Source organism: Lactuca sativa, chromosome 4, assembly GCF_002870075.4.
Source record: "Lactuca sativa cultivar Salinas chromosome 4, Lsat_Salinas_v11, whole genome shotgun sequence".
Classification (NCBI taxonomy): Eukaryota; Viridiplantae; Streptophyta; class Magnoliopsida; order Asterales; family Asteraceae; genus Lactuca; species Lactuca sativa.
In genome coordinates this window covers 114,029,097-114,101,185 of record NC_056626.2, presented here as the reverse complement: position 1 = coordinate 114,101,185, position 72,089 = coordinate 114,029,097, and the positions used below count along the sequence as shown (strand labels likewise).

Here is a 72,089-nt window from a genome sequence, read left to right as displayed (position 1 = left end):
ATGGCAGGTAGTGCCATGCCCCGTTTAGTGGCTCACATAACTGTATTAATGTATATCTCATGTATGTGCTAGCTGTATTATGTGTTCTTTCTCTGTCTAGCCTATATTGTAATGAACTGTGTGTACTAGCTGTATTGAGTGTTCTCTCTATCTAGCATGTATAATAATGTACAGTGTGTACTAGCTGTATTGAGTGTTCTCTCTCTATCTAGCATGTATAGTAATGTACTGTGTGTACTAGCTGTATTGAGTGTTCTCTCTCTATCTAGCATGTACAATAATGTATTGTGTGTACTAGCTGTATTGTGTGTTCTCTCTCTCTATCTAGCATGTATAGTAATGTACTGTGTGTACTAGTTGTATTGTGTGTTCTCTCTATCTAGCAAGTATTGACTCATGAATGAACTGACTCATTGTATGATTCTTTGTTCTAGTAATAGTATTAATAACTTCCTAAACTACGCCTATCATAGTTTACTAGTAATATGACATGTACGTATGAACATGAACGTATACCCTTGATAACCAAGGGTATTGAACTGATTGATAGAACTTTTATGTCTATATATGTATACATAATATATAACTAATATTTAGACGACCTTCGGACGGATAACCGATGCCCTAAAGCTACATCCCAATGAGGAAAATGAGATAAAATGAGCTAGCCTTCCTAAGTCCTTTAAACATTTCTTATATAACTATACATACATAGGCATGCATTTGACAATATAAAAGTATAAAAGAAGTTTTGTAAAACCATTGAAAAGTTTAGTAACTAAGAAAGGATGACTTGGTGCCAGTTTGTAAAACGATTTGAAAGCAATTTGTTTGATATGAACAATTTAAAGTATAAGGAAACCTTTGTTTGAAACACGATTGTTACAAAGTTTGAAAAGAAACATTCAGTATGTAAGACAGTTTGACAAAGATTTTTAAACAAGTAAAAACATTTTGGAAAACCATTTGAAGTGATCTGTTTGGTAAAATAGCTAAAAGAGTAGTAAATCCATTTGTATGCTACTTATTAATCACATGTGATTGATATAATAACTAGCATGATTCAACTTCTATCCCCCCATAAAATCATTTCAAAACATTTAAAATATTGATTAAGGGGGGTATGAACTCACCTGTAGTGAGTGGTTTGGCTGAACAGACTGTATAGGATGCTAAGTGTCAAGTGAAGACTTGAACACATACAATGATCCTAGTTGACATATAATAATACATATATGTATCCAATTAGTCTTTAAACAACTAATTGACAAAGTTAAGACATCCTACGGCATGTAACACACCTTATATAAGTGCTATTAGTCCTAAGGATAGCATCTAAGTGTTGTAGGACATTGCTATTGAGTTTAGGGTTCAAGGGAACACTTCATTTGAGTTTACGGTTTTTGTGACCATAACCCATTGAGTTTACGATTGTAAATCCATGAGTTTACGGCCGTAAACTCATGCTCCTTTAACCACTTTGTGATTTGAAGCCTCATAAATCCTTAGAAGCATTTCTACTTGAAGTATAAACCTATGGAAGGGATTAGGGCACCATTTCACTCCTAAAGGGAGTTTACGGGCCTTAGACCATTTTCCTTTGGGTTTACGACCGTAAATCCATATGGTTTATGGTCCTTTGATGTTTTCAAGCCCTTAACTCATCAAGGAAGGGATCTAAGCAAGTTTCCAAGGCTTAGGAGGGACTAGAGCACACTTTGGCACCCTTTTTAGGGTTTACGGTCCAAGAACATCTTGGACCGTAAACACCTTGATCTTGGTGTTTCTTATGTGATTTCTTGATATATGGAAGTGTAAAAAGCCTTAAGATACTCTAGGATAGAAGTACTTACAAGAAAGAAGCTTGAAAAGGTGCTAAAAGTCCAAGAACACTAGTGTGTGTTCTTGGTGAAACTTGAAGATCTACACTTTTAGAATGATTTCACGGATGGAAGTGTGTTAGATCACTAGATTAAGGTAGATATCAACTTATTAGGGCTAGGAAGACTTACAAGTTGAAGATCAAGAAGGAAAATTCGGATGCTACTTGAGAGGATTTGAGTTTTGCTCTTGAAAAGTGAAAAAGTGTGATAAATGGCTAAGTGCCATATATATAGTCATTAGGGTTTACGGTCCAAAAGCTATTTGGGCCGTAAACTCCAAAATCTTGGAGTTTTTGGAACTTTATTGATGCACAATAAACCCTAGGGCATCCTCTCTCCTGATTTATCCTAAAGTGCTAATCCTAAAATACTCAAACTTATTCCAAAAAGCTTGAAAATTAGCAGAAACTGTTCTGACTTCTATTGAAGTGAAGGGTTGTACAAAATAGAAATTTCGGGTTGTCACACAAGCAATACAAATGATCGGGTAGCCTCCGAATCAAATAATACCAGAGCAGATATAACGTTCACAAGGAACGCTCATATAATAAAACACATTAACATAAGCAATAATCAATGTAAATAAAGAGATGAGGAGAAGATACATACCCTTCACCACATCAGGAGCTGCACGTGCCTCCTCTGCTGTCAGCTAAAAGGCCATGCTCTTCGCCACATGCACCTCTATCCGGCCCTGTCGGCCATCCGTAATCCTCAATGTAGCAAGAGCGGGTGCCACCACCTGTCCTGTTGTTGCTAAACTCGGGCACTAGGACAGCTTGTGTCCCCTCTGATTACACTGAAAGCAAATCAGATCTAATATTGTGGTGGTGGAGGTGGTAGCAGTACAATCCCTGTTGACATGACCGGTTCGGCCGCACTTAAAGCAGCCCGAACCACCCGCCTTACGCTTCGCTTCGTGCATCTTTGTAAGACCCTAAATCGCTATGGAGTATCAATCCGATCCACTTGATGGTACGAAATCCCAATCAAGCGGATGATGCAAGATCAAATGGAGAAGACGAAGAAGAAGAAGAAGAACTTGGTGAATCTATGCTCCATACACATGAGATTCACACACACATACACACACACACACTTCTTCTCTCTACTTTCTCTCTCTACAATATGATTACGAATGAATGCTCCTCTAACCGAAAACTCCCCTCCTTAGTCTAATCTCTTAAAACACTCCTCCTCCACCCTATTTATACCTATGGACTAAACCCAAAGCCCAAACCCAATACCCAGACCGAAAACACATGGGTTTTCGGTCCAAGCTACAAACAAATCAAAGAGGTTTTCGGCCCAAGACCGAAAACAATAAAAGCTTAGAAAATCATAGTATAACCCAATATTTTAGACTCAACAATCTCCCCCTTGGTTTATAGCTTTCTTTTCTTACGACCCAACAAACCCCCCCTAAAATTGTAACTTGCTTTGCTTGTCAATCTTCAATATGAGCTTGGATTCAAGATTAATCTTCAAATTCTTCATGACTTCAAGATGAACGTAAGAATCTTCAATAAAACACTTCATCTTGAATAGTTAGACTTTTCTTCAAAATTTGACTCTAAACGTACATTGGGTGAAGAGGCTTCTTGTAAAGATTCTTGAAAATCAGCACTTTTAGCTTGAGAATCTTCTAAGAGAATGATAGAGTGACCGATTCTTCTAGATCAATTCACCAAGTTCATAGATAGCAGCAAATTGATTGAGGAGGCTTCAATGCAATCTGTCACATATTCTTCAAATACATCTTCACCATGCTTCTGGGGTTGAAAGATTGAATGTTAAAAGAATAATCTTCATTTCTTGTTCCTTCGAATGAAAATTCTTCAATGATCACGGATGAAACCTTGGCTCAGAAAATCTCGATACAGTCTCCATGAGTCTAATCTACATCTGAATTCACTTTTCAAGACAAAATAAATTTGAGATAAAAACAAAAATAAAAAACAAACTTAGCTCACAATATTTTTGGATTTTTCATATTTTCTGAAAAAAAAATAAAACAGAAACAAAAGTATTTTTGGATTTTTGATTTTTCTAATAAGAAATAAAACAGAAATAACAATATTTTTGGATTTTTGGTTTTTTGATTTTTGCTTGTTTTTTTTTTAATTTTTAATTTTTAATTCTCCTCCTAAATTTGTGCATAGAGGAAAACTATGAACAAATTTAACAAAAACAAAAATAATAGCTAAATTTAAGATTAATTTGGGATCAAAGTTGTCAGACAATTCAATATCGTTTATCAACACACACCTGCATGCTTTGATCCGGTCAATCACTGGTATTGTGGTCCACTTAAACACAAAGGATATTTAACAATTTGGACAGATAATAAGTGACCATACATTTGCACCTATATTCCTAAATAGACCATTTAGCTGACGACGACCAAGGATATTGTTTTCCACTTAAATTAAGCAGCGAGATCTATAGACAACCTTTTAGGTGATTCAATTTTAGATGTACTAGAACATGTTCCCCACTTCCTGACATACCCCGGTAATAAAGAACTTCCAAAGAACTCTTTACTTTAGGTGATTAGACAATCAATAAAAAAGAAGTCAGATATAGAAGTGCGTATGTTGTATCCCAGGTCGGATGTCTTCCAATCACGCAGAGGGAAAACATATGACTAACATAGATAGAGGGTTAAAGAGATAGTAGGGTGCATATGCTGTGTCCCATGTTGGCTCTTCCGATCACACAAAGGGGACAACATATGGCTAACAGACAGAAAGAATTATATAGATAAGGCTATGCATAGAGATAGAGTTGCATATGTTGTATTCCAGGTCGGATATGTTACAATCACGCAGAGGAGGAAATATATGATTGACAGATAAAAAGCAAGAAAATAATTTCCTATAGACCTACTTTATCAGAACCCCTCAGTCGTCCTATCAGTACCGGAATTAAGGACATAAGTCCATACATCGAGGAAATGTTAAGCCACAATTATAGATAATTAACTTTTAGTGTATCCTGCAGGTTCTCATGTTTATCTCACTACTCAATCTACCCAAGCGTCGTATGGTCAGTCCAAATGATACTATCTAAGTTCATATTGTCAAGTACTTTCATTTGTCAATAAATGTCTAGTCCTTTAATTTGTCAATAAGTGTCTAGTCCTTTTGTTTCCTTTATGCCTACCAGCACATTGAACATAGAGTCTAGACAATTCGGCTTTAGTGCATTACACGCATCATAAATTGCCCTTTAGCACTATACTTCATATCACTTCCCAATAACAATACCTATAAACGAAAAACTATAAGAAAATAAAAAATTGTCTTTCAAACGAATCATTGTAAGAGAAAACTCAGGAGTATTGAGAAAAAAAATCAAACCATAAGTCACCAATTGAATTTTCATCCAGATGGTCTGAGAACAACACGCATAATCTCAAAACAGATCTAAAAATTCTTCACATCGTTAATCACAAACCCCATGTGTGATCCTCTTCTTTCTTCGTTTCCCGCAAAGGACACATACTCTCACTCTAAGTTCTGAATGTTGTATATTTGAGAGATGTCCCTTATCATGTGCTTGGAACAACCACTATCAACAAACCAAAGTCTGATGATATGCCTTCATAGCTGCTCCAGCACAGAGCGGGATCAGTTGGTATTTGGAACCCAGTCCATTTTTAAACTGGGTTGACCTTTGTCATTTGAACCTTTGGTACCCATCTGTATTTGGGTTTAACCCATTTGTTGTTCAATTGGATGGGTGGCTTAGTACTTGTTTTGAACTTGAAGTTGACCATCGAGATGGCTTTGACCTAACTGGTCTTGGCTTCACTGGAGCATCTCTTGAGCTTGGCTTCTTGGCTGGCATTCCCTTCTTGTTGTTGGGAGTTGATTTCTTGGTCTTCTTTGCATTCCAGTCACCATTTCATGATTTTGACCTTGAAGGGCTTCTTTTGGTGGATCTCCCTCTTGGCGCATTCTGCCAACCTTATGCATAGTAGGGAACGTATGCGCGATTTGGATAATTTCTGGCAATGTTTCCAGGTGTTCCACGGTGAAAACATGTTTGTTTCTTCATGTAGGAGTTGTTTCTTCCTGCCCCTGGTGGCGTGCCCTTGCCTTGTCTCTGATTGTTCCCACACGCACACTTGCATCATGCACTTTGTTTGGCTTGTTTTGGTAGCCTGTATTTCCCAGCAGTAGGTTTAGAAGTAACTAAGTTAGATGCAACATATTCAGAGTTCAAGGAGTCATTAGTTTGTTCAAAGTGTTCTCCTTGTTCTCATCTTCTACCACTTTACCTGCACATGAAGTAGAATCATCAAAAATGTTCACCTCAACATTCTTGGTTGGCCTAGATTGTTCAGTCTTAACTGAAGCTGGTATAGTGGTTTGACCATAATGAGCATGTATTTCTTTCTAAAGTTTCCTAAAGTCCTTAGTTTTGGCCTCTAATTATTCTTTGAGGGGTTTCTGACCTTTCCTAAGAGTATAGCCTTTGTACTTAAGGTCCTCATTTTCCTTTTTTAGCAAATCATTTTGTTAACAAAGAAATTTAATCATAGCTTCACAAGATTGAGAGCATGAAACTTCATTGACCGGGATGTTTGAGGAACTCATTGTTTACCAAAAATTGCCCTTTGACTTGAAACCTTGAAAGTCAAACTTAAAAGTCAAATTTAAAAAGTCAAACTTAAAAGTCAACCAAAAAGCTAAATTTGAAAACTTGAAACTTAAACGAATAAGTCAAAGTTAAAAGTCAAAGGTCAAACTTGAAAGTCAAAGTCAAAGTCAAATTTGTTGGAATAATGTCTAAGGCTGTAACTATATTAGGCAAGTATTTGATCCGGTTGTGCATGGTCCTTTTGGGTTGCCTTCACCATAGCAACTTGATAGGATGATTTAATAAGAGAGAGTAAATATTATTAGTATATTATGGGAGTAATATAATGAATAATATATTGTTATTTGATTAATATAAGTCATAGAATTAATTAGAATTAATTTGGTGACTTAAAGAGATTAATTAAATAAAGGGGTATAAACTGTCAATTGTTTGATAGTTAAACTTTAGACTGTAAATCCTTATTGATATAGGATTGGATGACTTCTAGGGCTATGATAAGCCAAAATCGTCCAAAGGGATATCAAGGAAAGGATATGGATTAACTTAAAGTCTAAGTTATCCAATTAGGGTTTAGGTTGTAACCCTTAAGGAGTCTACAAGTATAAATAGACCCCATGGCATAGGGAATTCGTGACTTAACCTAAAGTAAGGAACCTCTGGTCGAAATTCCTCCCCTCTCCTCTCTCCTAAATCATTCTTCTTGCTATTGGTGTTTGTAAGCCATTAGAGGAGTGACATTTGTGACTCTAGAAGCTCTAAGACCTCAAGATCAACAAGGAACTCAAAGGTATGATTCTAGATCTGTTTCAATGTTGTTATTTAACCTAATTAGTCATTAGAAGACTTGGATTCAATGCATGTTTATTAGAAAGCCTAGATCCAAGCATTAGGGTTTTGCATGCGCACATAGGAAAGTTCTTATGGCTAAAACCCATCAGTGGTATCAGAGCCTAGCTTGGTTTTCTTTAAATTGTTGCTTGATTAACTGAATCAAACCTGCAAAATTCGATTTTTAGGTTTCTGAGTCACTGACTCGGCGAGTCCCAAGGTGGACTCGGCGAGTAGGCCTGACTCGGCGAGTCCCCTTGTGCACTCGGCGAGTCCAGGCGTCAGGAATGGCCAGATTCGGGATTTCTTTGTAATTATCTTATCTAAACTTTCCATAAACTAATTAGATCAATGTTAATTCATTTTTCTGATAAATATAACTGCAATCTTGATCTAATTAAAGATATTTATCATATAATAAAATATTTGATTTCCTTATATGATAATTAATTAATTATTTTGATTATTTTGGTAATTATCTTAAAAGAAATCTTGAATAAATCAAATATAGATAATTAGGATATTAATTGTTAATTGGAATTATTTGTTATTTGATCCTCCATGTTTTAAATGTTTAAAACTTGTCCTCAAGTTTTGAAATTTATATTTGTGATTAAAAGTTTTAATTTAGACAACTTAAATTTCAAAGCCCTAGATTTTAAAAGTTTTAAAATACAACCCTATACTAATATGATATTACTAGAATAATATATATATGTATAACTAAATGCTAGTCTTACCGTTAGTAGGCCACATTCACGAAGCCAATCTATAAGGTGGGTATAAGGTTGCGGCCTATAAAATGGCGCTTAATGGGTGTACACTCACACCCACCGCTTGCTTGATTGGTGGAGGGTCGTTAGCCGAACGGGTAGGATAGGGCAACCTCATCCTCTCATTAAAAGTATAATAAGAAATATAAAGTAACTACACATATTTTTAAAATTTCCCAATCCTAGTTACTTTAGGAAAAGTGAATTGATGCAATCCCATGAAATTACACTTTGCACCTTGCTAAGATGTTAGTGGAGCGTGTGTGGTTTACCGGCACACTAATTGGTTCTAAGCGAAGGTGGCAAAGGGTGATTCATTGTTTATCATAGTTCGATGGAGCGTGTGTGGTTTACCGGCACATCGAATAGGTGATCGTTACAATGAAGGCACCATGTGAATTTGCATGGTAATTCACACCCGCTTTGTGATCCTCGGCATCCCAGTCACAAACAAGAGGGGCATATCGAGATTTAAACATGCCATTGAATAGTTTCAATGAATCTCATCCGAACCTAGGAATTCTCAAAAACACTTAGGACTAATAGTTTAAGTTTTGTGATGGAGAATTAGTGAATCGTCATTCACTTACCTTCAATTTATTTGCATGTTAGATTACGGCATCCCTTTTTCTAATATGTAAATGTTATTGTTGGATCCTAGCCCTAATTTTTCTTATTGGGTGATAATTAGGGATTCTTATTCTAATCTATCTTTGTCCTTTTCTAATTATAGATGTCGAACGCAAACAACGTTGCTGCTAGTTCTTTCACGTTGATGAGCCTTTGCCAAAAGGTCACCTTCGATGGAACGAACTTTACCGAATGGATAAGATACATTCGCACCATTGCTCGCTATGAGGACAAGGAGTATGTCCTTGATGAGAACTCGAAAAAATCAACACCGAAATCGCTATTCCAGTCGAAATCACCGCCTTTGAAACTCATGAGCGAGATGCAACGAAGGTACATTGCATCATGATCGCTACCATGAACTCCGAATTCCAAAAGTCCTACGAGGACATGTACCCGTACGAGATGCACCAAGACTTATTGGAGAGGTACCACCATAACGCGAGACAAGAGCGGTATGAGATTTTCACTAACATGATTTCCGCGAAGATGGGTCATGGAGAATCTCTCACCGTGCACTTGCAAAAGATGCAAAGGTATGTCGACCGCCTTCGCAAGTTAAATGTTGACTTCGGGGAAGACTTGGCGATTGACATGGTGCTTCACTCTTTGCCTCCGATGTACAACCAATTTAGGATGACCTACCACATGAACAAAGAAGAGGTCACCCTAAGCAAGATCCAAGGTCTCTTGAGGGTTGCTAAGAGCAACTTCAAGGACAAGTCTGTTGCACCTACTCCCAATCCATCCGCTACTCCTGTCTTGGCTATTGGTCAAGGGAAGGGAAAGAAGAGGAAAGCTTCATCGAAGAACTATCGCAAGGCGAAAGCCCGAGATGGTGCCTCTTCAAGTGGGACCAAAGTTGATCCCGCTAAGCCCTGCCCTAACCCGAAGGAGGCAGAGTGCCACCACTGCCACAAGATAGGACATTGGAAGAGAAGCTGCCCAGATTACCTGCAAGCAATCAAAGAGGGAAAGATCAAGCCATCTTTCGCAGGTATATACACAATCAAATCTAATGATTCTAATCATGCTATTTCTTGGGTTCTTGATACCGGTTGTGGTTATCACATTTGTTCTAATGTGCAGGGACTAAGAAGAAGTAGGGATGTGGAGCAAGGAAGGATCAATCTAATCATGGGGAACAGAAGATCGTCGCCTGTGACCAAGATTGGAGTGTATTCTTTAGTGCTTAGGAATAGTTTGGTTTTAGGTTTGAACAATTGTTGCTATTCGCCAGAAATTGCTAGAAACATCATTTCATTTCATGGTTTATATAGACAAGGATTTAGATTTTCTTTTAATAATGAGAATGGTTCTATTTTGGCTTATCTAAATGGTGTCTTTTACTTTGAAGCTATACCATGTAATGGAATATATGAAACTGTTATGATTGTTGATAACTTAGGAAATGATGTTTTGAATATTGATTCTTCCACTAGTATGGATAAAGCATCCTTGTGGCATTGTCGTCTTGGACATGTCAACAAGAAACGCATAGCCCAACTCCAAAAGGATGGAGTGTTGGAGTCATTCGACCTTAGGGAAGATGACACATGCGAGTCTTGTTTGCTTGGAAAGATGACTAAGTCACCCTTCACGAGTACATGTGAAAGGGGTGAAGGTCTATTGGACCTAATACATACCGATGTATGTGGACCATTTAGATCAACCACGAAGGATGGGAACCGCTTCTATGTGACTTTTACCGATGACTGTAGTAGATATGGGTATATCTACTTAATCAAGCAAAAGTCAGACACCTTTGAAAAGTTCAAAGAGTTCAAGAATGAAGTGGAGAATCAATTGGGCAGGAAAATCAAGATGCTTCGATCCGATCGAGGAGGAGAGTACCTAAGTCTTGAATTCCACGATTATCTCAAGGGGTGTGGAATAGTTTCACAATTGACGCCTCCTAGGACACCGCAGTTGAATGGTGTGGCAGAAAGGCGTAATCGAACCTTATTGGATATGGTTCGCTCTATGATGAGTCGTGCTTCACTACCTATCTCTTTTTGGGGGTATGCCTTAGAGACTGCCGCCCATATCCTTAACCGAGTCCCTACTAAGAAGGTTGCCAAAACACCTCACGAGATGTGGACAGGGAAAGCTCCCTCGTTGGCACATATCAAGGTTTGGGGTTGCGAGGCTTTCGTAAGACGAGATACTCACGACAAGCTTGAACCTCGAAGTGAGCGATGTATTTTCATCGGCTACCCGCAGACATCCTTTGGATATCTCTTCTATAGACCGAAGGACAATGTGGTCTTCGTTGCGAGGAGAGGAGTTTTCCAAGAGCGAGAACTCATAAGCCAAGGAGACAGTGGGAGGCAAATCGAGCTTGAAGAGATTCAAGAGTCGATAGATGAAGGAACCTCTACCGCTGGCACTCAACCCGAGGAGGAAACTCCGGTTGAACCGATTGACGAATCCTTACCTCTTAGACGTTCCGATAGAGTTAGAGTTATACCCCAGTTTTATGGTTTTCATATTACTACCGAAGGGGACACGTATATTAGTGATGGTACACTAATAAATCTTGATGAACCTAATAGCTATAAGGAAGCCATGGCAGGCCCGGAGTCTGCGAAATGGAAAGAGGCAATGGATAGTGAGATCCAATCCATGTATGATAAGCAAGTTTGGAATTTGGTTGATTATGTGCCCGGACGTAAGACCGTTGGGTGCAAATGGATCTTCAAGAAGAAGACTGACGTGGATGGAAACGTGCACACATATAAAGCGCGATTGGTTGCGAAGGGCTTTACTCAAACTCCTGGAGTTGACTATGATGAGACCTTCTCACCAGTTGCGAAAATTAAATCTATTAGAGTGATGCTAGCAATTGCCGCATTTCATGATTATGAGATTTGGCAAATGGATGTCAAGACCCCATTTATGGACTTAAGCAAGCGTCTCGCAGATGGAATCTTTGCTTCGATGAGAAAGTCAAAGAGTTTGGATTTGTACGAAGCGTAGACGAATCTTGTGTATATGTCAAAGCCAGTGGGAGTATAGTAAGCTTCCTCGTTCTATATGTCGATGACATATTACTCATAGGAAACGACATCCCGACTCTACAGGAGGTTAAGTCCTGGCTCGGGAAGTGCTTCGCTATGAAGGACCTCGGAGAGGCTTCTTACATTTTGGGAATAAGGATAGTAAGAGAAAGAAGTAAGAGACTAATTGGACTTAGTCAGAATACTTATTTAGAGAAAGTACTAAAACGTTTTAGTATGGAAAACTCAAAGAAGGGAGAACTACCGATACAAAGTAATGCCAAGTTGAGTAAGACTCAAAGTCCGAGTACCGAAGCCGAGATAGCAGAAATGAGCCGAGTACCATACGCTTCCGCAGTTGGCTCAATCATGTACGCTATGACTTGTACTCGCCCTGATGTAGCCTTCGCTTTGAGCATGGTTAGCAGATATTAAGGGAATCCTGGCAAAGCACATTGGATTGCGGTGAAGAATATCCTTAAGTACCTTCGGAGGACGAAGGAATGGTTCTTAGTCCTCGGAGGGAGTGATAACTTGAAGGTGCGAGGGTATAGTGACGCCAGTTTTCAGACCGACAGGGACAACTATCGTTCGCAGTCGGGCTGGGTCTTTACCTTAAATGGAGGAGTAGTGACATGGAAGAGTTCCAAGCAAGAAACCGTAGCTGATTCAACGTGCGAATCAGAGTACATTGCAGCGAGCGAAGCGTCGAAGGAGGCAATATGGCTAAAGAACTTCATCGGTGATCTTGGAGTTGTACCTGCCATAAAGGAGCCAGTAGAGATTTTCTGTGATAACGAAGGCGCGGTTGCCTTAACCAAGGAACCAAGGGATCATGGTAGATCAAGACATATCGACAGAAAATATCACTTCATCAGACATCGTGTAGAAGAAGGACAACTCGTAGTGAAGAGGATATCATCAGAAGATAACCCAGCAGATCCGCTTACGAAGGGACTGAGTAGGGTTAAGCACTTACAACATGCTAGGAGTATTGGGCTGAAGGATGATATTAGCATAGATTAGATAGTATTAGAAACGTGTAATAGATAAATGTAATTAACATTTGATGATTAAATAAAAGAGTTTTATTTATGAGTAAGGTTACTATCTTATGTTAATTGTTTAACTATTGTTTCACTTTGCATGTTTTGACTTCCAGAATAATTGAGTTTATTATGAATAATCGTATTGTTCAAATAGTCCACAATCGTTCATATGTTGGGAGTAGATATGAATGAAGATTGTCATGAATTGGTGTGTAGAATGTCTAAATGGTGTTAGACATAGCAAAGGGTTGCTTCAACGTTCATGAGTGCTTATGAACTAGTTTTGAGCATTGGAATAAACCCGCGCTTGCTGGAATCAGCTTATGGAATAAGATATAAAAGAGTGATCGCAAGACGATAATATCATATAGTCTTAAAACCTAGATATATGGTTTGTTATTTGTTAATTGGTTGTACATTGATAATGCGAAAACGCATCAGTAACTCGGTGTCATAAAACGCATTGTTGTGTATAGTTGGTTAATGAATAAGTAAATGCATATAAGTTGAAGTTTATCTGTAACTTTTATCTAAGAAGGTAAAAGCGATATCTCGGCCGCTCGATGATTTGATTTGACTTATGTGCCGGGCCCGATCAGAACTGAATTGATGTTTTCGATTACGTTCTATGTCAAATAAACCAGAGATCGAGAAACCTAAATGCTTGACTAACCATTCCATAGGATTGTCAGCATGATATCTAACAGAGGATTGTACGTTCCCTTATCTAAAGGACAAGATTGATTAGATCAGAGTTGACAGCGTCTTTGAGAGCTACGATTGCAAACCAAATTGTACTTGTATAGTTACTAAACTTATCCAAGTGGGAGACTGTTGGAATAGTGTCTAAGGCTATAACTATATTAGGCAAGTATTTGATCCGGTTGTGCATGGTCCTTTTGGGTTGCCTTCACCATAGCAACTTGATAGGATGATTTAATAAGAGAGAGTAAATATTATTAGTATATTATGGGAGTAATATAATGAATAATATATTGTTATTTGATTAATATAAGTCATAGAATTAATTAGAATTAATTTGGTGACTTAAAGAGATTAATTAAATAAAGGGGTATAAATTGTCAATTGTTTGATAGTTAAACTTTAGACTGTAAATCCTTATTGATATAGGATTGGACGACTTCTAGGGCTATGATAAGCCAAAATCGTCCAAAGGGATATCAAGGAAAGGATATGGATTAACTTAAAGTCTAAGTTATCCAATTAGGGTTTAGGTTGTAACCCTTAAGGAGTCTACAAGTATAAATAGACCCCATGGCATAGGGAATTCGTGACTTAACCTAAAGTAAGGAACCTCTGGTCGAAATTCCTCCCCTCTCCTCTCTCCTAAATCATTCTTCTTGCTATTGGTGTTTGTAAGCCATTAGAGGAGTGACATTTGTGACTCTAGAAGCTCCAAGACCTCAAGATCAACAAGGAACTCAAAGGTATGATTCTAGATCTGTTTCAATGTTGTTATTTAACCTAATTAGTCATTAGAAGACTTGGATTCAATGCATGTTTATTAGAAAGCCTAGATCCAAGCATTAGGGTTTTGCATGCGCACATAGGAAAGTTCTTATGGCTAAAACCCATCAAAATTTTAAGGTCAAAAGTCAAACTAGGAAGTCAAAAATTAAAAACCAAAATTTTGGGTAGAAAATGGAATTTTAAAATTCAAAAAATTGATTTTTGGGCTAAAATTGTCAAAATTCCGAAAATAGAACCTAAAAGGCGAAGCTATTTGAATTAAATCGGGAAGATGTTAACTGTGTGGCATCCTAGACCAATTGGTAAGTTGGTGGGGTGAGTGTGGGAAAGACCTGAGTTTGAATCTTGTTCCACACAGGATTTTTGAATATTCGTTGCTGACCGCAAACGAGGACCGCACGCGTGAGGACCGTAAACGTGTTCTGACCGAAAGCTCGCTTGGACCGAACACGTGTTGGGCCGAAAATCAAAGCAAACACATTCACCGCAAACCGACGGACGCTCCACCGAAAATTCGAGACGCTCTACTATAAATGGTCTCGGACCGCAAACATCGGATTTCGGCTGTAAACGGCTTCGGACCAAAAACACTGCTGACCGTGAATCATTTCCGGCCGCAAACCCCTCGCAAACCCTAGCTTCTGACCAAAAACCTCCACCACACCCTCGTTGGTTACGACGAAAAAACGCTGGTAACGACCAAAAATGCTATCTTTCACCCTTTTAGCTCCAAAAGTCGATCAAAAAGCCATTATTTATGAAAAACACGAAGAACAAACCCCTAATATTTTGTCCAAAACTAATAAAAAACGCAAGATCCTTCAAGAAAAAGTGAAAAAACGCTCCAGATCTTGTCAAAAAGATTGATACAATCCAAGCTCTGCCAAATGTAAGACCCAAAATCGTTATGGAGTATCAATCTGATCCACTTGATGGTGTGGAATCCCAATAAAGTGGATGATGCAAGATCAAATGGAGAAGAAGAAGAAGAAGAACTTGATGAATCTATGATGTATTGAATAATATTCAATGATGCTCCATACACAAGAGATTCACACACATACACACACTCACTTCTTCTCTCTACTTTCTCTCTCTACAATATGATTATGAATGAATGCTCCTCTAATTGAAAACTCCCCTCCTTAGTCTAATCTCTTAAAACACTCCTCTTCCACCCTATTTATCCCTATGGACTAAACCCAAAGCCCAAACCCAATACCCAGACTGAAAACACATGGGTTTTCGGTCCAAGCTACAAACAAATCAAAGAGGTTTTCAGCCCAAGACTGAAAACAATAAAAGTTTAGAAAAGCAAAGTATAAACCAATATTTTAGACCCAACAATCTTTCCGCACTTGCCATAACGGCTGCGGCCTTGCTGGCTCCTCGATCGGTGATCTGATACCTTAAGCTTCTAGCCGGCACTCCCTGTCTGAACCCCTTCTGGTTTCCTCTTCTTCTCCATCTCCAAATCCAACTCCCTTTCCCGAGCCCTCACAATCATATCATCCAGCGTCTTGCAGCTTGATAGACTCACAAACTAGCGGATATCACTCTGCAACATCTCATGGTATCGGGCCTTTTTCATCTCCTCATCCGCCACGTACTATGGAACAAGAAGGGACCTCTCCCTGAACATGGCAGTGATCTCAGTCACCGTCTCGACAGTCTGTTGGAGATCCTGAAACTCCCTCGCAAGCTGTTGGACCTCAATCACAGGTGCAAATTCATCCCTGAACCTGGCCGAGAAATCACTCCAGGTCATCGCATCAAGAGCGTCATCATCTCCAATAGCATGTCTAACCTCCTCCCACCAATCACGCGCCCTGTCCTTCAAAAGGGAGGAAGCAAGTCGGACCTTGTCCCCCACGGGACAACGGCTGGTCTGAAAGGCTTTGGTGACATCAGCCAACCACCTGCTGCTAACAATGGGGTCCTGCGCCCCATGATAGTCTAGAGCTCCACAAGCTTGGAACTCCCTGAATGTCATCTTGCGCGCCCCTATCATGGCCGCCATCTTGGTGAGGAATGCACCCAACCTCTCGTCAGGAATCCCCAAAATTCCCTCCTTGACTAGGTCGAAGATCACAGGATTCTGATCAATGATACTACGCGTAATCTCAGATGAGATGAACTCCCTCATCCGATCATCGAGTTCCCCGACTTTAGATCCTGAGCCTGATCCCTTACTGACGCCACAGTTGCCAACTGGTCTAGTGTGTAGCATCACCATAGTAAAAATATAGCATAACAAACATCAGAATACTCATCATAACTCAAGGGATCTCACATACTACAAGGTCCTTGGGTTGATCTCAGCCTTCCTTGATTCGAGTACGGATCCTCTGCTTTCAGTAATACGGGCCCATACTACCTTCCACATTTATCCGCACTTTCCTCAAGAATTGCCTTGACTCCACCAAGTCCCTTTCACTACTACTGCTCTTTGCGCTAATCTCAACCTAGGCTTGCCCTAGGGTAATTTCCAACCCACTCTCTGCCATCAGTTGCATAACAAGTCCATGTTATCTCCCCCTAACTAGCTCACTGATACCATTACATTTTACTAAGAGTAGATAATTGTTCGAATGAGAGGTCTCTCCCTACAATGGTTGGACTCAGAAAAGAGCTGCGAAATAAGGCTAAACCTAACCTTCTGAAATTATTTAGTCCTAGTAATATGTAACTTAGCGTATTCGTTTACTAGTTAGTTAAAGATAGCTAGAACTCCTAAAAGCACAAAGCAAGCAACATTCGAGCATTGAGTAATCAAAACCAATCATATTCTAATCAAGCCATCATATCACTGACTAATCAGTAATAGCATGCAGTTCAATAAGCTCATACAGTAGGCATACAAGGCATCCTTCCTAGATCCTTAGCCCTAATCTAGCATGCAGTTCTCAAACACATATAACAGACATATAAGGCATCCTTCCTAGATCCTCAGCCCTAATATAGCATGTAGTTCTCATAATCATATCATAACATAACAAACATGTATGGGTAATTTGTGAGAACTTACTTGAGCTCGGCTGATTGCATGCACCACACCCTTTTCTCTTTTCAAAATCCTTTTTAAAAAAACTGGTTTTCTTTAGAAAATCTTTATACCAAGTCTTTAATTTGAGTTCAAACACACCTGAGAGTGTACCCGAATCCCTCAAACCAAGGCTCTAATACCAACTTGAAACATCCCAAAAATCATGACCAAAATTTTAATTTTAAATTATTAAATAAAACCATAGTTATCAAAATCTTCTCGTAAAAATGTAAATCATAGTATCTCATACATCGTAACAAAACTCATATCAATATATCAGAGTAAAAACATCTCAGGCTAAAAATATCATGGTGTGTGCAATACAGTCATCCCGAGCTCTTCCCTTTGCTACCAGAAGTACCTCAAACCAAAACTGAAAACTATAAGCATGAAGCTTAGTGACTCTCCCCAAACTACCACATACCATACACATAATCACATAATAACATATCATGGGCCTTTCCTGCTTCATCGGGCCCCACTCGATATCGGACAATGTCCGACATCGGGCCCCCCCAATATCGGATCGAAATCCGGCATCGGGCCCCACCCGGTATTGAGCAAAGCTCGGTATACATATAAACATATCAACAGATACACATAAATAATCACATAACATAAACATATAAACATTCCTCGGGCCCTGCCCAACATCAAACCGAAATCTGGAAGCATACAAACATTCCTCGGGCATTGCCCGACATCATACCGTGATCCGGAAACATACAAAACAGACACATGTAAGAATCATGAAGACATAAAGCATACGAACATTCCTCGGAAACCGCCCGACATTGGATACGCGGCATCGGACCTTATCCAGAACATACTAGCATACATATATGGGCTGATATTGGTGCCTTCGACCCGTTCATATAGGAGGAAAATCACCTCACTATCGAATGATAGTCGAAACATATTTGCTCTGAATCAGCTCTACTCACTCCCTGAAGCAAAACAACCCCTTAGATACCATTCCATACTCATAACCCTTAAGGGTCAACTTTGGTCAAGTCAAAGTCAAAGTCAAATTCAAGTCAAAGTCAACATCAAGTTAACCGCTCCGAGTTAACTCAACTTGTCGAGTTTACCCTTCAGCTCGTCGAGTTCCCATGAATCACATAATCGTTAAATCATGATCTAACTTGTCAAGTTTTCCTCTAACTCGTCGAGTTTTTCCTTCTCAACAGAAACGGGACTTTCCCGGTACAACTCGTCGAGTTTCCTTGTGGACTCGCCGAGTTCCTTCAACAAAATCGGGAATGTTCGACCCAACTCGTCGAGTTCCTCCATGAACTCGCCGAGTTCCTCATAGTTCTTAGTCTATTAAGCCCTTTCCTTATATCTAAGGTTCCATAATATAGATCTACATTGTTTTAATGGTATATATCTGTAAAGTTGACAGCTTGATGGCTTTGCATGCCTCAAATGGACCCAATCTCGAGATATAGCAACCTACTTCTATGGATATGGTCTTTTCTTGGACAAGAATAGGTTTAGGACCCTTTTTATGAATCTAAGGACCAAGTAACACTGAGAATGGGAGTTTGTAGCATCAGGACTATGAAGGTTATCATGCTCCAACAATGGGTTCCAAAAAGATCCATAAAACAACACTAATATAGATCTAAGCTATTAATCATCAAGTTTGAGACTTTTTACCTAAAAAAGTTTCCAAATATGGATGAGATCCCATATGTAGTTCTTCTCCTCAAGCTCAATGACCTTCTAGTTCTTCCAAGTCCTTCACCAAGCACAAGAACACATAAAAATCCACTCAAAACCTCTAGTTTCTCAATAAGGAGTTCACAATACGCGGGTTTTATGGAGGATGATGAGGGCTGGTGGAGAAGGATTAAGACCTTTAAATAAGGTGCAAAACCTTGGAAATTAGGGTTTCCTCCCAGCCAGTCTACTCATCGAGTTGAGGCCTCTCAACTCGTCGAGTAGGTTAATTAAATCACACAGTCCTGATAATCTCTTCTTAATGAGTTTGGGGCTTCCAACTCGTCGAGTTGCTCTGTAAACATGAATAAATTATAAATTAAACGCATACTAGGAACCAAAAGTTACATTGCGAACTTTATAACCTTTCTTATCAGAGGAATAACGAAGAAAAATGCATTTATCAGCCCTTTCATAAAATTTATCAGAATCGTTTAGCTTAGTAGCATAACACAAACAACCAAACACTCTAAGTTTATCAAAATTTGGAGAAGTTTTGTAAACAAGTTCATAAGGAGAAGCACATTTTAAAATAGATGTAAGAGTTCTATTAATTAAGAAAACAAAAGTTAACTCAGCTTCTCCCCATTATTTAAGAGACAAACTAGACTGAAAAATCAAAGACCTGGCAACAGTTAAAATATGCTTGTGTTTTCTCTCCATAACACCATTTTGTTGTGGAGTATTAACACAAGAAGTTTGATGCAAAATTCCTTTCGACTTAAACAAATGTTTCATTTTATGATTTAAAAATTCAGTTCCATTGTCTGATCTAACATTCTTAATTTTGACTTCAAACTTATTAAAAAGAATGTTAAAGAAAATAGAAACACAATAAAAAAAACTTCATCTTTGGACCTTAACAAATAACCCCGAGTAGCTCTAGTGTAATAATCCACAATGGTAAACAAATATCTAAATCCTTCTGAGGTAGTCACTCTATAAGGGCCCAAAACATCTAGATGGACCAACTCACCAACTTTAGAAGTGACATGTTGATTGGTAGGAAAAGAACCTCTAGTCTGTTTAGCCTTATGACATATGTCAGAAGGAGGAAGAACTTCATTTTCAAAATTAAGTTTATTTTTTAAAGAAAACAAAGCTTGATCAAAAGGACGACCATGTCTGTCATGCCAAGTAAGTTCGGAAACACAATATATAAAAGAGCAACTGTTATTAACCCTAGAGATATTACATGAAGGCACACTATCTATATAATAGAGACCTCTAGATTCTCTACCATTCTCACCATCTCCTTTGATTGTAAACCCTGAATTTTACAACTATGTTCATTAAAGACAAACTTACAATTTCTATTTTTACAGACCTTATGAAGTAGACTTACATTAAAATCAGGCACATTGAACAAAGTTAAGGAATTAGATAAATTCAGATTTCCAATTTTCTCAATTTTGGTAGAAGTACCATTAGGATGCCTAACAAGAAGATCTAACTTAGACGCATCCATAGTATCACGAAGAAAAGATTCATAAGGAATCATATGTTGATTGGTTCCTGAATCCACAATCCATTTTTGAAAATTAACAGTAGAATTAAAAGCTTCAAACAATAACGTACCTAGCATATTAGCACTATCAGATGCTTCCTCATTAGACTGCTTATCACTGATGAGATGCAAGAGCTTAACGTATTTGTCCTTAGTGAGCTGATGAATTCAGAGTGTCCAGAAGACTCAGGCGCATTGGAAGTAGTAGAACTTCTAGAGGAAGTAGTAACAAAATTCACATAATTTTTTTTATTAAACTTGTTTTGACTATTAGGTTCACTTCTTGGTTTGAAATCCTTAGGATACCAAATGATTTTGTAACATTTCTCTATGAAATGACCTTTAATAGCACAATTTTTACATTGAACAACTTGATTCTTATTCTTATTAGAATTGTTGAACTTATTATTAAGCCTACTATTAAAAGTAGTAGGTTGACATTTGGAAGTGACTAGAGAAGATTGCTAAGAGGAAAAAGAACCATTTCTTTGAAGAGACTCTTCCCTAGAAACTATAGAAAAAGTAGTTTTGACACTAGGTAAATGCTCCATAAACAGAATATGACTCTTAACCTGACAATAGGAATCATCAAGGCCACTAAGAAACTGCATAAGTTTCATGAGATTAGAATGATCTTTGAGTTTAATAGCAGCCTCACATGTATAGTCAGATAAACTATTTAAGCCATCAAGCTCTTTCCAAAAAGCTTCAAGCTTATTGAAGTAATCAGATAAAGACATACCATTTTGCTTAAGAGAATTAATTTGTTGATGAATATTAAAAATCACAGGACCATCAAATTTATTATAAGTTTCAAAAAGATTTTGCTAAATATCCTCAGCAACTTTAGAATACGCATGACTAGCATAGATGAAATCATAAATGGAAGAAAGAATCCAAGAACTGACCACAACATTTGCCCAATCCCATTTGTAGTTTTAGTTTGACCGACACTACACTTTTTTAAAGTACCATCAACTTACCCTAATTTGTTTCTAGCCTTGAGGGCCCTACCTAAAGTTTTCATTACCAATCAATTTCACAGTAACAATAATAGTTATAGCATTATCAGATGGATGAATGTAGATATGATCATCAAAGTTAACTTGATCATCCTTTCAACTTCCTACATGAGGATCAGTAGGACCATCCATGAAAACCGATTAAAACAAATAGCTGACTAGAAACAGAGATAACAATCAAGAAACACAAATAGTAGCCAAATAAACCAAGAAATCAAACAACTGTAATGATCTTAAGTCCACATGGTCACCACATTTATCGGGGCCCAAGACGACCAACACAGAGTCAAAGAAAACAAAACAGATGCACATAATAACTGGTGTACATAAGACAACATGATCTCCCAAAGCAATAGCAAAAAACATATAAAAAAAGGAATAGAGAAATCCTCACAGTGTAGGTGAGAACACAAGACGACGAGTCGACTCCCTTGTTTGTTCCTTAGTAGGGTTTATAGGTGATAAACTTCAACCCTAGAGAGTTATTTCAGGCGAAGAGATTAATCGACATGAGCAGTCGTAGAAGAAACATATGCCAACGTCCAAGCACCGGAGGATGACGACGAAGCAACAACGACCGTGAAACACACCACAGATGACAATCGATCGACCTACAAGAACATACAAGATCTTGCAGTACCAGGATCTTAAAAGAGATATGAAATTTGTTTTGATTTAGGAAAAAAATTATGGAAACCCTAAATAGAAACAATGAACAAAGATTTTCAAAGTTTATGTATGAAATCTAGAAATCTCAAGAAGATAACACCAGATTCCACACAGACTCTGACGACCTAACATAAATTAACCAAAAAAGGTCAGAAAAATACCTTTTGAACTAACGATAATAGAAGAAATCCTCAATCGAGTGTAGAAGTTGAAGAATTAGAACCTGTAGCTCTGATACCATGCAAGAAAATATGAAGAATGCAAACTCAATACTTTCCTAACATCATCAATCCATTCACTATGAATCAGATGATTTACATCAAATAAATTACAATAGAGAGCCTCACTACAATCACACAGGATCACTCGGTTTTACATAAGATTTACAACACAAAGGAAGAAACCTTAATCAGAAACCCTAACTGAGATATGAAGAATGAGAGAGACAAATAATTGTAAAGTAAAAATGAGATCAAATTATGAGAGAATCGTCGATCAACTACATACAACATATAGCCTGGTCATGTGACCTATTTAACTAAAAAACCCGCATCTCTTTCTCATAACTTACATATCGACCCCTGCAGAATAAATAAGAAAACACAAAATACCCACAAACCAAACATAAAAATATTAAGTTTGAAGTAATAAATGTATATATTTTTAACACTTACTATCATTTTAAAACTTAAAACCATAGTTTGAAACTTTAAAAAACAAAGGCTTTATGTTAAGGTTTACCATGAGTTTGAAAAAAAGAAAGAAATTTAAGAATCTAGCTAAGACACTTTCTTTAAATATAGACATCCCGTTATGATCATTTGCAATTTCATTTCTGGGATATAGAAAACAAAGTATACGGTAACACATATTTAAAGTACAAAGACTAATTATATTTGATCTCTTATAAATAAAGGAGAATTAGACATTAATTTATAAATATAAATACAAAAGTATAATTTCTTCCTTCTGTGTTTTTTTTTTTCAAAAGCATTATGAGAAATATTGTTTCAACCTATGATTTATAATCTTATTAAAATATTTATTTTTTTAGAAAAGATATCAAATTCATCGGTACAGATCTGTGTGCATGATAAATGTTATTATGGCCCATGTGATTTAAGGTGTACAATATTAACTTTTCATTATATGTATCGCTTTTTTATTCAACTTTCACAATCTTGATGATAACAAAACATCCAAAACCAAATTATTAGTAAAAATAGATTTTTCATCTTATTATATTTAATTTAAAGTAATATAATATTTTCATTAAGCCAACCATTTAAAAAAAAAAACTCATATTACAATGACTTGATTATGTTTCAATAATATACCTCTATCAATAATTTTACCAATTATTAGTAGATCATTTTACACTGGCTAAATTAATTGGAACAATTTATATGACCTGATCATATTTGTTGATCTAAACATAAAAAATATATGAACCTACGACTGTATATGTGTGTTCATATTCTGAAAATACACAATAAGGACGGTGGGAGAGGTGTGGATGCATGTGATCACGTGACACCTTAGATTTTGCCAACCAGTTTTCACGTAGTTTCATGACTTGGCCTATTCTACCTCAGGAGTCGCAATGTACAAGTCTCTTATGCATGGGACACACGTGCACCTGGGCTTTTGTTTTTGGGTTATCCAAAAAAAAACCGCCGTCATCTCAAAACATAAACGAATATCTCTTACCTCTCTAACCTCCCACAATTATACTTATAATTTTCAAATTCTGTACTTATGTTCAATTTTTATTTGAAATATTCTTGCGAGTTGTCCATTCATGAAATAAATTTGTAGGACTCTAGGTGGAAGAATCATCTACATAAGCTCTATAGAATTTGGAAATAACAATAATTGATTTAAAACGGCAAATAGCTTAAAACACAAAAACCGGAAAACAAAAAGAACCAAATTGAAATCACATTTGAGGTGGCATCACAATCAGTGGCGGAGCCTCTAAGGGGCTAGGGGAGGGGGGCATGGCCCCCCTTGTTTTTGACTTAGTAATGCCTGGATACGGTATATTGATCATGTAACTAGGGGTGTCGAACGGGTAAAATTTTCGGATTTTGGGTACAACGGCTATTTCCTTAAGAAAATAATACCCAATACCTGACCTATATTGTAATTTGGGTTTTTGGGTTTCGGGTATTCGGGTTTGAGGTCGGGTCAGGTAATTATCGGGTATACCCGAAAATTTCTTGAATGACACTTATAAATAATTTTTTTTCTTTATTTTTTTATTTTTACATGTTGGTTGGTTTAATAAAGAATCGGATAGGAAAATACTCCATACAATTAACAAGTATATATATAATAACAATACAAATCATTATAATATGTTATGTATTTTTTTAATTCCATTCCATGCGATAGTGAGAAACTGAGAATTGTGATGACGGTTCAGGACTTCAGCTTCAACGTCGTATTCCCTTTGCAAGTTTGTGTCGACTGTCGAGTTGTCGTTCATAAGAAGGAAACGAAGGGTTTTGTTTTATTTGAAGTGTCCGTACGTGACTGCATTGTATATCTGGTATTATTTAAAAAACGAATTCGGGTATTCGGGTATACCCGAAAATAAATATTCATACCTAAAACTCGACCTATATTATTATCGGGTTAACCTATTACCCAAATGTTCATACCCGTTACCCGTTCTACCCGACCCATTCTACCCGAATTCGGAACGGGTCGGGTGGGTAGAACGAGTTTTGGGTTTTTTCGACAGGCCTACATGTAACAAACTCAAAAACAAATTATAAAACCAATCTTATGCCCCTCTAAAATTTTTGAGTTATTGTTTAAACTTAACTAATTAAAAAAAAATACCAATCGTATATTATTTGGAGACAAACAAATCATTAAACAAAAATAACCAATTTACCAACACACAAAAAAAAAAATCAAAGCTAATCCTATTTTGAGGGGGTTTTTTTTCGAGAAAAACTAAAAAAGTTGAAGATTTATTTGGAATCATTTAGAAGTTTGAAGGTTTTTTTCGAAAAAAGATACAAAGTTTTGAGGCTTTTTCGAAAAAAAATCAAGGTATTTTTCAGACAAAAAATAAATTTAAGGTTTAATCTAAAAAAAACATAAAATATAATGTTTTTTTTTTCTAAATTAACCCTTATTTAAACATTTTATAGAAATTATATCTTGAGTTATTCATCATCAGACTCTCTGTGTCGTTGTGGGTTCCTTGAGGAATCCCCCCTCCCCCCCCCCCCCCCCCCCTCAAAATATGAATCAAGGTAAAAAAACACTCAAAGGAGCAATATTTTGTGCCATAAACCCCAAGTTGAGAAACCCTTTATACTCATCAGTCTCAGATTGATCACCAGCGTCTGGAATAGGTTGATCGTTGTTTGTTGCATCAACGTTTGGGATGTTGCTCTCTTGTTCAGCTACAACGATTGCTTTTGATTATCATCCCATCCTGATTCAGACATTTCAAGTAGAGATGGAGTTGTTTCGGTCACCATTTGCTGATCAATGATCGCTTGACTATTCTCCCCCTTTTTGGCATCATTAGTTTAGGGAGGGGAGCTAGAAGGTTGTGAAGGAGTGCGTGGATGGGGATGATATGGCAGAGGAGGAGGTGGAGGTGGATTTAATGATGAAGGTGGAGAAGGAGGAGGATTATCACCTGAAGAATTTGGTGGAGCGTCATCAATAACCATATAATCATCATCATCAAAGGTTATAATGTGTTTCATACCAGCCACATCCTTTTATACTCTAGTCAATATTTTTCCCATAGATTGAGTTATCTACACCAGTAGAGAGAGTTGAGAGAGCATAGTAGTTGGAAAGTTGGAGCTAGATTCCCCTTAATAAAAGAAGGCAGTTTGAATAGGTGTTGGCATAAGTGGAACAATTGCAGCTTGAGGAGAAGGAGACGCTGATTTTGGACAAATCACATATTTAATTAGTGGATCAGCCGTTTCCATTTGAGGTGGTCTTGATCCATGTTGTACAATATCATCTCCAGAGGGGATGGGTGAAGAAATAGAGGAGAATCGAATGTGATTGTTCAATCTTGGATGATAATTCATTCCCTGAACAGAAGTATCACCTTTATCATTGTCATCTTCATCCTCTTCATCTTCAGTGTTTTCTTCATCACCAGCGCCTTCGTCATCATCATCCTCATCATCCTTTTCTTCATATTAAGATGATTCAATAATGTAGGGATTTGCAATCTAGTTTTCCATCCTCTGGGTAATATGCATATCACCATCAGAAGGATAAAATTGATGATCTTCGAGGAGAGGGCTGGAATTGGAATGATGTCTACATGATTAATGTTATAACCTTTTTCATTATGAACTAAAATTGGTCCAAGCCAATGGGGATAAGGAACATATGTTGGCTTCTTGTTCCCAATGATACAATCAATCAACTGATCAATAAAGAGTTGAGAAAAATACAATCTTTTGTTGCACACCATGAAATACAAAATTCTTTACTAAAAAAGATTCAATTGAACTAAGCTCCCAGTTTTGTGTCCAAGGCATTTACCAATTACCCCTAATAGATACTACCATCCTACACCAAACACACGGACGAAGAGTGTATTTGGATAGATCACGAGAGGTGTCCTGAAGGGAAAAGTTATACCCTAATGTTTCATAAATGGGCTTTCATTTTTCTTCCGACAGAATTTCGGAATAGTTTCCTGATCAAGGAAGATGAAGACTAGTTCGAAAATATTCCACATCAATAGTAACCATAGATTGACCGTCTTCATTGGTTCTAGTAATGCTTTGAGAACTAGAATCAACAGAGCATGAATAATATAACTCACATACTTGATTAGGGTAGAACGGCTTTAGGAAGCCGCAAAAGGCATATCGAAGAGGGTAGATTTTGACATAGTTGACGAAGTCTTTAATTCCTGAGTTCATGAGTTTTTTTGGTATGACATCAGAGAATGCCACATTGTTTCCTTGAATGATAATGGGAGAATCAGGGGCATGAGGTCCTTTGATGACATTGACTTTAGGAGAAATCTTGAACAAGACCTTTGACATGATGAGAGCTAAAGGAAGATGAGGGTTTAGAGAGAGAAAATAAATTGTTTGAATGAACTGTGAAAGGGACCTAGGAGAGAATTTTCCCAATGTATTCATAATTTTTCTTCCCTTTTACATAACCAATGATTGAAGACATCGACGTCGTAAAAATTTTGTATCCCAATATAATGATAAATCTTTTAATTGTCATCCAAAAGTTACAGTTGAGATAAGGAAGTTATATCAATGTGACATAACATCAACGACAAAGCCATCAGCAGAAGCAATCAGTGTATCAAAGTTTTAGTTGGTAATTCGGTGAGTATGATGTTTCTTAATAGCCCGAGTTTTAAATTATCATTCATTGACATAGTATTGCGAGATTTCATCAGTGTGTGGTTTCATACGTTAACTCATTAATCACTTTTATTAGAAGAAAAGGGAAAGAGTAGAATGATGCGTGTAATACATTCTGGAATGAAATGTACCCATCTACAAAGAGTGTCGAAGTTTTATCAGTGTATGGCTAACACAGTGACTCATTAACTTCTTAATAGAAGAATTATTGGGAAACAATGGGTAGGTACATGTAATATATCAGGGACAATGATATACCCATCGGCACAGTTTTTTCGAAATCTCATCAGTGTCTGGTTTTATTCATTGAATCATAAAATTTTAGAGTAGTATATATATATATATATATATATATATATATATATATATATATATATATATATATATATGGAAAGAATGGATTGATGTGTATGATAAGCTGTGGTGTTTTAGCTTAACCATCGACACAAAATTTTCAAGCTCACATGAGCATATGGTACATTATGCTGAATAATAAAGCTTTAAAGAAGAATGTAAGGGCAACAAGGGGTTGGTGCGTATGATAGTCTATGGTACATAGACTAACCATTGGCATAGCATTTTAAACCTTTATCAGTGTGTGGTATATCACAGTGAGTCGTCAAGTTTTATTGAGAAGAAATTAAGGAGAAAATGGATTGTTTCGCTCACGCTAAGGTGGAATTAGCGTGAATCATAACGGTGTCAGATCATCATCAAGAAGTAGTTCAACTTCCGTATACTATAGCTAAGTTGCAGTCTAGAACTTTAAAGTTCACCATCTATTCATTTAATATGGTACAAGAAAAAATAATAAAAAATATACGAATAACACAAAACAATTAATCAAACAAGGAAATATTCTAAAGACAATATAAATGCAGCTTTTTCAGAAACAAGATAAATAATTGATTTATCAAATATTTTAAATTAAAAATTCATTAATAAAATTCCTTTTTCCGAGATATCTGCCCCTCAATTCTGGCTATAAAAGAACAAGAAAACAAGATTAAAATATCAAACTAAAACACAATTCATAGAAACCAAAGTGAGAAAATGTGTAACACCCCGAGTTCAGAAGTGCAACTTCAGGGTTCTTAGTGTAAATAAGGAAGGTCGACTCGGCGAGTCGAGTCGCGGTTCTGGTCACGTGTTAAGTGACCAACTCGATGAGTCGGCAGTAGGACTCGGCGAGTTGGTGCTGAAGGGAGAAAAACCCTAATCCAGGGATTGTGCCCTATATAAGCACATTATAACCCACCTTCAGCCTCTTGGCTACCCATTTGAGATCCAGAAACCCTCATCTCATGTGTGTGACTCCATTGATGAAGAATTAGAGCTTGGAAGAGAAAATTGGTGTAAGAATGTCACACCCCAAAACCGGAACGGCAGAAACGTTCTGGGGTGGATGACGTCATGTCAAGTATCACAACATATGCAGTATAGTAATCAAAGTACAACAACCATTGCATTAATAGTAATAATTTTACATAGTTTACATTTCATAGCAACATCAAAGTAATACAAGGAATAATATATATGCAGCTCAGTTCTAGACTGACTTCGCAAAGCTCCCGGGATGTACTTGTCTATCGCTGACCTGAGAATACAAGTTATTTTGAAAGCGAGTATCAGCATTTTTATAATGCTGGTGAAACCATAAGTATTTAGTGTCATTTGTATAAGTAAGCATTTTTATTCAAAATAACTTTATGAAAGATAGTAGTTTAGAATCTATGGTGTATTAGCGTCCTTTCCAGAAAATCTTATATTTTCTAAATAAAAGCAGTCTTTTACTAAGACCCGATAGAGTTATGTTTTAAGGAGTAATTTTTCCCAAAATACTATCATTACCAAAGTATGGTATTGACTTTAAAGAAAATATGAGAATATCACTAGTAAAAATACTAAGGGAAAATAACATATGCCTCAGCAGTAATACTGCTGACTAAGGAAAAAGAAATCATAGACTCCAGGAGAGTATCGAATGAATGATACGCCTGACACAGTCTAACAAAAGGAAGCACAGACTCCGGACAGTTTTGAATGAACGACACAGCTAGCAAAGTCTAAAACAAGGAAATACAGACTCCAGACAGTATCGAATGAACGACACAACTAGAAAAGTCTAAAACATCCGGTAATCCTAAGTGGGTTGTTTCAAAATACCGTGTTACCTTAAGGCCATGAATTATAAGGTAAACATAGAGATACTCGTAACCATACTGATCGAAAATTGAGTACTTGACGCCCTGCAAGCGTCAGAATAAATGTGACATTTGTCAACCATTGGCTTGGTAGGCCGAAGACTATAGCTAGCAGTCAGGGTGTGGGAGTGTCAGTCCCGTATAGATCTATACACACAATGCCCGCTCTCCCTCCAGGAGACTCTGGTTACCAACTTGACGACAGGGAGATCCGTGTCTTGAAGATGCATCTCGTATTTTGAATTCTATTGTAAGTACTGGAATAATGACATAGACTCACGTATGAACTGACTCCTTTGAAATTCTCCGTACTAGAAAGAGTAAATAGAATCTCCTAACTATTCCTATAATAGTTACTAATGTTTATGGTCTATGAATGATGAATGGAAGGATGCCCTTGCTACCCAAGGGAAATGAACTGGTCGATGTAACCTTTATGTCTATACATGTATACATGATATATAACTAATGTTTAAACGAACTTCGAACGGATATCCGATACCCACCAGACCACATCCCAACGAGGAAAAGGAAATAGGGCGAACTAGCCTTCCTAAGTCCTTTAAACATTATTTATATAACTATACAAATATAGGCATGCATTTAACGAAATAGAAGCATAGAAGAAAACTTTGGTAAAACCTTTGGAAAACCTTTAAAAATAAGAATTTACGACCTGATGTCATTTTGTAAAACAAGCTTTGAAAATATTTGGAAATCCTTTGAAAAACCTTTCGTAAACAACTTTGAAAAATGATTTGTATAAAACGGTTTAAGTGAAGAAAACTCTTGATAAGCAATTACAACTGGATGTCTCTTAAGTAAAAAAAAATTCGGATAACCTTCAATGATATAAAAAGGGATATTCATACTTAAACAAGATTCGAAAACAGGATTTGGAAACCTTTAATCTGGATAAACAGTTTAACATGCAAAATCTATTTTTGCTATACAATTATTAATCACATATGATTTATCTAATAACTGTACAGTTCAACTTGTATCCCCCCCTATAAAAGCAGTTAAAATCATTTAAAAGGTTAATTCAGGGGTATGAACTCACCTGTCGTGGGCAATTCGGATGAATGGACGGTATAGGATGCTAAGTGTCAAGTGAGGACTTGAACACACACGCGAATCCTATTTAACATGTAATGATACATTTAAGTATCTAATTAGTCATTTAATAACTAATCAAGCAAGTGAGGATGTCCAACTACATGAAAACACTTTGCTACAAGTGCTAGGAGTACTAAGGGTTGCATATAAAGAGAGTATGGACTCACATTGGAGTTTACTCCTCAAATAGTAGTGTCTAGGGGTGTTTACGGTTTTGGAACCATATCCCCCATGAGTTTACGGCCATAAACTCATGGAAATGCTGCATTTGTGTGCTTTAAGGCTTCATGCTTGACAAATAAGGGTCCTAGAGTTGATTCAAGGGCTATGGAAGTGATTGGGACTCAAAATGGGCACCTTATGGAGTTTTACGGTCCTTGGACCACTCCCTTGGGAGTTTACGGCCGTAAACACTGAGTTTACGGTCGTAAACTCATGTTTGTCCATTTTACTTGTGCTTTGGTGGTTCTAGGCTATGCATGCAAGGTTCTAGTTCAGTGTACAAGTCATGGAAGGAAGTTAGGGCACCATTTGACCACTTTAAGGGAGTTTACGGCCCATGGACCAATCCTTGGGGGGGTTTACGGCCGTAAACTTCTAGATTCATGGTTTCCTTCAAGTTTAAGGTCCCTAATGCAATGATGGTTGGTTCTAGACATCATTCCAAGGCATAGGAGGTGTTTAAGGAGCATTTTAACACCTTAAAAGGTGTTCACGGACCTTGAAGAGGGGTTTATGGTCCAAGAGTGTTCTTGGGCCGTAAACTCATGTTTACTCCTCAAAAGACAAGGTTTTGGTGTTCTAAGCTCCTATGTGCAAGTCCCCAAGTCATAACTAAGCATTGGAAAGGTTTTGGGAGGGTTTTTGGGCATCAAAACCCTCTTTCAAGGTGTTTACGGTTTTGGGATGTTCCCAAACCGTAAATTCTTGTTCTTGGGGTTTTTGGATGTTTAAGCCACAAATTTGCAAGTGTGATAAGCTAAACAACAAGCTAGGAAGGTTAACTTACCATTTTGAAGCTCGAAGGGGTGATTTTTGACCAAAACCCGATTTGTAGAGAGAGAAAGTAGAGAGAGAAGGTGTCTAAGGTGTGAAAAAGGTTGGGATGAAACCCACTCAACCCTTATATAGGTTTGAGTTTACAGCCTGGGTGGGGGTCCACACAACACCAACCACAAATGGGGTTTTTTTGCGACTTCCGTTAAACACGACAATTTTTAAATTATACCTCCTTATTTTTGGTTCGCTTGACGAATATTATTTAAAATACTCCAACGCGCTTAAATCCGGCCAAAAATATTTTTGGGATAAATTTGGCTAATTTTTGACGTTCTTAATTACGACGTTATAACAAACGGAAATTTTTGGGTTGTCACAAAGAAGCTTGGGGATTTGGAGACCATCATCAAGGGGCTTGGGTAGATCAGGAATCTACTTCTGTTTGGGCACATTTTAGGGGTATGGAACCTCCTCCTTAAGCTATTTCATTGTTGATTCATGAATGGTGGTTGATTTGGGATTCATTAGCTTGTTTGGGAGCTATCTCGAGTTTGAGGCTTAGATCTGAAGTTGCTACTTCAGATCTAGACTTGTGATGGCCCAAAAGGTCCTAAAGTTCCTGTCTAAGAGCCATTGGTGAAGCCCTTTGTCTTAAACCCTAGCCCTAGAAGTGTTTTGGGCTTATATCTTCTTGCTTTCACGTAAAGTTTGCAAATTTATGTGAGGGTTAGGCTATAGAGGAATGGATCTATGGATTGGAGTCCCTACATGGCTTAAAAAGCCTCCGTTTGGAATGAGAACTGAAGAGACTCGGCGAGTCACATGGGTGCACTCGACGAGTTGTATGAATATGTGCATGAACTCGGCGAGTTGGAAGAACAACTCGGCGAGTCTATTGAAGATTGCATTGGACTCGGCGAGTCTGGTCGTGGAACCCTAGCCTTTTCTGGTTGAGCTATGAATCGGTGAGTCGAGGGATGATTCGGTGAGTTGAGCAATAAGGGACTCAGAGCTTGTTGAACTCGACGAGTCTTGGGGCGACTCGACGAGTTGAGTTGTGATTGGGAGTGTCTGAGTATAGGGACTCGACAAGTCAACGTGTTGACTCGGTGAGTAGGGTCAACCAGGAAGGTTGATTTTGACCGAGGACTTTGACTTTGACGAAGGGTTGACCAGTTGACTTCCAGGGGTGTTTTGGTAATTATTGGTATTTATTGGATTTGGTTATTTGGTAAGGTTCAGTGGTGGAGTCCGTGTTGGTGGTCGGAGCAGCGTGATCTTATTCTTCAGTCAACAGTTGCAGGTGAGTTATCCTCACCATACCAACAGGGTCTAAGGCACCAAGGTTGGCCCTTTATCGGATTGAAATCCGGGTATCTACTTGATATGTTATTGCTTTCTATGTTTGTGTCTTGGTTATTAGGATGGTGTATGTTAGTGACCGGTTAGGTCGGTATCCTGGTATATAGGATGATGCTATGTTAGAGACCTGGTTAAGGTCGGTATCCTGGTATATAAGATGATGCTATGTTAGTGACCGGTTAGGTCGGTATCCTGGTTAGGATGTTGTTATCATATGTGATCTGCTAGATCGGTTTGATTAGATGTGAATTATTATATGATTATATGTTTATGTGCACATGGTTGTTTGGACTGGGGTTGGGTTGAGGCGGGTCCTGCTTTATGCTGTAGGCCAACATACCCAGGGCAGACTGGTTAGACCGAAGGCCCAGCGAGCGGTCCGGATAGGCTGAAGGCCCAAAGAGGGCGGACCAGACGTGCCGAGGCTCGGAGAGTGGACCAGATAGACTGAAGGCCCGGTGCGGGCAGACCAGTCATACTGTAGACTCGGAGAGTGGACCAGGTGGAATGAAGGCCCGGTGCGGGCGGACCAGTCATATTGTAGACTCGTAGGGAGAGTGGACCAGGCAGACTGAAGGCCCGGTGCGGGCGGACCAGTCACACTGTAGACTCGGAGAGAGAGTGGATCGGGTGGACTGAAGGCCTGTTGCAGGCGGACCATCCACACTGTAGACTCGATATGCATGGTTGTTTTGTTTATGATATGATATGGTATGTGTATGGTATTGTGGTTGGTATTTTGGGGGTAACTCACTAAGCTTTCGGGCTTACAATTTCAGTGTATTGTTTCAGATACTTCAGGAGATCGTGGTAAGGCGAAGACGTGATCGTACCGCTCCTCAGTTTTATGTTGATGTTTCTGGGATACTTTGATAATAAATGAACTGAAAACCTTTTTGTAATAGCTTGATGAATATGGGTTGTTTTTGAAAAGTTTAAATTGGTTGTAAATTTTCACTGTGTTACCAGTTGTTATCAGATCCTTGGTTTGAGTGAATTGGAGGAACACTTGTGTGAATCCAGTCTCAAATCAAGGAGAGTTTCAAAGTGAAATTAAAATGGTTTTCAAAAATGAGTATAGGAGGATGCAGAGGTACGATTATCCAGAGCCAGTAAGTAGACCCCAAAATACCATACAAGTTATTTGATTATGTGATATGTTAGAAGAAAATGCTAGTACTAGGCTAGGGATCTTCAGGAATTGCATGATAGAATTGTCTGATTATATGATGCCTGCTAGCCTAGGGTTCCCCATTATGTGAAGTAGTTAGCAGTTCCTCTAGAGGTGAGGATTGAGTGTTGCCACGTATATGTTATCACTAGGGTGTTGTGATGATACTTGATATAAATTGATGGGTTTTGGTCCTAAGAACATCCTATGTGCTCATACAAACCCTAATGCTTGGATCTAGGTTTCTCTATTGTATATGCTTTGAATCCAAGACTATAAACCCTAATTCTAGCATATGGAAATCAATATTAATATATAATTAGGTTTAAGATATTACCTTGATTTTTATGTAGCAATAACAATCCCAATTCCTCATTGAATTGACTTTGGAAGGCTTAGAGTCACAAGTGTCACTCCTCTAATGGTTCACAAACACCATAAGCAAGAGGATGAAGAGGAGAGAGGATGGAGGCTGCCAAAACCGTGTGAAAAGCCTAGCAAGAAGCTTGTCCACGTTTTTAGTCCTTAAGGGATCTATATATAGTGAGGCAATTAGGGTTATCTAACAAGGAAACCCTATTTTGGTTGCTTAAGCCCTAAGCAACCCATACACTCCTTTAATCAAGCCCGTGGATGATTTCCTTATGGGTTTCCCCATAGAATTCGTCCACCTCTTGATTCAAGGCAATCCATGGCCCAAATTGCAATTATCTTATAATTACAATTCCAGTCCCTTAAGTTTAATTAATCTCTTTTAGTCATAAAACTAATTACTAATTAATTCTTGACTAATATTAATTAAACAATATGATTTCTCCTTTAATATATTATTCCCATAATATATTAATAAATCATATTTAATCCTTTCTCTCTATAATTCATCCTATCAAGTTGCTTTGGTGAAGGCAACCCAAAAGAACCATGCATCATCGGGTCAAGTACATACCAAAATAGTTATGGACTTAGACACTAATACAACAGTCTCCCACTTGGATAAGTCTAATAACTATTATGCGTATGACTTCAGATCCTGATCTGCAATCGTAGCTTTCCAAAGCCGCTGTCAACTCTAATCCTATAAGATACGCGTGTCCTTAGATAAGGGATCATATATTCCTCCATTCTAGATATCATATGAGATATGATTTCAAATCATTCTCTTTCTACTATATCTCGATTTCCGATTTATGACGACTGACTAATTGAACAAATCAAATTAGCCCTAGCCCGGCCGAGCATTTACGTTTGTCATCACTAAATCATCGAGGGGCCCAAAGATATTGCTTTTATCCTACTTTGAATAAAAGGAACGGATAAACTTTGATACAATGCTTGCTTGCACTCACTCACCGAATCACACACAACAATATGTTTTATAACACCAAGTTACTAGTGCGTTTACATATTATCAATGTGCAACCGATTTTCAAGATACAACTCACACATCTCGGTTTCAAGAATATAAGATGTTATCGTCTCACCAATCACTCGTGATACAATTCATGGAGTGATCCAAGTGAGTGTGGGTTTAATCCAATGCTCAAATCATATTCATAAGCACTCATGAACGTTGCAGCAAACATTTGCTTATGTCTAATGCTCTTTAGACAATCCACACACCAATTCACAACAGTCTTCATTCATATCTACTTCCAACATATGAACGACTGTGGCCCGTTCGAATAATTCGATTATTCTTAATAAACTCAATTATTCTGGAAGTCAAAACATGCAAATGTGAAACACAATAATAATACTAATTCCATATGGCCTCAAACCCTTGAGCATAAATAAAACACCTTTTATTTATCACCATATCGATTACTCATTATTTGTCGTTTCGGGTAATCAACTTCTTACTTGAATCACAACACTTGTCCCATGCTCCTAGCATGCACACAATGTTTACCTATGGTTCGTACTTTGTGAAATAGATCATATTGAACACATTTCCAATCATTCTCATTTCACAACTCCAAATCCTTTTTCCATAAGTGAAAGAATATCAAATTCTTGTTACTTATAGAATATGCTAGATTCTAACATTCTATGCAACTTATCCTTTCGTAATGTCACTGCACCAAAGTCACAAAGACTATTGCCAATGATATTACAAAGTCCTCTATCGGAGATTGTTACAAGACAATTCCTTAGATATGATGTCTCTCACTCAAAGTACATTCCTTTGAACATCCTTTTGCATAAGGATTGGTGGAGGTTGACTACAGGATCGTATTCTGATGTGCAGCGGGCTGCGGTTGCATGGGATTAGCTTCGGGAGATGTTTAGTACTCGTTATGTTCCGCAAGTTGAGAGAGAGAGGTTGGATCAGGAGTTCCTGGAGCTGAAGCAGGATTCAGAGTCGGTGACGGAGATCACCAGGATGTTCACGGAGAGGGCGGTGTTTTGCCCTGAGTTTGCTTCAGAGCAGGCTCAGATGTCCCGATATATGAGTATGCTCAAGAGGGATATCAGGCAGTTCGTGTCTATGCAGAGGTGCAATACCTTACTGGAGTTGCAGGAGGCCGCTCGGCAGCGTGAGTTGGAGATTGAGTTACAGTTGAGAGAGCAGAGGTAGGCCCCGGTGCAGTCACAACCGGCGCCAAAACGGTCCAAGACCGTTGATTCCAGGTTGGCCAGTCAGAGTGGCCGCACTTGTGAGAAGTGCGGGAAGGGTCATACCGGAGTTTGTAGGACCGGTGGTGCATGCCGCAAGTGCGGGAGAGAGGGGAATTATGCGAGGGATTTCCGTCAGTCAGCCCCGGTTTAAGATATGAGGATTTGTTATCAGTGCCATCAGGTTGGTCACATGAGGTCCAACTGTCCACAACTTATTTCCAGGCTAGTGCAGGTTCCAGCACTGGCCACTTTGAGGACTATTGGCGGGGGCCAGGGTGGAGCGGAGCCTCCGAGGGCTCAGGGGCGTGCTTTTCAGCTCACAGCAGAGGAGGTCAGAGCAGAGCCGGATGCGGTTGCGGGTATGTTTTCGTTTTGTTGTTGTCTGGTTATCTTGTTATTTTGTGGTGTTGTATTTTATTCGACGTTCTGCATGTTTCATGGGTTGGTTGAAAGTGATAGTAGTCAAGAGTTGTAAATGGTTAGCATCCAAGGGATTGATGGTCAGAATTTGGTTGTATGGTCTTGTTGCCAGATATAGCAATTGTGTAACACCCAAAGTTTTGAAGGCCAAGAAAGGAAAGAAAACCCTAACTTTAAGGGGGGGGGGGGGACTCGGCGAGTCCAAGGAAGAACTCGACGAGTCCAAGCGGGATCCGGGTCGAGGAGTAAGTGACCGACTCGGCGAGTCAGGTCTGTTCGAGAAAAACCCTAAATTCGGGACTTTGGGCGCTATTTAAACTCCTTATTCTCTCCATTAGGGTTCCTTAGAGCCTCCCTCATACATAAAACAAACCCTAAGCCCCCATTGTTGTGCATTCAAGCTTCCAAGTCATTTTTGGGTGAATTGAAGGAAGAAGAAAGAGGGAAATCATTGAAGTCTCAAGGATTGGCCTTAGATCTGGAGTTTGTGGAACCTTTCTGAGTTATTGAAGGTCATAAGTCGTTTCTTTCCTTTAGATCTTCTTTGGTTGTGAGATTTGGGGCTTTTTAAGCCATGGATAGTCATCCATTTGAGTTAGAAACCGGATCTGGAGTTGCTACTTCAGATCCAAGCATACTATGGTCTTGAGAAGCATAAAGTTTCAGCCCTTGAGTTCATTATGGAGCCTCCTTGCCTTAGACCCTAGTTTATGGTGTATTTTGCCTAGATCTCCTTCTCTACACGTAAAGTTTGCAACTTTACGTGAGGAATAGGCTTGGGAAGGGTAGATCTACGGTTTGGAGTCCATGCATGACTCAAAAGTCCTCTGCATGTATAGAGGTCTGAATGGACTCGACGAGTCCTTTGAGTGGACTCGGTGAGTAGCATGAAGATGAGGAGGAACTCGACGAGTGGGATGAATAGTTCGTCGAGTCAGATGAAGTTGGGTAGGAACTCGGCGAGTTGGATGAACAACTCGGCGAGTCTGTTGAAGGTTGTCTTGGACTCGGCGAGTCTGTTCTTGGACTCGGCGAGTCAGGTCACGAAACCCCAAACCCTTCGAGTTGAGACTCGAATCAGTGAGTCGAGTGGAGACTCGGTGAGTTGGACAGGTCATGACTTAGAAATCGATAGACTCGGCGAGTCATGGACTGACTCGGCGAGTCGAGATGCGAATGGAAGAACTCTGAACATATGAACTCGGCGAGTCAATAGGGTGACTCGGCGAGTAGGGTTGACCTGGAAGGTTGACTTTGACCAGGACTTTGTCTTTGACCGGAGTTGACTTGGTTGACTGTCGGGGATCAGCTAGGCTAAGTGTTGAATTGATTTTGGTAGCTCGGGAAGCTAGTGGAGCAGGAGTTCAGAGAGTTGCCGGTCAGCAGCCAGTGGGATCATCAGCGAGTTTAGCCAGTGCAGGTGAGTTTCCCTTTGTATGAATGGGTCTACGGCCACAATGCCGGCCCATGTAGTTAAGAGTAGAAGACCCGGGGGTTAGCCCTATGCACAGTATGCTAGTATGATATTCGGGACGAGGTCCAATGATAAAGGGCGGGTGCCCAAGGAATGGTTTATGTGATAGCTTATAATTGTTGTCTGTGTGATACTTGTATGTGCCTGGTAGGGAGGTGAGTGTGGGCGAGGTCCCGTATCTCACCAATAGCAGAGTGTGGATGGTGTTCCACATCTCAGTAGCAGCATATCAGGGGCGAGGCCCAAGTTAGGGAAGGAGTGAGGGTGGGCTGGGCTCGTACCTCACTATCAGCAGGAGTATGGACGGGGTTCCATGACTCATCAGTAGCGGGACAAGGGCGGGGCCCAGAGATAGGCAAGGCTTTAGGACAAGATCCGTTAGAATGTGTTAAGCTTACGTGATGTGATGTGATATGTTTATGTGCTATTGTATGTTAGTGGGAGAGGCCCTGTGACAGGCGAGGCCTAAATGAAACAGATCTGTATCCAAGCGGGGCTCGAAGCCAGGTGGGGCCTGGAGCGGCGAGGCCGTTGTGGCGGGCGAGGCCCAGGATAGCAGGCGTGGCCCAGTATGTGCAGTATGTGGTTATGCATGGTATGTGGTAGGGTGGGGAACTCACTAAGCTTTGTGCTTACAGTTTTCAGTTTTGGTTTCAGGTACTTCCGGTAGCGGATGATGGAGCTCGGGGTGATCGCATGACACACACCATAAATTAGTCAGCCTGGGAATGTTTACTCTGATAACGATCATGTTTTTTGGAAAATATTACTTTGTTTATGTTTTGAAAAGATGAATTTGCTTAATGTGATGTTTTATTAAAAGAAATTTTTAGTCTTAAATTTTGGGACGTTACAAATTGCGATTTGAGAAGTGTTCAGCGGAGAGTCGAACTCCTTTAAAGTTCGAGATGTACGATGCCGGAGGAGTGATTTTGTGGAGGTTTCTCGTTTTAGAGGGAATCAGTTCATGGATAAGGGGAATATGTTGAGTAGCGTTGTTTAAGTGATGTCGGTTGGGTCACCGGTGGTTGGAAGTCAGTGCTCTAAGTGGGGGAGAATTGGAAAATCCTCAGAAGGGTCGATAAGCGTTAGAGTTTGATTAGTTGTCTGGGATCCAACAGTGTTTCAGTCAGCCAAGAGTGTGGGCTGGTATGAGTAAGTGACAAACCGATGGGGCAGAGTACATACCAAGGATTTCAGAAAGGGTGATTGGTTGTTGTGAGGCCTAGGATTAGGCTGGGATCTGAGTATATGGAATGGAGTTAGAGTTCGGAACCCCTAGAGGGCTAGAACAGTATGTATGGGAGAGATTCCAAGGAGGAATAGTTCGGGATGATGTATGATAGTTTGAGCGGTCTGGGAGATTGAAGGACAGTGGGCGTACCAGTCAGGCCAAAGGCTCGGAGAATGGTCCAGACAGGCTGAAGGCCCTGGAGGGCGGTCCAGACATGTTGAAGGTTCTGAGAGTGGTCCAGATTGGCTGAAGGCCTGGCAAGGCGGTCCATTCATGCTGAAGACTCTGTAAGTGTTGATAGATCTGTATGCGGAAAGTGATTTGAGTATGCTGCTATGCAGTAGCAAGCAGTGGGTCTGGCCCCGAGTAGTGATCATGTTAGTGGAAGGCAGTGCATGGACCCGAGAGTCCTTGCGAGCAGATTTAGAGCATGTGCGATGCATGGAGTAGCGGTTACTCTACAAGGGATAGTGTAGAGTGGGGTGTGAGCACCGTGGCTCTTGTCTGAAGTGGCAAGGTTGGTAAGTAGATTTCCTTGGATAAGGAAAGGGAAAGGTATATAACTCCGGGAGGGAGTGTTGGTTCATGAAAGTGAAAGCAGTAGTGAGAATGGATGATTGAGAGTATTTCAATTTTTGTTATTAAGCATTGTGATTGTGCCAGTGGTATGGAAGCACATCCGGATTGGGCGTCTGTTAAGGTTGTGGAAGAATTTCCGGTGGTATAGAACCAGAGGAGTTCGGAAGGGATGCAAGGATGGAGCCTTGGATTTCCAGTATAGTTGTGATTGGGAGGTTATGTATGTAGCGGTAATTCATTCTGGGATGTTTGGAGGTATCGTCAGTGTGTCAGGTTTTTCCAGCCTGAGGAAGTTAGAGCAGGTACATCATATGTATGTGATTGTAGAGGAGAGCTCATGGGAGTTGCTCGGGAGCTGAAGGATGTGTCATCCTGTTAGCACGGAAAGAAAAGAGTTGAATTCGGAAAGGAAGCGGGATAAGTCCTAGCAGTAAATTCGATAAATTTATGACAAGCGAGGAAAGGGATAGCAGTTGGTACCAGTCCAGGACCCGGTGGTTCAGGGTGATAGCTAGTTTGTAAGAGACAAGTGATTATGTGATTTAGAACGATGGAAGTATCATCGGATGATCATTGGTTTATAAGTCTTGTTATCAGAGAAAGAAGTCGGTGGCCGGCTTGAAGCAGTTGTTGTGACTCTGTGAGAAAGAGTTGGACTTTATAGGGGTTTGATAGCAGTGTTTGGAGGAACCTGGGTCGGTTGAAACCAGGAGCTGTATTTGTGGGAGTATCATCTGGGATGTTTTGCTGCAGGCTTCGAGGACGAAGCCTAATTTAAGTGGGGGAGAACATTACAAACCCCGACTTCAGGAGTGCAAGTTCAGGGTTCTTAGTGTAAATAAGGAAAGTCGACTCGGCGAGTCAATGGAGGAACTCGGCGAGTCGAGTCGCGGTTCTGGTCACGTGTTAAGTGACCAACTCGGCGAGTCGACAGTAGGACTAGGCGAGTTGGTGTTGAAGGGAGAAAAACCCTAATCCAGGGATTGTGCCCTATATAAGCACATTATAACCCACCTTCAGCCTCTTGGCTACCCATTTGAGATCCAGAAACCCTCATCTCATGTGTGTGACTCCATTGATGAAGAATTAAAGATTGGAAGAGAAAATTTGTGTAAGAAGCTTGGGACTTTGGAGACCATCATCAAGGGGCTTGGGTAGATCTGTAATCTACTTCTGTTTGGGCACATTTTAGGGATATGGAACCTCCTCCTTAAGCTATTTCATTATTGATTGATGAATGGTGGTTGATTTGGGATTCAGTAGCTTGTTTGGGAGCTATCTCGAGTTAGAGGCTTAGATCTGAAGTTGCTACTTCAGATCTAGACTTGTGATGGCCGAAAAGGTCCTAAAGTTCCTGTCTAAGAGCCATTGGTGAAGCCCTTTGTCTTGAACCCTAGCCCTAGAAGTGTTTTGGGCTTATATCTCCTTGCTTTCACGTAAAGTTTGCAACTTTATGTGAGGGTTAGGCTGTAGAGGAATGGATCTATGGATTGGAGTCCCTACATGGCTTGAAAAGCCTCTGTTTGGAATGAGAACTGAAGAGACTCGGCGAGTCACATGGTTGCACTCGACGAGTTGTATGAATATGTGCATGAACTCGGCGAGTTGGAAGAACAACTTGGCGAGCCTGTTGAAGATTGCCTTGGACTCGGCGAGTCTGTTCTTGGACTTGGCGAGTCTGGTCGTGGAACCCTAGCCTTTTCTGGTTGAGCTATGAATCGGTGAGTCGAGGGATGACTCGGTAAGTTGAGCAAGAAGGGACTTAGAGCTTGTTGAACTCGACGAGTGTTGGGGCGACTCGGCGAGTTGAGTCGTGATTGGAGGTGTCTGAGTATAGGGACTCGATGAGTCAACGTGTTGACTCGGAGAGTAGGGTCAACCAGGAAGGTTGACTTTAACCGAGGAATTTGACTCTGACCAAGGGTTGACCAGTTGACTTCCAGGGGTATTTTGGTAATTATTGGATTTGGTTATTTGGTAATGTTCAGTGGTGGAGTTCGTGTTGGTGGTCGGAGCAGCGTGATCTTATTCTTCAGACGGCAGTTGCAGGTGAGTTATCCTTACTATATCAACAGGGTCTAAGGCACCAAGGTCGGCCCTTTATCGGATTGAAATCCGTGTATCTGTTTGATATGTTATTGCTTGCTATGTGTGTATCTTGGTTATTAGGATGGTGTATGTTAGTGACCGGTTAGTTCGGTATCCTGGTATATAGGATGATGCTATGTTAGAGACCTGGTTAAGGTCGGTATCCTGGTATATAGGATGATGTTGTGTTAGTGACCGGTTAGGTCGGTATCCTGGTTAGGATGTTGTTATGATATGTGATCTGCTAGATCGGTTTGATTAGATGTGAATTGTTATATGATTATATGTTTATGTGCACATGGTTGTTTGGACTGGGGTTAGGTTGAGGCGGGTCCTGCTTTGTGTTGTAAGCCAACATACCCAGGGCGGACCGGTTAGACTGAAGGCCCAGCGAGCGGTCCGGATAGGCTGAAGGCCCAAAAAGGGCGGACCAGATGTGCCGAGGCTCGGAGAGTGGACCAGATAGACTGAAGGCCCGGTGCGGGCAGACCAATTATACTGTAGACTCGGAGAGTGGACCAGGTGGACTGAAGGCCCGATGCGGGCGGACCAGTCACACTGTAGACTCGTAGGGAGAGTGGACCAGGTGGACTGAAGGCCCGGTGCAGGCGGACCAGCCACAGTAGACTCGATATGCATGGCTGTTCTTTTATGATATGATATGATATGTGTATGGTATTGTGGTTGGTATTTTGGGGGTAACTCACTAAGCTTTCGGGCTTACAGTTTCAGTGTATTGTTTCAGGTACTTTACGAGATCGTGGCAAGGCGAATGCATGATCGTACCGCTCCTCAGTTTTATGTTGATGTTTCTGGGATACTATGATAATAAATGAATTGAAAACCTTTTTGTAATAACTTAATGAATATGAGTTGTTTTTGAAAAGTTTAAATTGGTTGTAAATTTTCACGGTGTTACAAAATGCCTTTAATCGTTGAAGTATTACATATTGATTCCAAGCTTCATGTTCACAAAGAACAAGAGAAGAGCATGAACCAATCTTTGTAACCAACGAGTTAAAAGGATCCAATATTTGCAACCTTCAATTTATGAGAGTCACCAAGACAAAACTCGAAGGTTTCATTCTTTGTGATCCGTGATAGAAGAGACAAGGACCACAGTCTTGTTGAAGAGGTCTTTGGATTTCTAATGGGAAATGGTGTACTAGTGACAACGTCTATGGAAATTAGATGTGCTATGTTACCTAACTTCACTTCATCCTATTTCAGCAAAGATTGGCGGTCCAAGAAGGAAGAGATATGTGCCCAGAAGAACACATTTTGGCACAGTTCTCTCATATCTGATCTCAAAAATAGGATGTTTCATGTCAATTAGCATGAGCGTCATCGTCAGGGAGAGAGCAGTTGGTGCTAAATGAAAGATTCAGAGCCATATTCAACTAGCTCTACTTTTTCGTTGACTTAGCAAGTTCTTGAACACCCCGTTAAATTTTTTGTGGCCGTTTTGTTCAATTCACCAAATTTTCTGGTACATTGATCTTTTCTCTCTACGCACCACGAGCCATTACTTTGTGAAACCACTTCGTAAGTCGCCAAAAATGATTGTTCATTTGTGCATTTCCGATTATGAGATCTTCCGAAATGCTGACCTATGATTTCACTAATATTTTCTCTTATTTTGGTTTTCATTGTTGAGGGGCCGTCACCTTTTTTGCGGGAATTTTGTATATGTCCCTAATATTTCATTATATCATATTTGCGTAAAATCTTATTCTTTTAACAATTTTAATATTTTATAATCATTTTAAATATTTGTTTTTATCAATAAACTATTATATTCATTATATAAATACATCCTCTTAACTCTTCACGCGGGCTGGTAAGAGAAACTGTTCAAATACATTATTTACTTTCACACTAGTTTGATTAGAGGCTTCATTGCATTCATACTTTAAATTTAAAGAGCTGATAAAAATAAAATCATAATAAGGAGCAATATATGTCGTCAATGCCGTCAAATGCATGGACATGGTTGCAAAAGGAGATTTTGTGGGTTTATGTATAACTCAATAATCCTAGATTATTGGAAGTAAAGTCAACCAAACATAAAACATTAATATTTGTTGTTGACAACATTCAATATGGAAGGTATAAAGTAATCTTATCGGATTATATATTTTTCATACATAAAACCCGTTGCAGCAATGGAAAAAGAGAGATGTGGTACCTTATTACAAAGAGACGCGGTACATGATGTTTAAAATGGATACATAAGAAAAGCGGACGACCCTTTTGATTGTGATAATTTGCTACGATATTATCAAACGGGAGAAACTATTAGGGTAAGTATGTGGGGTATTTGTTGGTAATGAAATTGTTGGGGTTGGTGTAGGTGTTGTGGTCGTTAAACTACGGATTCAAATGAAAAACATTCGCAATCCCTTAGCTTCTTGAACAACTTCCACACGATTTATTTCGGCCGAATCTTGGATTAAAATTGGTAGAAAGGTTGTTTGGATTTATTTTGGTGGTAAAAATGTATACTTTTTATGAATTGAATAGTAAAAAATATATTATTGTGTGAAATAAAGTATGTATAGTATGGTAATTTTAGTGGTTGTTTAAAGGAAAAATAATAATTAATTTAAGAAAGAACCACCGTTGGAAAGAAACAAAAAACGGAAAGCATATGGTAAGTGTATGTCGCACGAGTTTGGGCACTGTACCACCTTGTTCACTCACAACCATGTTTCCACCTAAAGACCCTGCAGTGTGCAGGGTACCTACTCCCACTGGTCTAGAACTGCACAGTGTGGAAGTATTTTTGCCCGCGGCATTGTACATAGTTTTCATAGAAAATGTATGTTCAGTGTAGGAGGTTTAAAACCGTTAAGGCTAAAGGGTGTGGTGTCAGCATTGTCACACCCCATTTCCGCATTCTTTGTCTCCACCTCAGCTTTTACCACTATCATTGCCACACACACAATGAGAGAGTAAATTTTTTGCCCAGCACAACGAAACCACACCCAAAACCGCAGGGTAGACGTGGTGTTCCCCTCACACCTGCCATCGTGGCAAAGGGAGATCAAACCGCACCCAAAATCTTTGGCCTAAAAGGTTTAAAATAAAGAGAAAGTTAATGAAATAACCAAAAGTTAGGAGATGTTTTCAGTAAATAACACAAAAATTTTGAGTTTTAGAAAATGACCACGAGATCCGTAGAGAAGGCTCTGCGGATCCTTTTAATCCTTTGAGGAACGACGCACAGTACTACGGAAATAACATGGCACCACTAAAAGAAAAAAATTGTTCGAAGCTCTAATGGTTCCGCAGAGGTGGCTCTGCGGATCCATTGTACAACTCCGTGGATCTATAATATCTCTGAGGAATGAGGTTGGTTTTGGATATTTTGCGATTTACCCTGCTTTTGATAGTTCCTCAGAGGATTATAGCGATTTGCAGAAGTGTACGATTGATCCGCAAGCTATCTTTACGGAACCATTAGAGTCCCAATTTCTTTTTGTCTTTTAGTGGTGTCATGTTATTTCCACAGCATTGTGCGTCGTTCCTTAAAGGATTAAAATGATCCACAATCATTTTGCAAAACTCAAAATTTCATAGTTATTTGATGAAAACACCCCCTAACTTTTGGTTCTTTCGTAAATTTTCTGTAAAATCAAAGGTAGTACAACTGTATATGTACACGTGCACTCTATAATTAGCTTAGATCTGCAGTAGTCTTTTAGAAAACTGACCTACTCCCACTGTATCCCCACCTTCCCTGGACCCACTGACATACAGCCAACTCAGCATTATTTTCTCCGTTGTGGACCCGATACCTTCTGACGTAGCAACTCACTTCGCTATAAAATGTTAAAAACCACAACATCCCATTCACACTTCAATTTCCACTCGTCTTCTTTTTGAGAGCATATCAAGAGGTTTACCTCTCTAGAATCATGGTCTTTTCTGTTCTCTTTATACTTATACTTTCACTATGTGTACTGTGTGTTTCTGTGAGCTCAGCTGCTAGATTCAATGAGTTGTTTCATCCCTACTGGGCTCCTGATCATTTCACCATTTATGGTCAAACAGTCAACATGAAGCTTGACAAGTTATCTGGTAAAACTTTCACTCAAATGCGTGTTGTTTTTTCATCAAGAACCGGTTTTTAATTATGGGTTTTTAATAGTAAGATGATATTTGATCCCATCTTCATGTTTTAGGTGCTGGGTTTTCTTCTAAAAGTAAATACATGTTTGGAAAAGTCAACATTCAGATCAAGCTTGTTGAGGGTGATTCTGCTGGCACTGTTACTGCTTTTTACGTATGACCCTTTTCATTAAAATTAACCTGCAAAATAGATTAGTTGACAAGCCAACAAAATTTTAAGTTATACTATAACTAATCAGGATTAAATATGAATATATAAAATAAATTTTGAGTTATATAAATAATCAGGATTAAAAATATGTGCTTGTATTTTATTTGATTTTTCATTAAAACTTAGTATTTAGATCATATTGTATAAGTAGCTTTTTTAAAATACAGTATTATAACAAAACAAGTAAAGATATTTTGAAACACATTACTATTGTCTACGGTTAATTCTTTAATGACAAAATCTTTTAATGTTACTTATTTTCATTGTTGGGTACAAAAACATAACAAAAACTGTCAATAATCTCTTTTTTTTTTTGTTTGGAATTTGAATTTTTTTTTTTTTTTTTTTTTTTTTTTTTGTGATTCTTGATCAGATGTCATCAGATGGTCCAAAACACCACGAGTTTGATTTTGAGTTTCTGGGGAATACCACAGGGGAACCTTACCTAGTGCAGACAAATGTATATGTGAATGGGGTAGGAAATAGAGAACAAAGATTGAAACTTTGGTTTGACCCAACAAAAGACTTCCACTCTTATTCTATCCTGTGGAACCGCAATCAAGTTGTGTAAGCTCCGATTCTCTTCAAAATGCACATGTCATTTTTGCACACATTTGACATCAAAACCAAAAGCACATAAATTAATTACAAACCATTCTAATTGTTACATCGTTGGTATTAAAATGTATAAGTCTTTAACGCGCTATAATTAATTATCTTCAACGTTATCTTTGGTTAATACCAAAAAAAATCATGGATATTGAAACCAGAAATTAAGTATACGTTTTAATGTTATTATTCTGATATGGATATTCTTGCTATTCGAATATAGTTTTATGGTTGATGAGACACCTATAAGAGTGCACACCAATTTGGAGCACAAGGGAATACCGTTCCCTAAAGACCAAGCTATGGCGGTGTATAGTTCGATATGGAATGCTGATGATTGGGCTACACAAGGGGGTCGAGTCAAAACTGATTGGACTCATGGTCCTTTCGTTGCATCTTATCGTGGGTTTGAAATCGACGGTTGTGAGTGTCAGACTACAACGGTGGATAGCTATAACATGAGGCGGTGCTCTAGCGGCGATGGGTGGTGGGACCGTCCGACATTGTCTGGATTGAACTTGCATCAAACCCATGAACTCATGTGGGTGCGAGCCAATCATATGATTTATGATTATTGCACTGACACTGCTAGGTTTCCTAAGGTTCCGATTGAATGTGAACATCATCGCCACCATTAGGTTGTGATTGAGTGGTGTTGTTGTATGCTTTATAGTGAAAAAAAAAAGACCCCAACGAAACAACACGAACCATATGTAACATATTTTGAGTTTGGACACCATATCTTGATGCTTGATTGCTGCAAAAAGAATTTTATGTCGTAAGTTTATGTATGATTCTACCTTAGATGTTTTATATGCAATGTTTAGTGCAGCTGTTTTTTGTGTTGGGAATTTCAAGTTCGGGCTGTAATCAGTATGGATTTATCTTTATTGTGAAAAAATTTCCAAGTTGAAATTAATATCGGATCAGGTGAAAATGCTCCGAAACGTTTTTTTGGATGACAATGTGTTGCTGTTACTCCAAATTTTTTCTGAAAGTTGTGCATTTGTCTGTGATACATTATAGTAGTACTTATTTTTTGAAACCTTTTTCTGGTTCGGCTGCATTTACAAGTTTGGAGTTTACTAAATGGTGGAGGGTCGGATTTTCATTACTTTCCCTATATAAAATTTCTTTATACCATTCAATGGTTCCTTATAATCGATTTCCTGACCTTCTCTGATCTTTATACTTGCCTTTAACCTTATTGATTTTCTTTTGGACTTCTAAAAACATAAGGTGTGGACAACTAGTCATAACATTATTTTGATGCCACCTCACATGTTACATCACTAATAGTGTTATAACATCAAGTGGGAAAATGGTCACCATATTGTATCTTGTTATAACACCAACTTTTTTTCGTTTTATAATTTATTTTTTATTTATTTTTTCGATTTTTTTTAATTTAGACAAATATTTTTTAAATATAACATAATAAATAAAACATAATGTTTAAAAATTATAAATAACATACAATAAAAACATTTTTTAAAGATTAAAATTAACATAGAAATTAAATTACACATAACATCCAAACTACAAAAAAAAAAAAAAAAACATTGCTATTCGTTATCGTTATTGTTACCATAGAAGATATAATCCGTCAAGTCCTCTCGAAGTTGTCTGTGTTTATTTGCGTCCTGAATGTCAACAACTCGATGCAAATACTCTGTTGTTCATGGTTGAAACTGAACGTGTCTGAGCTTCATTGGGATATAGTGTGCTATATTTCGCCCTTTATCTTCTACTACTATGTTATGCATTATGATACATGCATACATGATATATCATAGAGTTTCTAAATCCAATGGTCGTGCTGCATGTTCAACTATATGCCACTTCGCCTTCAGCACTCCAAAAACACCTTCCACATCCTTACGTGCTCCTTCTTGTCTTCTCTTAAAATTTTTGTCTCGTTCTTCAACCGGATGACGGAATGCCTTCACGAATGTAAAATACTGAGGATATATACCATCTGTAAGGTAATATCTATATTTGTATTCGTTTCCATTTACTGCGAAAGGAGCATCCGGGGCCTTTCCATTCAAAAGATCGTCGAATATTGGTGACTGATCAAGAACGTTGACGTCGTTGTTGAAACCCGCAACCCCAAAAAAATGCATGCCAAATCCATAAATCTTGAGAAGCAACAACCTCTAAAACCAATGAAGGTGATCCATGATGACCACTTGCGTATTGCCCTTTCCATGCTACCGAACAATTTTTCCATTTCCAGTGTGTGCAATCAATGCTTCCGATCATTCCGAGAAACCCATGACGTTCTTCATGCGCCACATACAATTCTTGCAAATCATGCAACGAAGGTTTCCGCAAATACACGTCTCCAAATGTTTCAACAACACCCCTTGACAATGTATATAAACTCTCCCTTGCGGTTCTTTCGGACATTCTCATATAGTCGTTCATGGTGTCGGGTGACTCCCCCATAGCCATCAAACGAATGGCCGCAACACACTTCTGCAATGTTGTAAACCCTCGTCTACCTCTAGCATCATATCTTGATTGAAAAAATTCATACCTAAACATAAATTAACTACAGTTTAAAAATATATTGCATATGTTGTAAAATCAAAGAAACATGTACTAGATTTTTATTTATTTTGTATAAAAGTATAGTAAAGAAGCAATACCGGCTTTCCAAGGCGTTGGCGATCCGTAGGAACACATTCCTACTCAAACGAAATCTTATTTTGATGTCCTTCGACCCGTACACACAATTATCCGCAAAGTAATCACGATATAGATGTTCGTGTCCTTCCTTGTGATTTCTGTTTAGCATCGCACGTCTTGTTATTAGCGGGGCTGAGTCTGGTTGTAGCAGGTCGGTAGTGTAATAATGATACATCATCCTGAAGAAAATATTGTCATTTGAATCATCGGACGAGTTGAAAGGGTCCATATTTTTTTTTGAAGATAACTGAAAGTATGTAGAGAGGAGAAGAGAAATTGTGTGAAATTTTTTATAAAATGGTAGGTATTTATAGGGTAAATGTTTTTTTAATAGTTAAATTTTTTTATACCGTTGCCATTTAAACATTTGAAAGCGTTTAAATTTTGTGTGTTTCATCCAGTCGCGACGCTAACGAACTTCAATCTCGACGAGCAAAAACGAGTAGGGAGGGTGGTGTTCCCCCCGTCACGACGTCGTTAAGGCGTGCCACCTCACCTAGTTGCTTCTCGTTCTGGCCCATACCGCATCGTCTAAGCCTTAATCGATTTCTTACCATACAAATGTTTTCCATAAATTGATTTTCTTCTAATCCTTCTACATGTTATATAATCAAATTTTATCGTGACTACTATCAAATAGATCTTCCATTATTAGATCATGACATCAACTTTGTTTTTTCTTTTGCAAATGAAGATAAAATATATTTTGGCTCATAATGACTATTATGATATGTTGGATTCTTGTGGAAAAGAGGCATGTTTGCAATCATTTACTGTCCATGTGATTTCATTGTAGATTGTACTCTTTTGGAGTTTTAGACTATTATCATTTATGTTGTCGATTTTTAGAGATTTGAGAGTGTTGGGATCTCAACACTCCCAAAGCTGAAAGACTTTAAACTTCAACAACAAAAAGGAAATTGGTCTGAAGCTCTAAAATAGTTCAATCCATAATAAATTCATATATGTTGCGAATGATTCCAAACATTCCTCTATTCCAAAAGAATCCAATGCATCATCATAATCATTTTGAGCCAAAATATATCTCACCTTTAGTTTCCAAAAATAAAACGTAGTGTCACGATCTAACAATGGAAAATTATACTTGATTAGCCATGTGAAAAATCAATTATAACATTGTAGAAGGTTTTGAAGAAAATCGATTATATAAACATGCTTATGGGATAAAAAAAATAGCTTACGAATTATAAAAGTCCAAGGTGTAAAGTCAATTATAAAGAATGCAATATATTATAGAGAAAAAGAGAAAGTCAATTAGGTAGAATCTTATGAAGGGTATAAGATATCCGATCAAGTAGAAGCATGCTAGGGTTTGGGAATAAGTTAACTAAAAAATAACCTTATGAAAGGTGTAAGAAAAATCGATTTGTTGGAAATGTATGACAACTTTTGGAATCTTGAAACTATGACTATAATACCACTTTTTATAAAAATATCAACATAGAACAACCACAATTGAACACCACAATATAAAGTGAAAACCTTAAAATGGGAAAAAGCACTATGAAAAACACTTCTTATTAACATGATTAAACCTTAATAGAAATGGGTACAAGAAGCTTGAAACATTTGTTGCATAGAAGGAGAAGAAAATGTTTAGATAATGAATACAAATACATCATAATGGGTTTATTTATGGTTTGACTTGACAACCAAGTAATCATACTAATAATAGAGAAAATTTAGCCCCCAATGTGTAATAGTTGTTTGAGAAAAAAAAATTGTTTGTAAGGAAAATAAATTTAAGAGCTACACAACATTTCAGGAAAAAGTTGTGTTAGTTTCAACAAAATATTTCCATGAAAAGTAAGGTTTACTAGCATTATCTATAAACTCAACCTTGAGACTAAAGCATTATTAAGCAATATAAATCGTCAACCTTCAATGGGAAGCAAAATAAATAAATAATGACAAAAGTCTCCAAGAAGTTAAACTTGCATACCAATCTTGGATGTAGAAGTTGTCTTTGTCTAAACCAAATCGTTGAATGTCGCCACTTTAGATTGGCCATGTTGAACCATAAGGATGTTGCAAAAATCCATATTTAGAATAACTTGTCATTATAGTGTCGTGAACATAGTAAAGACCTTTAGTTTTCCTCGAATCAAATTTAATTACACCTCATGAACCTTTTTTGGCCACCAAAACGCCACCTCCACTTGGTAACTTGTAACCCTTGTTATCAAAGACGCTTAAGGAGACGAGTTTCACTTCATCATAGTAATATCTTGAAACGGAGAGTGTCAAAACCTTCAATTTTGCATTAGGAACCATCAAAACTAGGAATTTATTCAACATCACGAATTAATTCAAAAGTATTAAACTAATCTTTGTGAGAACACATGTACTAACTGCAAGTTAAATCAAGAACCCATTTATATTTGACACCTCCAAAACAAGATTATGACCGGAATTGTGATAACTAGCATAGTTTGTATAATCATCATCACCCTTTAATTTATTTGAGTCTTTCCTCTTTTCTTTCTTCTTCAACTTATAAAAATCATAAATTAACTATATTTCTTGCAATACCTGCAATAATTGTCGTTATCTGGTGACTTCGGATCATTAAAATTCATTTGTTTCAACTTTTCCTTGAAGTACAAGATTCATAAAATTAATTCAAAGTAAGAGAATCATATCACATTTATTCGAATCTGAATTGGGTAGAGAACATAAAATGATTAATCCAGGGTCTTCCTCATCATGCTTGATTTTTAACGTAGACAGATCAGAAACAATCTCTATGAAGTCAAATATTTTGGTAATCAAGTTTCTGCCTTCTTGAAGTTTCTTTGACAACTTCTCTCTAAATACATCTTGATTATGAAATCATTATTTATACAAATATATTCAAGCTTTAACCAAATAGTAGCTGCAGACTTTTCTTTTAGCACTTCTTAAAGAATGTTGTTGCATTAGTTAGCCGAATTTATGCAAGAGTTATGGTCCTTCTTTAAGTCATCAGTAGCCTTAAGTAGCTTGACAATATGTTTACTTGGTTTCCAAGTTTACTAATTCTATGACATTATTTCCTTTTATTTAGGAGCTTTAGCATCTTTAGTTTTTTTTTACAAAACTATAAATAAATCCTTTTAGTGTTAGTTTTAGTTATTCCACTCTTTTCTCGTCTCTTTACGTTATTAAATTCTACCTTGTAAACCTTTTGTCTCAGCTTCATTAATATACAAAGTTGTGCCTTGTAATTTTTTCCCACGCTGGTTTCCATGTATATTATGTGTTATTTGTAATTTTTTTATTTCTATAATGTGTCAATTTTAGACAAATATCCACCTTTAGCCTATCATTTTAGGTATCATTCATTTAGAAGAAGAATAGAGTTAATTTCTTCCTATAAAAAATTTCTTTTAAGTTTCGGTTTTTATTATCAACTTTACATACCCACTCTACAAGAAATCTCATTTTGTGAACCCTCCATTTCCTCTCTTCACTCCCAACTTATTTTAATTTTTGGGTTATTGTCATAAAAGTCCTGAAGTTCAACCTTCATTTTGCAATTTATCCTAACATTTTATTTGTTACTTTTTAACCATTAGTTCTTAAACTTTTAATTTATGAAAATCTCCATTAAAGTCTCATTATTTTAACATAATTTACAAAAAAAGTCATAAACTAAAATCTGTTAATGGAAAAACATGAATTACCGGAAAAAAGTACGATTTGACCATTTTTTTGGTTTACCGATTGCATTGCTGTTTTGCTTAAGGATTATTACCATATTCGTTTTAAACCTATAAAATACGAATTTTATTGTTTCTTAAAGGATATCCTTGCCAAAACACAAGATAATTACCAATTGATTAGATAATAACTTCCTTATATGATAAAGATTGGATTATTTGTATTAATTGGGTAACTTATTTTGCAAGAAATTGAAATTAGGTCAAATATAGATAATAATGAAATTAATTGTTTAATTTATATTATTTGTTATTTGATCATTGTATTATGAAAAGTTTCAATTTTCTCCTTTAGGTTTTATAGTTTAAATTTTAACTCAAAAGTTTAGTTTTGAAATTTAAATAGTTGAAACCCTTATGTTTTGAAATGTTTCAAAACTTGCCCTCAAGTTTTGGAATTTAAATTTTGATTAAAAGTTTAATTTTGATGTATATTTAGATTCTAAACCCTAATGTTTTGAAATGTTTCAAAACTTGCCCTCAAGTTTTGGAATTTAAAAGTTAATTAAAAGGTTTAATTTAGGAATGTTAAATTCTAAAACTCTAGTATTGTTTTGAAAAATTCATATCACACCCTTATGGTTTTATTAATTAATTAAGGTGTATAATTAAAAGAGGTTTAATAAATCCATAAAAATTTTGGTTTACATTTAATTGAATTAAAAGTATAATCGTTAAATTTGACCACCTAGTATTTTAAAAGTGTAAAACACAACTTATACTATATATAACATTAAAAGTCTAACATTATATATATGTATGAGTAAAAGTCAGTCTTACCGTTAGTAGGCCTCATTCACGAAGCTGGTCTATAAGGGGTGTTTAAGGAAATTGCCTATAAAATGGCGATTGAATGAGTATCCACTCTTACCCATCGCACTCTTGACTAGTGGAGGGTCGTTAGCCGAACGGGTAGGATAGGACAAAACCTTCCATTATAAGTATAATGAAGTACAAAAGTAACTAAATGTTTTACAAATTCCCAATCTTAGTTACTTAGGCAAAAGTGAATTGATGCAATTCCATGAAATTACACTTTGTGCCCTTGCGAAGACGTTAGTGGAGCGTGTGTGGTTTACCGGCACACTAAATGGTTCTAAGCAAAGGTAGCAACGGGTGACTCAATGTTTGTCATAGTTCGGTGGAGCGTGTGTGGTTTACCGGCACATCGAATAGATGACTGTAACATGTGAGGGCACCATGTAAGTTTGCATGGTTATTCACACCCGCTTTATGATCTTGGGCATCCCAGTCACAAACAAGAGGGGCATATCGAGATTTAAACATGCCATTGAAATGTTCAATGAATCTCAAAGGATCTAGGAGTTTTCATAGATTTAAAACTTAAATTTCTTTTTTGTTTTTCGTGGTGGAAATTAGTGAATCGTCATTCACTTACCTTCAAATATTCTGCAACTAGATTACGGCATCCCTTTTCTAGGTTGTAGCATATTGTGTTGGGTCCTAGCCTTAGTATCTCATTTGGGTGATTTACTAAGGACTCAATCAATCAACTAACTTGAATTTGTTTTCTCCCGTTTTGTAGATGTCAAAGTACGGCAACTATGGTCTTCCCAAATCCCGTGGAACAAGCTTTCCACATGAAGATGATATTCCACGATTCGATCGAGGAACAAGAAAGCATGCTTCACTTCCTCCACCTCCTCCAATTATTCTCCCTAACCTACAAGTTTGAAGGCTTGAAAAGTTCATGCTCACTCAAGCCCTTTTGGCAAGTAAACATGAAGAGGGAAAGTCGGTGTGTGCACACGTCCTAGGGATGAAGTCACACATTAATAGGTTAAGAATGTTGGGATCCATTGTTTGTGAGGAGATGGCTGTTGATTGGGTTCTTCAGTCACTTCCTAACTCGTATAGTGAGTTCGTAAGAGAGTACTATATGATGAACTGCGACGTGACCCTTATAGATCTCACCTATATGCTTAATGCTGCTGAATCAGCAATGGTTTGGCGCAATAGAAAAGCAAAGTTGATTGGTGAATCTGCCTTCAAGGCCTCTATGGATATAGACAATGGCAACAAAAGACATGCTATGATCGAAAAGTTTGATCATAAGAGAATGGAAATGTCTGAAGTAGTTCCATGTCCTGTTCCAAAAGAGTCAATTTGCTTTTATTGCCAAGAGAAGGGGCATTGGAGACGAAGCTGCCCTATTTACCTAAGAGATCTAAGAGATGGGAGAGTCAAAACGTATGGCTCTGCTTTAGGTAAAATCCATTGACTAACTCTTTTAAGCTCCTATTCTAGATTCTTAATACATAATGTGATAAGATTACAATTGATGTTTTGTAGGATTGAAGAAAGGAGAGAAAGCTTAAGGGAAGAAGTGAGCAAAATCTAACCGTGAAGAAATGGATTTCGATCGCATTACTTGAAGATTAGATTCTTGAGCTGCTACTTAGAGTTGGAATTAGATTGCTAAGAAATATATATTAGCATAGTTTTTTCAATGAATTGCATTGTAAGGACAAAATTTTTCCGCAATAAAATAATTTTTGATTATTTATTTATCCTTGCAATGGCGTGTATGAAAAATTGATGTTTGAATGCTTCTAATATTAGCAATAATGGATTTGATTCTTAATTATGCTTGTTTGTGGAAATGTCGAGAATTTACCAAATAGGGAGAGTTTCTCATCGCCCAAGTTTCAATTGGATAGGAACTTGGAATCATGCAACTTAGTTTCACGATGAATGAGAAATTTCATATTTGGAAATTAGACTAATTCATTGACAAAGCGTCAAGTGAAGGACTAGGAGATCAAGTACACAAAGTTGCGTATTGATCAAGTCCACCATAAGAGTAACCAAGATATTCGTCATGATTACTAAAGGTTTAGTAAATATGATTATACTTATAAGATTGAGTGTAATTCTGAATTGATTGAAAATGTTTAAATCAATAGCAGAATGAATAAGAAGAATCAAGTAGGCACAAAGATAAAAGTTTCTCCATTCTAAGAAGAAGGGAGAGTACCTTTTATGCTTTATGATAGGTCTTAATGATTAAGAACCATATCTCCATTGATCCTCTAAGTGAGTCTTAGTACAATTGTATGTCTAAGAAGAGGAATCAAGAATTGAAGAAATGGTAAAATCAAGAAGTCAATCATACTTCGTTCCAAAACAAGTCTTAGAGTTATGATTGTGAAATTGAGTGATAAGTATTAAGAAGGTTTATAACATTCATCAAATGTGGAAAGTTGTCATGTATTGGATAAGACAAAGACCAACTAGGACCAATTTATGAAGTGTTTTGATATAAACTACACTAACTCTTGAATATTTGTTTGTCAAGAAATGTTTATTGACAAGAGAATCTTATATGTCAAGGAGTCAGTGGGAGTCTTAATGGTCTTGAAAGGTTTCAAGAACGAATCAAAATAAACCTTATTGATCGTCACTAGCACACGAGTTGAGGTTTACAACCTATCGTGTTGATACTATTTTGTTTCTATGTCGTTCCAATTGAGTTAATTATGCATGTGAGCCCTATGAGCTCTCATTTGAATGCATAAAAGGCAAGGACCTTAATCAATGAAAGGTACATTGATAGGAAAAGGTGAGCTGCTTGACTACTTGGAAGACATGGTGGGCAGCCGTGCTACCATAAGGAAAGAAATCAAGATTAAGAAAGTTTGGTCCATATGAGTTTGAATTTGTTGTAAACTTTGGTTTTAACAAATTCACATGGATAGGAACACATACACCATTAAAAATCTAAGTGTCATAAGATTCCCTCCTTCATGAAAGTGACTGTGAGGAAATGCTTTCACTAAGAAAGATTTTAAGAAGATAGTGATTCAGAAATTGAATTCTCAAATTCGATTATGGTTACGGTATCCCTTTCCATGATTCAAATTGTGAGATTTGGCAATTAGTCTGAATTGTTTAGACACACATATGAGCTATCTAAAGGAAAGGTGTATAAGCTTAGATAAAGGATTATCAAAGCATTAGGTATTAGAAACATGAACTTAAGGAATTCAACAAGTATTGTTTTTCTGGAAGTTAAGTTGGTTTCTGTATACATGTCAAAGCTAGTGGGAGCATAAGTTTTATGTTTATAATAATCATCATGATAGTGGGAGCATAAATGTTATGATTGTATGATTATTATGGAAAGTATTGCAAGTTAGCAATATTAATTATAGAAAACAAGAGTTATACTTTGCAGAGTCGAAATGGTTGAAAAGTTGTTTTGCTATAATTAAGGGAGAGAATATTATGCTTCATTTCAAATCTAAAAGGCTTAGGTTGTGGAATGTTAATAATTTAGTCAAGGAAACATAGTGTGTTCACAAATTTCGATTATGATTATGGCATTCCTCTTCATAGTTCGAATTTTGAGAACGTAGCACATAAAATATTATGGCAGAAGATTGATAAAGTATCAAATCTATATGTAAGACATTATGCATCGTGTCCCATACGCTTCGGGTATAGGATCGATTGCAAATGCTATAATATTTGACCATTCTAAAATTTTCCAAATGTCTAGCGCATTTAGAGGGAAAAAGGACAAGAATCGGTTTTGACTAAGATAATTAAACAACTATCAAAGGACAATCCAAAGTTCGCCTAGGATTGGTCGCTTGTGAGTAGTTGGAAGTATAGTATTGGATGGACCATATCGACATTATGAATAGATAAGATTCTATTGAGAATGAGTTGTCATATGGTAAGTATGGAATGTTTTCCATATTGGGAATTGAATGTTGAAAATCTATGTCTGGATTAGAAACTTTTATTCAAAAGGATGTTCAAAGGAATGTACTTTGAGTGAGAGACATCATATCTAAGGAATTGTATTGTAACAATCTCTGATAGAGGACTTTGTAATATCGTTGGCAATAGTCTTTGTAACTTTTTGTGCTATGACATTACGAAAAGGATCATTGCATAAAATGTTAGAATCTAACATATTCTATAAGTGGCAAGAATTTGATATTCTTTCACTTATGAAAAAGGATTTGGAGTTGTGAAATGAGTATGATTGGAAATGTGTTCATTTGATCTATTTCACAAAGTAAGAACCATAGGTAAACATTGTGTGCATGATAAGAGCATGGGATAAGTGTAATAATTCAAGTAAGAAGTTGATTACCCGAAACAACAAATAATGAGTAATCGATATGGTGATAAATAAAAGGTGTTTTATTTATGCTCAAAGGTTTGAGGCCATATGGGATTAGTATTATTTGTAACACCGTAAATTTTAAAAATAATTTTTTCGTTTTCAAAAACACATAATGTATCACATCACAATTTCAAATCCACAATCAATAGTGTTTTCAAAACAAATCCCAAGATCTCTACGCATAATAATCTCCATCGGTGTGTGTATGTGTCACTCCGTCACCTTCCCACGGTCCTCGCTAGTACCTGAGACGTCAACACAACAACTGTAAGCATAAATGCTTAGTGAGTTCCCCAAAATACCACATACCACAAATACGCCACTCGAGGCTAAGCCCAACCCTCCGGTCAAGATGTCTCAGCGGGACCCTCCAGTCCCGCAGCTCGTCGGACCTTCCGGTCCAATCATAGCTCATTGGGTCCTCTGGCCCGGTCTGAATCGTTGGACCCTCCGGTCCAGTCTATATAGTCAAACAACATACAAATAACACATAGCATGTAATCTCTAATATAACACATAATCTCATACATAACACATAAGACCCTCTGATCAACTCATAATACCACTCAAGGTAACGTATAGTGAGAAGACTCACCTGGCGCGAAGAATCAACCTCCAATCATGCTGATTGCCAAACACCGACCTCTAACTCTGTGTCAAATCCCATAATTAACCCAATCAGGAACTAAGTCCAATTTCTCAATTACCAGGTCTAAAGATAGACCATCTACTAGTCCACTACGGTCCTAACCCATTGGGCCCACCAAGGCCCAATAATAAATGGGCTTTCCCCAAGGCCCAACCTCACCCTACAATACAAGCCCAACATGAGGCCCAAGACATCAATTTAACTCTCTGTTCACAGGCTCCACTAAGCAGGCCCAAGGATTCCGGCCCAACACTTAGAGCCCAAAAGATCACCTAGCCCAAAAGATCACCAAGCCCAAAAACCCACAGAGGGGTTACGCGGGGCATACCTCTCTTGGTACGCTCAGCGTACTCAAGCATGCACAAATCTGATCGGGGACCTCAGCCCAGTACGCGGGGCGTACTAGGATTACGCTGGGTGTACCCTCAGTTTTGCTTAAATCAATTTCTGGTTCTTAACCCGCTAAGACCTTAACTTATCTCTTGGATCTGGACTTCCTAACATCTCTTACTCCATAAAGTTATCGACTTTAAGCCTTTGCATGGCTGATGAGGTCACAACACTTAAAAACTCTTACTTTCTTAACCCAAAATGCTCATAACTCATGCATGGGTAGATTCACACGATCAAGATCTCATTTTTATGGTTCTTCATCACTAGATACACTTAAAAGGACAGGTCATTAAGCTTTGGAGTGCATCAACTCATAAAGTCTCAAGCTTGGGACCAAAAACCCTAAAATGGACCCTAAAATGCACAAAACAAAAAGAGAGGGAAAGCTTGGAGCTTTATACCTTCAAATGGTGCTCTTGCCCCAAGGAAGCTCAGATCCACAACTTGCTCTTCGACTTCACTCCCTTCCATGCTCCTTCTTAACTCTCAAAAGTCAACAAGAACACAAACAAGCTCATCATGGCCACCACAAGCTTCAAGAACGGATATTAGGGTTTGAGAGGGTTTAATAACTGAGGAAGGTGGCCAGAAATGAGACCATCTCTTTCTTTTTATAGGGACACTTCACTTAATTAGGGTTTTCTTCTGTGCCTAGTACGCCTAGCGTACCCCCTGGTACGCCCAGCGTACTAGGTGGCTCTTGCTTAAGAAACACGCGCATCTGTACGCTAAGCATACGCATACGTACGCCCAGCGTACTTCGCTGCCAACTTCTTGACTTTAAGGACTTAACTTGTCAACCCTCCAAACTTCCATAGCTTCAAAGATAAAACTTTGATTCCACAATCCTGATACATATCGAAAGGTAATGAGATCCCTTACGTTTGTAGCAACTCGCCTCAACCCGAAACCCTCTCGCGCCCGACTCGTCGCCTACCAACACTAATCACAGACAATCTGAAACAGGATGTTACAATTCTCCCCCACTTGAATTAGATTTCGCCCTCAAAATCGCCCCTTATCCATATATGAATTTACACTATCTCTGAAGGGTACCACCGAATGAATCTCATACCATACCGAAATCTTCTTCCATGGACAACTGAACCCACATAGAACTCCCAAAATCAAAACAATTCCAACCACTTTGACGCTGATACGCTCAATCCCAAAATCTGAAAACTCTAGTGGCCTGACCCGCCGCCAGACCGCCTACTTAAAGATCACCATGATATTCTCTCCTCGAATGTCAAACCCCGATAACTCACTGATCCTCTGATCCACCATCGCGACTGGTCTTTCGACACAATACAGACTCGCGTCCACTTGGATATCCTCCATTGGAACCATTGCCGACTCATCGGCTATACACTTCCTCAGTTGTGATGCATGGAAGGTATCATGAATCAGATCCAACTCCGCAGGTAGCTCCAAGTGATATGCTACCTTGCCCACCTTTGCGATCATTCTAAACAGTCTGATATACCAGGGCCCCAACTTGCTCCTCTTCCTGAATCGAATCACTCCTTTCCAAGGAGACACCTTTAGGAGTACAAAATCACTGACTTGGAATTCGAGCTCAGATCGTCTCCTATCGGCATAACTCTTCTGGCGACTATGAATGGTCAACAACCTCTGTCTGACCTGTTGAATCTGCTCTGTTGTCTGAAGCACTATCTCTGCACTATCCATAAACCGTTGCCTACCTCTCCCCAACGAATGGGGGTCCGACACTTCCTTCTGCACAACAGCTCAAAGGGTGGCATACTAATGCTCGAGTGATGGCTGTTGTTGTAAGAAAACTCAGTCAAGAGCAAAAACGTGTACCAACTCCTCATGAAATCTCTTCCATAACCTAGAAGGGAAACGCACATCTCGATCTGAAACAATCAGATCCGGTACTCCACGCCGCGATACCACCTCTCTCTTGTACAATTCCGTTAGTCTCTCAGCAGAAAAACTCTCCCTTAATTCCCTCTCGAATCAGCTCTCTTTGCCCAGTGATACATAATTCTCAAGGTTCTCTTTACTCCAATCGGATACTATACTCCCGATAGAATCATCTCCTGTTCCCCATGGCATTTGCCGTACCCGCAGACCGACGCTACCTAGGTCTAAGATATCGGGTGATAGCAATAATCCCTCCTCTTAGCACGGGAGTCGTCTCAGAATTCTAGAATCTCACTTCGTGTACCCACACACCATTAATGCCAAACTCAACTCAAGAGTTTGGTCTGTACCAACGTTGGAACCTCATGTCCCAATGAAACGTTTATCCCATGACTCAAACTGCGCCCAGCGCAAATACCACCTTTCCAATTCCCTTAAGATGCGACAATCACCACTCAACTCAAATATATTAATTCCCGTCAAGGACGGAGACCCCAGTCTCGCCCCTGTTTCAACCACCATACTCCCAAAAACTCAATACTAGAGCTACTCAAGCCCAAGATCCTCATGTATCGTGCTCTAATAAAAGAGTATTCCCTCATAACCACCTCTCGCTGACTAGAGAATACTACGGCTCCTCGTAGCATCACAACATCCTCTGACTAGTGAGTACTACGGCTCCTCGTAGCATCACAACATCCTCTGACTAGTGAGTATTATGGCTTCCCGTAGCATCACAACATCCTCTGACTAGTGAGTATTACGGCTTCCCGTAGCATCACAACATCCTCTGACTAGTGAGTACCACAACTCTCCGTCGCATCACCACACCTCTAACTAGTGAGTACCATGGCTCCCCGTAGCATCACCACAACCTCCTCCGAATAATGAGTACTACGGCTCCCCGTAGCATCATAACATCCTCTCTTCTAAATAATCCCTCTTGATGACAGTACCCGAAGGCTCTCACTGGAGTCATAGATACTCGATATACCACCTGCCGTCACAAACTCAAGACTTCTTAAAACTAATTCGGAAATCAAGGCATTATACTCAGATCCCTCGAAACACCATTACAAAACATTCCAAAGTCCTGCCTCAACCACTGTCTCCGATTTTCAGTATCCTGCAAGTACAACAATACATTCTCTCCGAATCTCATAAATATTCCTTTATTTTTTCCAACGCGCAACCTCGGTGTATCCAAACACTTCATTGGAACACGAAGGAATCGCTAACGTTTCAGAACGCGTTGACGACCATCCGAAGTTCTTTCCTTTACTGTTCAAAACCCATACGAGAATACACATACCGACCCGGGAGTTGGTCGCCCGATTATCTCCTAAATACCTCAAAAGTCATATAACAATCCATACATCGAACCATAAGTCCTCAGTTGCCAATACCCTCCCTACGAGCTTACCACCTTTAACATCCCTAACCACCACCAGATTCTTGACCAATTGCCACCTGCCGTGGAGACACACGTCCGTTCTCATAACGTACCTCATGCATAATGTCGCTCTGCACTTCGCCTTGACCAGTAATAACCCTGGTCTCATGATTCTGAACCGCAGGTCTCTATATCCAGATTTCTAACCGCCCTTGAGCAAATCTCTGGTCCCCTCCATAAAGTCCCGTTCTCCCCCACTTAGGGTTCGAACCATCACCAATTGACGCACTAACAATTACCCCACAGACAGATTCTACCAGGACATCGCACCTACTCTTGGAAGGCGCTACACGACGCCCCATGATCTCCCCACATAGGGATCAAGCAACCCCAAAATTCCCTGAATCTCCGATGAAGTCCTCAAGAACTTCTCGTCACGACTATCTCCAGTCCCTCCAAAATCTCATACCATCCACTACCGAACATCTCAATTGTCCAGTAATAATCCTGACTATCAAACTGGAAATTATGAATCATCATACTCCTCATCCTTGTATTCTCAACCAACGTGTGAATCATCACAAGAACAGGGACTCCACTCCCATACTCAATTCCCAACATAGACATAAGGGTCACCGCCCCGATATACTCTTCTGGATCACCCATTGCTATAGTTAGCATGCGTCCTACTATACTCAAGCAGGGTGCATCCTGGTCCCTGATCATCTCAGTCCCAACTAACAACCTGCTCATGGTATATCATTTCTCGCGGCAGACACGCTGCCAAAAACTCTGGTGGAAGATCGCCATCAATGTCAACCCGCAGCGTTTACTCCTAACCCCAAAACCGAAGTCTCACACCTCTTATGTTTCTCACAAGAAACGGAAATAACACCACTCAGGTCACCGAAAGTGTCCCCTTTCTCTCGGATGATTGCTCCTCTCAAGTCGTAATCCTCTATAAAAACCATCTCTACTCATCCTTGAGTCTTGTGACTACATCTGACATCTTACCAAAAATATTTGAAATGCTCTCGACCTCCCTCTCAAGGGATACCTCTTCTGACTCAATCATGGCCCTCAGGCCTAAAACCTCATCGTGCCAAATCTCCGCATACTCAATCATGACCGGATAACCGGAGAACCACAAGCGTCATTTACTACGAACCATGGTACTCAGCTCATGACGTTTATTCTCAATCTGCTACGACGCATGGTATTCGAACCATGACATCCCCCTCAATCTGCTGCGATGCATAGTACCCGAACCATGACATCACTTCTCAATCTGCTCCGATGTATGGTACTCAAACCACAACATCACTCCTCCATCTGCTACAGCGCATGCTACTCGAACCATGACACCACTCCTTGATCTCTCGTCCCCACTTGTTTCCCTAGTACCCTAAGGATTCTTACTTGGACTGCTCACTGATCCGGTGTCTTCGGTAGTACGGGCCCTATAGTACCGCTCACACCGCATCAGTATTCACCCCAAGTCCTCCTCCTAGGATCCCAGATCACAAGCACTCTGATCTCGCTATACATAGTCTAATTTCCCGCAGACCTCTCGTATGCTCCTCACTGCTACCTACTCACTCTCAAGCATCTCATCGCAGCAGAAATCTCCTAGGCTAAGGCATCACAAATCAGGCCACTCTAGTCCTAATATGATTACCTAGCCTACTCTAACATGCATTTTATATCATATCATAACTCATAACACATAATGTAAGAGTATTTTGGGGATTCACCGTTTGGGCCCTGGCTGACCGTACACACCTTCCACTCTGTTTGCTTCCAAAACGTCTTTTTCTTTTTAGAAAATTTAAGTTTTATTTGAAAATTTCTCAAATCCTCGGTTTATGTTCAAATACGCCCGAAGGTGCATCCGAATCCCTCAAACCAAGGCTCTGATACCAACTTGTAACACCGTAAATTTTAAAAATAATTTTTTTGTTTTCAAAAACACATAATGTATCACATCAAAATTTCAAATCCATAATCAATAGTGTTTTTAAAACAAATCCCAAGATCTCTACGCATAATAATCTCCATCGGTGTGTGTACGTGTCACGCCGTCGCCTTCCCACGGTCCTCGCTAGTACCTGAGACATCAACACAACAACTGTAAGCATAAATGCTTAGTGAGTTCCCCAAAATACCACATACCAAAAATACGCCACTCGAGGCTAAACCCAACCCTCCGGTCAAGATGTCTCAGCGGGACCCTCCAGTCCTGCAGCTCGTCGGACCCTCCGGTCCAGTCATAGCTTATTGGGCCCTCTGGCCCGGTCTGAATCGTTAGACCCTCCGGTCCGGTCTATATAGTCATACAGCATACAAATAACACATAGCATGTAATCTCTAATATAACACATAATCTCATACATAACACATAAGACCCTCTGATCAACTCATAATACCACTCAAGGTAACGTATAGTGAGAAGACTCACCTGGCGCGAAGAATCAACCTCCAATCATGCTGCTTGCCAAACACCGACCTCTAACTCTGTGTCAAATCCCATAATTAACCCAATCAGAAACTAAGTCCAATTTCTCAATTACCAGGTCTAAAGATAGACCATCTACCAGTCCACTACGGTCCTAACCCATTGGGCCCACCAAGGCCCAATAATAAATGGGCTTTCCCCAAGGCCCAACCTCACCCTACAATACAAGCCCAACATGAGGCCCAAGAAATCAATTTAATTCTCTGTTCACAGGCTCCACTAAGCAGGCCCAAGGATTCCGGCCGAACACTTAAAGCCCAAAAGATCACCTAGCTCAAAAACCCATAGAGGGGTTACACGGGGCGTACCTCTCTTGGTACGCTCAGCGTACTCAAGCATGCACAAATCTGATCGGAGACCTCAGCCCAGTACGCGGGGCGTACTAGGATTACGCTGGGCGTACCCTCAGTTTTGCTTAAATCAATTTCTAGTTCTTAACCCGCTAAGACCTTAACTTATCTCTTGGATCTGGACTTCCTAACATCTCTTACTCCATAAAGTTATCGACTTTAAGCCTTTGCATGGCTGATGAGGTCACAACACATAAAAACTCTTACTTTCTTAACCCAAAATGCTCATAACTCATGCATGGGTAGATTCACACGATCAAGATCTCATTTTTATGGTTCTTCATCACTAGATACACTTAAAAGGACAGGTTATTAAGCTTTGGAGTGAATCAACTCGTAAAGTATCAAGCTTGGGACCAAAAACCCTAAAATGGACCCTAAAATGCACAAAACAAAAAGAGAGGGAAAGCTTGGAGCTTGATACCTTCAAATGGTGCTCTAGCTCCAAGGAAGCTCAGATCCACAACTTGCTCTTCGACTTCACTCCCTTCCATGCTCCTTCTTAACTCTCAAAAGTCCACAAGAACACAAACAAGCTCATCATGGCCACCACAAGCTTCAAGAATGGATATTAGGGTTTGAGAGGGTTTAATAACTGAGGAAGGTGGCCAGAAATGAGACCATCTCTTTCTTTTTATAGGGACACTTCACTTAATTAGGGTTTTCTTCTGTGCCTAGTACGCCCAGCGTACCCCCTGGTACGCCCAGCGTACTAGGTGGCTCTTGCTTAAGAAACATGCACATCTATACGCTAAGCGTACGCATACGTACGCCCAGCGTACTTCGCTGCCAACTTCTTGACTTTAAGGACTTAACTTGTCAACCCTCCAAACTTCCATAGCTTCAAAGATAAAACTTTGATTCCACAATCCTCATACATATCGAAAGGTAATGAGATCCCTTACGTTTGTAGCAACTCACCTCAACCCGAAACCCTCTCGCGCCCGACTTGTGGCCTACCAACACTAATCACGGACAATCTGAAACAGGATGTTACATTATTATTGTGTTTCACTTTGCATGTTTTAACTTCATGAATAATTTAATATGTTTAGAACAGTCAAATTATTCGAACGGGCCACAGTCGTTCATATGTTGGAAGTAGGTATGAATAAAGACTGTCATGAATTGGTGTGTGGATTGTCTAAAGAGTATTACACATAAGCAAATGTTTGTTGCAACGTTCATGAGTGCTTATGAATATGATTTGAGCATTGGATTAAACCCACGCTCACTTGGATCACTCCATGAATTGTATCACGAGTGATTGGTAAGACGATAACATCTTATATTCTTGAAACCGAGATGTGTGAGTTGTATCTTGCAAATCGGTCGCACATTGATAATATGTAAACACACTAGTAACTTGGTGTTATAAAACATATTGTTGTGTGTGATTCGGTGAGTGAGTGCAAGCGAGCATTGAATCAAATTTTATCTGTTCCTTTTATCCAAAGAAGGATAAAAGCGATATCTTTGGGCCCGTCGATGATTTAGTGATGACAAACGTAAATGCTCGGCCAGGCTAGGGCTAATTTGATTTGTTCAATTAGTCAGTCGTCATAAATCGAAAGTCGAGAAATGGTACAGAGAGAATGATTAGAAATCATGTCTTATACGATATCTAGAATGGAGGAATATATGATCCCTTATCTAAAGGACACGCGTATCTGATAGGATCAGAGTTGACAGCGGCTTTGGAAAGCTACGATTGCAGATCAAGATCTGAAGTCATACGCAGAATAGTTATTAGACTTATCCAAGTGGGAGACTATTGGATTAGTGTCTAAGTCCATAACTATTTTGGTATGTACTTGACCCGATGGTGCATGGTCCTTTTGGGTTGCCTTCACCAAAGCAACTTGAGAGGATGAATTATGGAGAGAAAGGATTAAATATGATTTATTAATATATTATGGGAATAATATATTAAAGGAGAAATCATATTGTTTAATTAATATTGGTCAAGAATTAATAAGAATTAAGTTCGTGACTAAAAGAGATTAATTAAACTTAAGGGACTAGAATTGTAATTATAAGATAATTGCAATTGGGCTATGGATTGCCTTATATTATAAGGTTGGATGAACTCTATGGGAAAACCCATTGGAAATCGTACAAGGCCTTTAAGGAAAGGAGTCCATGGGTTGCTTAGGGCTTAAGCATCCAAATTAGGGTTTCCTTGTTGGATAACCCTAATAGCCTCACTATTTAAAGAGCCCTTATGCCTCAAAAACGTGGAAAAGCTTCCTTCTAGGGTTTCCACACGTTTTTGAGAGCCTCCTTCTCTTCTCTTCTTCATCCTCTTGCTCTTGGTGTTTGTGAACCATTAGAGGAGTGACATTTGTGACTCTAAGCTTTCTAAAGTCATTACAAGGAGGATTTGAGATTGTTATTGCTACATAACAATCAAGGTATGGTCTAAACCCTACTTATATGTTGTATTGATTATCATATGCTAGATCTAGGCTTTATAGTCTTGGATAAGTTGCATGTACAATAGAGAAACCTAGATCCAAGCATTAGGGTTTGTATGAGCACATAGGATGTTCTTATGATCAAAACCCATCAATAATAGTAGGACTTTAATGTGGATTTCCCTTTAATTTATTAAGTTTTAGGAGGTTACCAACAAGTTACTGCCTAGGAGGCATTTTTCTGACATGGCATGCATGGGTGGCGGTTTTTGTTGACTTGGCATTTAAACATGACTTAAATTTCTGACGTGGCATGATTACTGGATCGCCACACCAGGTCATATAAAAAAGAGCGTTGGAAGGGAAGAAGGGGGTTTCGAACAAACGACGTAAAGGTTTCAAGGCAAACTCCTAAACCAGTGCTCTAAAGGCTTGATACATAAATGTCTCCGTAACAAATATATATAAAATAACGTTTTTACAACATTAAAAGAAAATTCATTGTGTTTAAAGGATCGAACTCATTACCTTAACTTCAACAATCAAACATAACCACCGTACCAAATGTTGTTATTACAGTTACCTTTTTATGTAATTTACCATTTGGCCAATATGTTATGATTTAAAATTTAGCCCACCGCGATAGAAGCCTAGTGGTTCAGGAGTAGAATTTCACACAAGAGGTTTATGATACAAACATTGACACATCCGAAATTTTGCTAGTGTTCTACGATTGATTTCTCATGTAGGTCGCTCGTATAGTGTGATTTACCAATTTCTTTCTAATAAAAACGTCTTTTGTCATGTAAAAAACACAATTTGTGTGTGTGTGTGTGTGTATATATATATATATATATATATATATATATATATATATATATATATATATATATATATCTTATGTATTTATATGTATGAAATACATTTCTTATGTATTCGTATGTATAAAAAATATTTTTTGAATTTATATGTTTAATAGTCATTAATTAGGCTTAATTATGTATTCAAAACATATTGTATGCATAAAAACATACGTTAGATTTACAAGATATATTTTATGTATAAAATATAAAAAACAAATTTTACATAATATGACATCCCCAATTTTTAGAACCGAAAAAAAATTGATTTACGCTTTCTAAAATCATAATAAATTTATTTGTGCAAAATCTCAGTATATACAACATTTTGAGTACAAATAAATGTCTGAAAATAATAAAACTTTAAATATGTCATGATCAATACACAACATATGTTACAGCGTAATGACCTTACGGTCCTGAAGATTATGGCAGGTCTTCTCTTCAATCACTCAGCATCCTATTTAAATCTTCAGAAGTGTTAACACTATTGCTTGTGATGTATTTAAAATGAATGGGTCGGGTTAGGAAACCTGGTGAGATACATGTTGGAATAGTGTCTAAGGCTACAACTATATTAGACAAGTATTTGACCCGGTTGTCCATGGTCCTTTTGGGTTGCCTTCACCATAGCAACTTGATAGGATGATTTATTAAGAGAGAGTAAATATTATTAATATATTATGGGAATAATATAAAAAATAATATATTATTATTTGATTAATATAAGTCATAGAATTAATTGGAATTAATTTGGTGACTTAAAGAGATTAATTAAATAAGAGGGTATAAACTGTCAATTGTTTGATAGTTAAACTTTAGACTGTAAATCCATATAGATATACAATGGACGGATTCTAGAAGCTAGGATAGCTTCAAAATCGTCCAAGGGGTTATCTATGGAAAGGATTTGGATAGCCTTAAGAGAAGATTATCCAATTAGGGTTTAGGTTGTAACCCTTAAGGAGTCTACAAGTATAAATAGACCCTATGACTAAGGGAAATCGACACTTCATCTAAAGCATAGAAACCCTGGCCGATTTCCTGCCCTCTCCTCTCTCCCAAATCATCCTCCTTGCTATTTGGTGTTTGTAAGCCATTAGAGGAGTGACAATTGTGACTCTAGAAGCTCCAAGACAACCAGATCAACAAGGAATTCAAAGGTATGATTTTAGATCTGTTTCAATATTGTTATTACACCTAATTAGTCATTAGAAGTCTTGGATTCAAAGCATGTTTAATTAGAAAGCCTAGATCCAAGCATTAGGGTTTTACATGCGCACATAGGAAAGTTCTTATGGCTAAAACCCATCAGTGGTATCAGAACCTAGCTTGGTTTTCATTAAATTGTTGCTTAATTGTATGAAACATAACTGAAAAATTCGTTTTTTGTGTTTCTGAGTCATGGACTCGGCGAGTTCCAAAGTGGACTCGGCGAGTTGGCCTGACTCGGCGAGTCCCTTTGTGCACTCGGCGAGTCCAAGCGTCAGGAATGGCCAGATTCGGAATTTCTTCATAATTATCTTATGGAAACTTACCTTAATCATATTAGATCAACATAAATCCGATTTTTTGATATATATGACTATTATCTTGATCTAATTAAAGATATTTATCAACTAATAAAATATTTAATTTCCTTATATGATAATTAATTAATTGTTTTGATTATTTTGGTAATTATCTTAAAAAGAAATCTTGAATAAAATCAAATATAGATAATTAGGATATTAATTGTTAATTGGAATTATTTGTTATTTGATCCTCCATGTTTTAAATGTTTAAAACTTGCCCTCAAGTTTTGAAATTTATATTTTGTGATTAAAAGTTTTAATTTAGACAATTTAAATTTCAATCCCTAGTTTTTTAAAAGGTTTAAAATACAACCCTATACTAATATGATATTACTAGAATAATATATATATATATATATATATATATATATATATATATATATATATATATATATATATATATATATGTATAACTAAATGTTAGTCTTACCGTTAGTAGGCCTCATTCACGAAGCCGATCTATATGGTGGGTATAAGGTTGCGGCCTATAAAATGGCGCTTAATGGGTGTACACTCACACCCACCGCTTGCTTGATTGGTGGAGGGTCGTTAGCCGAACGGGTAGGATAGGACAACCTCATCCTCTCATTAAAAGTATAATAAGTAATACAAAGTAACTACA

General features: G+C 38.3%; 2 protein-coding genes across 2 annotated transcripts; one reads left to right on the top strand and one right to left on the bottom strand.

Annotated features, from left to right (window-relative positions):
• Nucleotides 1-46,762: 46,762 nt before the first annotated feature.
• Nucleotides 46,763-48,552, top strand: LOC111902178 (xyloglucan endotransglucosylase protein 6). The gene is made up of 4 exons (XM_023898040.3): nucleotides 46,763-46,978; nucleotides 47,083-47,183; nucleotides 47,614-47,807; nucleotides 48,073-48,552. Exons 1-4 carry the CDS (start codon nucleotides 46,816-46,818, stop codon nucleotides 48,485-48,487), a joined length of 873 nt encoding a protein of 290 aa, XP_023753808.1. The 5' UTR covers nucleotides 46,763-46,815; the 3' UTR covers nucleotides 48,488-48,552.
• A 1,087-nt stretch (nucleotides 48,553-49,639) lies between these two features.
• On the bottom strand, nucleotides 49,640-64,417 carry LOC111902172 (uncharacterized). Its single transcript, XM_023898034.2, has 3 exons — nucleotides 64,221-64,417; nucleotides 50,067-50,391; nucleotides 49,640-50,008 (listed from the first exon to the last, which is right to left on the bottom strand). The coding sequence occupies exons 1-3, from the start codon at nucleotides 64,415-64,417 to the stop codon at nucleotides 49,640-49,642; spliced, it is 891 nt and encodes a 296-aa protein (XP_023753802.2).
• Nucleotides 64,418-72,089: the final 7,672 nt, after the last annotated feature.

Bases quoted from the DNA above. Each gene is read 5' to 3' on its own strand.
- LOC111902172 (XM_023898034.2), bottom strand. From the start codon at position 64,417: ATGGGTGATCCAGAAGAGTATATCGGGGCGGTGACCCTTATGTCTATG. The intron at 50,392-64,220 runs GTATGAGATTTT...ATTTATGTTTAG, and splicing joins GAGATGTTCGGTAGTGGATG to GTATGAATTTTTTCAATCAA. The intron at 50,009-50,066 runs GTAGCATGGAAA...CATTGGTTTTAG, and splicing joins GGAAATGGAAAAATTGTTCG to AGGTTGTTGCTTCTCAAGAT.
- LOC111902178 (XM_023898040.3), top strand. From the start codon at position 46,816: ATGGTCTTTTCTGTTCTCTTTATACTTATACTTTCACTATGTGTACTG. The intron at 46,979-47,082 runs GTAAAACTTTCA...TTCATGTTTTAG, and splicing joins GAAGCTTGACAAGTTATCTG to GTGCTGGGTTTTCTTCTAAA. The intron at 47,184-47,613 runs GTATGACCCTTT...ATTCTTGATCAG, and splicing joins GCACTGTTACTGCTTTTTAC to ATGTCATCAGATGGTCCAAA.